This window comes from Schistocerca nitens, chromosome 5 (assembly GCF_023898315.1).
Source record: "Schistocerca nitens isolate TAMUIC-IGC-003100 chromosome 5, iqSchNite1.1, whole genome shotgun sequence".
Lineage (NCBI taxonomy): Eukaryota > Metazoa > Arthropoda > Insecta > Orthoptera > Acrididae > Schistocerca > Schistocerca nitens.
The window spans coordinates 44,890,984-44,963,072 of NC_064618.1; positions in this window are offsets into that span (position 1 = coordinate 44,890,984).

Here is a 72,089-nt window from a genome sequence, read left to right on the forward strand (position 1 = left end):
TGCAACAAGTTTGAGGGTGCCATTAATATTATCTGGAAGGTCATTAATCTACAACAAGAACAGCAAATGTCCCAACACATTTCCCTGGCGCACTCCCGAAGTTACTTCTACATTTGACGATGATACTTCATCCAAGACAACATGCTGCACCTTCCCTACCAAAGAATCCTCAGTCCAGTCACAAATTTCGCATGACACCCCAAACGATCGCAATTTTGACACTAAGCGTCGATAAGGTACTGAATCAAATAATTTACGAAAATCAAGAAATACTGCACCTACCTGAATGCCTTGATCCAAAGCTTTCAGTATGTCACGCGAGAAAAGTGTGAGTTGGGTTTCACGTGATCGATGTTTTCGGAATCTATGCTGGCTGGCTTGGATTAGATCACTGTGTTCAAGATACCTCATTATGTTTGTGCTCAGAATATGTTATAAGATTCTGAAAGAAATCGATGCCAAAGGTAAAGGACTGTACTTTTGTGGATAACTTCTACTATTCTTCTTGTAAACGTGTGTGACATGTGGTTCTTCCCACTACGGGGGACGATTTTTTGTTCGAAGGATTTAGGACAGATTATAGTAAGAAGAGGGGCTACCTCAGCCGCAAATCCAGTATAGAATCTGGTAGGGATTCCATCGGGCCCTAGAACTTCGTTCAATTTTATCAATTTCAGCCGTTTCTCAACAATACTGAACTAATACCCATTTCACTCATCTTTTCAGTGGTATGAAGATTAAATTGGGGCAGTTCTCCTGGGTTTTCTTTTGTAAAGGAGCAGTTGAAAACGAAGATAAGCATGTGAGCTTTTGCTTTGCTACCATCAGTTTCTGTTCCTGTTTCAGTAGCAGAGTAATTGGACACCAACTTTGGTGTCATACCACAGAATTTCTATGGCTTTTGTGAAAGATCATTTGAAAATATGCTGTTGCGGTAGTAATCGAGGGCTTCATGAACTTCTCTATTGACAGTTGAACGCATTTTATTCAGCGTCTCTCTACCTATAGTCCTATGCTTTGTTTTACAACAATAATGCAATTGTCCCTCTTTCGCTAGAAGATTTTCTACAGTGACCCTATGTCATGAACGGTCCATCCCAGAATGAACTGTTCTACTAGGTATATACCTATGCATTTTATGGTCAACATGTCTTTTAAACTTGAGCAATAGTTGCTCTAAATGCTCCCTCCCTGTGCTGAAAGTTTCAAGTTCCTTACTGAGATATGACAGGGCTGCTTTTCTAACTAGTTTAAAAAATGGTTCAAATGGCTCTGAGCACTATGGGACTTAACTTATGAGGTCATCAGTCCCCTAGAACTTAGAACTACTTAAACCTAACTAACCTAAGGACATCACACACATCCATGCCCGAGGCAGGATTTAAACCGGCGACCGTAGCGGTAGCGCGGTTCCAGACTGTAGCGCCTAGAACCGCTCGGCCATCCCGGCCGGCAACTAGTTTACTGAACACGTATACCTTTCTAATTGTTTTAGTTGTCCTTTGTACTTTCGTTATCATTGTTGCCACAATTTCATCATGGTTACTGATACCAGTTTCGATGTGGACATCCTCAGACATCCCATATATTTCAGTCATGAGTGGGGATTCCGAACTATCTGTTCTAATTAATTTCCAGAGAAGGCATTTAGTAGCGTTTCACAGGCGGTTTTGTCCCACCTACCAATTACCAGTCTGTAATATTTCCAAGTCTCTATCGAAGATTACAGTACAGTACAAGTGAACTGAAATTTTCATTAAATTTTTCGGTTACATCAAGATAAGAGTCTGGAGGGCAATAAAAGGATCCAGTTTTACGCCACCCCATGAACCATGGACCTTGCCGTTGGTGGGGAGGCTTGCGTGCCTCAGCGATACAGATGGCCGTACCGTAGGTGCAACCACAACGGAGGGGTATCTGTTGAGAGGCCAGACAAACATGTGGTTCCTGAAGAGGGGCAGCAGCCTTTTCAGTAGTTGCGGGGGCAACAGTCTGGATGATTGACTGATCTGGCCTTGTAACATTAACCAAAATGGCCTTGCTGTGCTGGTACTGCGAACGGCTGAAAGCAAGGGGAAGCTACAGCCGTAATTTTTCCCGAGGACATGCAGCTTTACTGTACGATTAAATGATGATGGCGTCCTCTTGGGTAAAATATTCCGGAGGTAAAATAGTCGCCCATTCGGATCTCCGGGCGGGGACTACTCAAGAGGACGTCGTTATCAGGAGAAAGATAACTGGCATTCTACGGATCGGAGCGTGGAATGTCAGAACCCTTAATCGGGCAGGTAGGTTAGAAAATTTAAAAAGGGAAATGGATAGGTTAAAGTTAGATATAGTGGGAATTAGTGAAGTTCAGTGGCAGGAGGAACAAGACTTTTGGTCAGGTGATTACAGGGTTATAAATACAAAATCAAATAGGGGTAATGCAGGAGTAGGTTTAATAATGAATAAAAAATAGGAGTGCGGGTTAGCTACTACAAACAGCATAGTAAACGCATTATTGTAGCCAAGATAGACACAAAGCCCATGCTTACTACAGTAGTACAAGTTTATATGCCAACTAGCTCTGCAGATGATGAAGAAGTTGATGAAATGTATGACGAGATAAAATAAATTATTCAGGTAGTGAAGGGAGACGAAAATTTAATAGTCATGGGTGACTGGAATTCGTCAGTAGGAAAAAGGAGAGAAGGAAACATAGTAGGTGAATATGGATTGGGGGGAAGAAATGAAAGAGGAAGCCGCCTTGTAGAATTTTGCACAGAGCATAACTTAATCATAGCTAACACTTGGTTCAAGAATCACAAAAGAAGGTTGTATACCTGGAAGAATCCTGGAGATACTAATAGGTATCAGATAGATTATATACTGGTAAGACAGAGATTTAGGAACCAGGTTTAAAATTGTAAGACATTTCCAGGGGCAGATGTGGATTCTGACCACCATCTATTGGTTATGAACTGCAGATGAAACTGAAGAAACTGCAAAAAGGTGGGAATTTAAGGAGATGGGACCTGGATAAACTGAAAGAACCAGAGTTTGTAGAGAGTTTCACGGAGAGCATAAGGGACAATTGACAGGAATGGGGGAAAGAAATACAGTAGAAGAAGAATGGATAGCTCTGAGGGATGAAGTAGTGAAGGCAGCAGAGGATCAAGTAGGTAAAAAGACGAGGGCTAATAGAAATCCTTGGGTAACAGAAGAAATATTGAATTTAATTGATGAAAGGAGAAAATATAAAAATGCAGTAAATGAAGCAGGCAAAAGGGAATACAAACGTCTCAAAAATGAGATCGACAGAAAGTGCAAAATGGCTAAGCAGGGATGGCTAAAGGACAAATGTAAGGATGTAGAGGCTTGTCTCACTAGGGGTAAGATAGATACTGGATACAGGAAAATTAAAGAGACCTTTGGAGAGAAGAGAACCACTTGTATGAATATCAAGAGCTCAGATGGCAACCCAGTTCTAAGCAAAGAAGGGAAGGCAGAAAGGTGGAAGGAGTATATAGAGGGTTTATACAAGGGCGATGTACTTGAGGACAGTATTATGGAAATGGAAGAGGATGTAGATGAAGATGAAATGGGAGATAAGATACTGCGTGAAGAGTTTGACAGAGCACTGAAAGACCTGAGTCGAAACAAGGCCCCGTGAGTAGACAACATTCCATTAGGACTACTGATGGCCTTGGGAGAGCCAGTCATGACAAAACTCTACCATCTGGTGAGCAAGATGTATGAGACAGGCGAAATACCCACAGACTTCAAGAAGAATATAATAATTCCAATCCCAAAGAAAGCAAGTGTTGACAGATGTGAAAATTACCGAACTATCAGTTTAATAAGTCACAGCTGCAAAATACTAACGCGAATTCTTTACAGACGAATGGAAAAACTGGTAGAAGCGGACCTCGGAGAAGATCAGTTTGGATTCCGAAGAAATGTTGGAACACGTGAGGCAATACTAACCTTACGACTTATCTTAGAAGAAAGATTAAGAAAAGGCAAACCTACGTTTCTAGCATTTGTAGACTTAGAGAAAGCTTTTGACAACGTTAACTGGAATACTCTCTTTCAAATTCTGAAGGTGGCATGGGTAAAACACAGGGAGCGAAAGGCTATTTACAATTTGTACAGAAACCAGATGGCAGTTATAAGAGTCGAGGGGCATGAAAGGGAAGCAGTGGTTGGGAAAGGAGTGAGACAGGGTTGTAGCCGCTCCCCGATGGTATTCAATCTGTATATTGAGCAAGCAGTAAAGGAAACAAAAGAAAAATTCGGAGTAGGTATTAAAATTCATGGAGAAGAAGTAAAAACTTTGAGGTTCGCCGATGACATTGTAATTCTGTCAGAGACAGCAAAGGACTTGGAAGAGCAGTTGAACGGAATGGACAGTGTCTTGAAAGGAGGATATAAGATGAACATCAACAAAAGCAAAACGAGGATAATGGAATGTAGTCGAATTAAGTCAGGTGATGCTGAGGGAATTAGATTAGGAAAAGAGACACTTACAGTATTAAAGGAGTTTTGCTATTTGTGGAGCAAAATAACTGATGATGGTCAAAGTAGAGAAGATATAAAATGTAGACTGGCAATGGCAAGGAAAGCGTTTCTGAAGAAGAGAAATTTGTTGACATCGAGTATAGATTTAAGTGTCAGGAAGTCATTTCTGAAAGTATTTGTAAGGAGTGTAGCCATGTATGGAAGTGAAACATAGACAATAATTAGTTTGGACAAGAAGAGAATAGAAGCTTTCGAAATGTGGTGCTACAGAAGAATGCTGAAGATAAGGTGGGTAGATCACGTAACTAATGAGGAGGTATTGAATATGATTGGGGAGAAAAGTTTGTGGCACAAGTTGACTAGAAGAAGGGATCGGTTGGTAGGACATGTTTTGAGGCCTCAAAGGATCACAAATTTAGCATTGGAGGGCAGCGTGGAGGGTAAAAATCATAGAGGGAGACCAAGAGATCAATACACTAAGCAGATTCAGAAGGATGTAGGTTGCAGTAGGTACTGGGAGATGAAGAAGCTTGCACAGGATAGAGTAGCATGGAGAGCTGCATCAAACCAGTCTCAGGCATGAAGACCACAACAACAACACCTGACATAGTTCACAAAAACGTCGAATAGTGCCCTGACATGAGGCCGCCTACGACTCAGCCTGCATATCGCAATCCAGAATGCGCTGTACGTTGATCACACTTGAATGATGTAAATAAATGCTCCGTGAAGAATGTCGATGATGAAAACCTTGTTTCTAAAGACATAGGTATTGGAGGAGGATGACACGAGCCATACCCCGTAATGTTTAGACCATCCATGTGTTTCGTCATGCTACATTCCAATAAAGTGCACTTTAGCTGACATTGAACATTTTTATTATTACTTCACAGTCACTATCTGGCGCTATGTCTGAATTTACACCTTTCGATCCACTGGCAGTCGGCTGATGAATAATGATGAACAGCAGCATTCTGAAACGGTTGTGTCTCCCGAATGGTGCAGTCACTGGAAATAATTTTGTGTGTAGACTTGATTTCTGATCCATTATATCAAGAGCACTATGCAGCGTTGTTGGCATATGCTGTACATAGTGGAAGCTCGAAGTCTGTGTGTGTAGCTGCACTGATATCTCAAGCACTGCATCAGGAAGTCTTTCCACGTGTTGAGGTTGCGTCTGTCCGATGAATCAGGGAGGTGCTGTGGTGAGGGAATAATAACGAAGGAAAATCATGAAGACATATACACACATATACAAAATGCATACTTATAAACAATGACGTATGGGGAATGGTTAATACTAACATTCAGCTACATGAGTCAGGTTTTTCTTTCTGGAGGTAACTGACCTCTGAAGATGCATCAGTATGATCAGCCACTGAATTGTTACTGTCGCAGTTACTACAAAAATAAATTTTAGATCCAAATCGACAGATAAACAATACTCATGACCGTGCATTAAAGCATGTTCCATCTTGTCACTGAAACAGCACCAATCATTATGCCTGAAAGAGCGATTTAACTTCTAGAAAACCATCTGAATAAGAGCCTGAAAAGGTTAGAAAACCGGTTCGTGAAATGACTAAACAACAATTTCTAAAAAAGTGACTGGTTGCAGTTTTATGTATTTACAATGAATAAACAGTCACGGGTTCCAAAAACCCGTAATGGATAAGTTTAATCTGTCTACTAGGAAATTAAGGGGCATAAATCATTGATAAGGATGACTGTTGTGGAAGGTAGGGGTTACTGGTCATACATCATCTGTGCCAGACTTATCACAACTATCATGCTTTATAATGCATGTATCTTTGATTTGCAAGAAATGTACCTTATATTTTAGGGAAACAAAGGTTTCGACGTGTCGGTAATCGTGTGTGTGAGCAAAGACACCGTTGATCAGTACTGAATTATCGATGTATGCACGGACGTTTTATTATTTATCAACAAACGAAATTATATTTTACATACTTTTGTCAAAAGCTAGAAATTTTTAGCGAGTAAAATCACAACATAGATTTTCGAAACTCATTATAATGAATATGAAGATGTTTGAGCCATTATGGGAAAGATCATCGATCTTTTCTCCTTATTTTCCAGTATTTCTGAAAGAAATGTAAAAGAGATACTGTACACTTATCTAAAAAATTACCGGCTGCAATTTGATTACTGCAACATGGAATTTTAGTGGAGCTGTTATTTTAGAAAAAAATTACGAAAAAGAGTGTCTTCTAAATGTCTCCCTTAATAGGAACACATTCAGTTAGCAATTGCGTAATCCGTTCCATTAATAAAGAACAAACAAGATTCGCTCAGAACAGGTCCTATGAACGCTTGAATCGGAGAATGGTCAAACGACTCGACTGAGGCTAATTTTCGACAGCAGGCGAAACCCAGTGTAAACATGCTCTTCAAACTGTTTCCCGTTATTGCATCTGTTATTTGACTTTGTTTAACGCAAATTGGGTCTGTTATTTCGGCTATCTGCGTGTAAATTGCTTTCAAAGTTCTCGAAATTGCGTGGCCCTTTGTTTGCTCCGGTAAATGTTTTGTTATTAAATTGTGCCCATTCAACAAGATTCTTTTCCGCTGCACGCGATGCTCTAGTTGCCTCACCTCTGTAGTGCCCGATAATATTCAACCACATTACATACGTGTGTAAAATGTTGCGCTGAATTTTTAATATTTCGCACAACGAATTATTTAGAAGTAGGGTCAGATTTCACACAGTGACACACAGGGGCCTGTCATTTATCAATGAAATCTAAATTACCTAAGTTTGTAAAATGTTGAAACAATTATTACAGACAGCTGCTGGCCGCGGTGGCCGCGCGGTTCTGGGCGCTTCAGTCCGGAACCGCGGGACTGCTACGGTCGCAGGTTCGAATCCTGCCTCGGAAATGGATGTGTGTGATGTCCTTAGGTTAGTTAGGTTTAAGTAGTTCTAAGTTCTAGGGGACTGATGACCTAAGAAGTTAAGTCCCATAGTGCTCAGGGCCATTTGAATCATTACAGAGAGCTGGTTGGTTCAAATGGCTCTGAGCACTATGCGACTTAACTTCTGAGGTCATCAGTCGCCTAGAACTTAGAACTAATCAAACGTAACCAACCTAAGGACATCGCACACATCCATGCCCGAGGCAGGAGTCGAACCTGCGAACGTAGCGGTCGCTCGGCTCCAGACTATAGCGCCTAGAACCGCATGGCCACTCCGGCCTGCACAGACAGCTGTTTATGCAGTTATAAATACTGCATTTTGTGGCAGATTCAGTAACAGTGTTTTGTATATATCATCGGTACACGTCGCGTTAATTCTCTATAAAAATCCGAGTTGGAAAGAATCTGGCTGCCAAAGAAGTAACGGAATTACGTCATAAGGGATACGCATGGAGCGGGCATTGCATCCTAATAATGCTGCCAACATCAAACGAAAAATGTCACGTAACTTTTGATAACACATGCCTACATTTGGAAGAAATAGCCGAAACATACTTGTACAGTTTTTTGTTGGCAGCAGCAATGGTGAATAATTATTAGCGCTACGTACGGAAATCGAAATACGTGAAAAGAGCGTCAGTTACTTTTCGCAACTACCTGATGAAAAAGTCATGTACACTGGCCACAAGAATTCGGTTCTGCATCTCTAAATACCCACTTTATAGGCATTTGTTCTCCATGAACCACATAAAAGTAAATGATGTGCCAGTGATCACTAAAGAAGATCCCACAGCGACCAGAGACTACAATGGTGCCAAAAAGTGATGCGTCGTTGTATCCACCACGACGTACTTCATACGTAATACGGGGCATACACCTATATTGTCTCGCTGTGTAAAGTGCCCAAATTGATGCAGTGCTGTCGCGTAGACCGTATCTGGTTTGAAGTACTGGACAAACAGAAGATATTCTACTGTCCCTTTGATGACTGTGATCGAGTAATATGGACCGTGGGCTAGAGTCCACCTCTGCTCAGATTCGGTGTTCCGCAACAGAAAAATAGCTGTACGTGATGCAGGTGAGTTACTGTAAAGTGCCAAGAATCATTTCGACTAGAATGCCCCACGTAGATATGGCTACATTTGCATAGGTTCTCGAAAAAATGTGGGACTCAAAGATTAAAACTATCTTTCAGGGCACCACCACTCTAATTTGGTTGGGCGACGATCTTATTCCACTGGCTCATTAAGATTCGTGCAGTTTTACCTGATGTTGCTCCACAGTCCGCAAACTGTGTACTTCCATAGTCTTGTTGCGTTGATCGGATTAGGGTTTTAGTTTTACAGCGACAGTTGGCTGTATTTCACGTATCCGACAGCCATTTCATCTGAACACAGATGTTAGCTGATATACACTCATTCTCATAAATTCATAAATTAGGGATAATTGCAGAATGTGGTGCAACACAAAATGGCACTACACAGAACTGGCGCCAACAGCATAGGCACATAGGGAACACACACGACGCAGATCTGTAAGTCCTCGGTTTTGGTGATGTTGAGAAAACCGTCCCCAAACATGTGCTACAAAACGCCGCTGTTTCCTGCGCATGTACCCCGACATCAGTATGGGATATGACCACGTACACAGGCCGCACAACGGGTTGGCCTACTCTCGAATGGTTCAAATGGCTCTGAGCACTATGGGACTCAACTGCTGAGGTCATTAGTCCCCTAGAACTTAGAACTAGTTAAACCTAACTAACCTAAGGACATCACAAACATCCATGCCCGAGGCAGGATTCGAACCTGCGACCGTAGCGGTCTTGCGGTTCCAGACTGCAGCGCCTTTAACCGCACGGCCACTTCGGCCGGCGGCCTACTCTCGATCAGGTGGTCGAGCAGCTGCTGGGGTGCAGCCTCCAATTCTTGCACTAGTGCCTGTCGGAACTACTGAAGTGTAGTAGGGGTTTGAAGACGTGCAGCGCAGCGATACGTCGACTGAGAGCATCCGAGACGTGTTCGATGGGGTTTAGGTCTCCAGAACAGGCGGGCCACTCCATTCGCCTGATACAAGGTGTTTCAAAAATGACCGGTATATTTGAAACGGCAATAAAAACTAAACGAGCGGCGATAGAAATACACCGTTTGTTGCAATATGCTTGGGACAACAGTACATTTTCAGGCGGACAAACTTTCGAAATTACAGTAGTTACAATTTTCAACAACAGATGGCGCTGCAAGTGACGTGAAAGATATAGAAGACAACGCAGTCTGTGGGTGCGCCATTCTGTACGTCGTCTTTCTGCTGTAAGCGTGTGCTGTTCACAACGTGTAAGTGCGCTGTAGACAACATGGTTTATTCCTTAGAACAGAGGATTTTTCTGGTGTTGGAATTCCACCGCCTAGAACACAGTGTTGTTGCAACAAGACGAAGTTTTCAACGGAGGTTTAATGTAACCAAAGGACCGAAAAGCGATACAATAAAGGATCTGTTTGACAAATTTCAACGGACTGGGAACGTGACGGATGAACGTGCTGGAAAGGTAGGGCGACCGTGTACGGCAACCACAGAGGGCAACGCGCAGCTAGTGCAGCAGGTGATCCAACAGCGGCCTCGGGTTTCCGTTCGCCGTGTTGCAGCTGCGATCCAAATGACGCCAACGTCCACGTATCGTCTCATGCGCCAGAGTTTACACCTCTATCCATACAAAATTCAAACGCGGCAACCCCTCAGCGCCGCTACCATTGCTGCACGAGAGACATTCGCTAACGATATAGTACACAGGATTGATGACGGCGATATGCATGTGGGCAGCATTTGGTTTACTGACGAAGCTTATTTTTACCTGGACGGCTTCGTCAATAAACAGAACTGGCGCATATGGGGAACCGAAAAGCCGCATGTTGCAGTCCCATCGTCCCTGCATCCTCAAAAAGTACTGGTCTGGGCCGCCATTTCTTCCAAAGGAATCATTGGCCCATTTTTCAGATCCGAAACGGTTACTGCATCGCGCTATCTGGACATTCTTCGTAAATTTGTGGCGGTACAAACTGCCTTAGACGACACTGCGAACACCTCGTGGTTTATGCAAGATGGTGCCCGGCCACATCGCACGGCCGACGTCTTTAATTTCCTGAATGAATATTTCGATGATCGTGTGATTGCTTTGGGCTATCCGAAACATACAGGAGGCGGCGTGGATTGGCCTCCCTATTCGCCAGACATGAACCCCTGTGACTTCTTTCTGTGGGGACGCTTGAAAGACCAGGTGTACCGCCAGAATCCAGAAACAATTGAACAGCTGAAGCAGTACATCTCATCTGCATGTGAAGCCATTCCGCCAGACACGTTGTCAAAGGTTTCGGGTAATTTCATTCAGAGACTACGCCATATTATTGCTACGCATGGTAGATATGTGGAAAATATCCCAGACCGCAGCGCCATCTGTTGTTGACAATTGTAACTACTGTAATTTCGAAAGTTTGTCTGCCTGAAAATGTACTGTTGTCCCAAGCATATTGCAACAAACGGTGTATTTCTATCGCTGCTCGTTTAGTTTGTATTGCCGTTTCAAATATACCGGTCATTTTTGAAACACCCTGTATCTTCTGCTTCAAGGTACTCCTCCACAATGGCAGCTCGGTGGGGCCGTGCGTTATCATCCATCAGGAGGGAGGTGGGACCCACTGCACCCCTGAAAAGGCGGACATACTAGTGCTAAATGACGTCCCGGTACACCAGACCTTTTACAGTTCCTCCGTCAAAGACATGCAGGGTTGCACGTGCACCAATCATAATCTCACCCACACCATCAAACCACGACCTCCATACAGATCCCGTTCAAGAACATTAAGGGGTGGGTATCTGGTTCCTGGTTCATGCCAGATGAAAACCCGACGAGAATTACTGTGCAGACTATACCTGTACTCGTCCGTGAACATAACCTGGGACCACTGTCCCGATGACCATGTACTGTGTTCGTGACACCAGGCTTTACAGGCTCTCCTGTGACCGTGGGTCAGTGGAATGCACCTTGCAGGTCTCTGGTCGAATAAACCACGTCTGTTCAGTTGTCTGTAGACTGTGTGTCTGGAGACAACTGTTCCAGGGGCTGCGGTAAGGTTCCGAGCAAGGCTACCTGCAGTACTCGTTGGCTGTCTGCGAGCACTGATAGTGAGATATCGGTATTCTTGTGGTTTTGTACACTGTGGACGTCCCGTACTGTAGCGCCTGGACACGTTTCCTGTCTGCTGGAATCGTTGCGATAATCGTGCGATCACACTTTGTGGCATACAGAGGGCCAATACTATGACCTGCTGTGTTTGACCCGCCTCCAGTCGCCCTAGTATTCTACCCCTCATAACGTCATCAATACTTCTTTGAGCCATTTTCAAGACACAGTCACCATTAGCACGTCTGGAAACGTCTGCACACTTACTCGCTGCACCGTACTCTGACATGCACCAACACACCTCTGCGTATGTGAACTGCTGCCAGCGTCACCGTGCGATGACCGCGGGTCAAATGCACCGAATGGTCATACTCCGAGGTAATTTAAACCCACAAACCGCCCACCAGAGCGTTGTTTCACCATGTATCAGCATTCTCCTTAATTTATGATTAGTGTATTTCATTGTTGTAAAATTTAACTAACACACACAATGGAGTGAACAGAAACGATACTTCCTAAAAAAGTTTTATGCTGAAACTTCCTGGCAGATTAAAACTGTGTGCCCGACCGAGACTCGAACTCGGGACCTTTGCCTCTCGCGGGCAAGTGCTCTACCAACTGAGCTACCGAAGCAAGACTCACGCCCGGTGCTCACAGCTTTACTTCTGCCAGTAAAGCTGTGAGTACCGGGCGTGAGTCGTGCTTCGGTAGCTCAGTTGGTAGAGCACTTGCCCGCGAAAGGCAAAGGTCCCGAGTTCGAGTCTCGGTCGGGCACACAGTTTTAATCTGCCAGGAAGTTTCATATCAGCGCACACTCCGCTGCAGAGTGAAAATCTCATTCTGGAAGTTTTATGCTATCGTTTCGGGAGACAAATGGGAATATCATCCAAACATTTGTTTCCCTAGGTTGGTAGTGAACCAACCTAACAGGGATATTATGAATTTCGAACTTGAAGACGCTGCCAGTTGATGATTTGTTCACTCTGACAGACATCGTATGTGGTGCTGAATTTGATTACTTCTGACTTCATTTATAAGTGCCATTCTAAGCTGAACCGCGTTGATTTAAGTACATGGAAAGCAAATTTGCAATTATGTTTCATTAACAAACGTTCAGCGTTAAAGTATATTTTAAATTGAATTTTTCTGTGGCTAATTGAAACTGTTAGATTGTGTTTTCGGAATCTGTGGGGTGAATGAAAACGGTAATCGTCAGTACTGTTTCAGAAGACCAACAATGTGCAGGAACTGAAGAACCACCTGGCGTGTCCTCAAACCAGGAGATGATGGTTTTATTAGACTGTGGGCATGTAATATGTGTTATGTAGAAGGCAAAGGTATGATGATGTTTTTATGAAGAAAATGGTCGACTAAACATTATTTTAACAGATAAGTAGTCATCATTTTAATGAAGGAGATGTTGCTTTCCGTTAGTTCTGAGATGCGATTTCTATTTTCAGAGCCACCCTTTTTTTATGATGTCATTGACTTAGTATAATTAACAAACAAACCAAGATCATCAGTTTTATGTTGCAATACAGTAATTAGGGATACTACAATTTTTATTTGGAAAACAATAAAAATCAGCAATTCACGCAGTATTTTGAGGTTTTCTATTGAATAAAACATTCTTAGAAACAGATTTTCTTTCTCATTCGCGTGAACCAAAAGCAGGTTTTTACATGTCACTTTTAACCTTGAAGAGGAAAAATAACGACACTGCTGTTTCTATTCACCCCTTCCTGAGGAGTGAATAGAAATAGTTAGGTCGCAAATCTTATTATATGTTTACAGCTAGGTACAAAACTGTAGTCCCATATAACTTTCATTTCGGTTTTTTTTTTTTTTTTTTTTTAAGACCGTTTCCATTCAACCAATTTTACAGCAAGTTGAATGCACAGTATTTTGCACAGCTCTGCATTGGGCATGATGGTGAAAATAGTGCCCGACGAGATTTAGTTTGCGACACACCAAACGACCAAACCGAAGGGGTAACGTCCGGTCAGCTGGAAGGTCCTTTCTTCTACATTTCCGCAGTAAACTCTATGTTGATACGTTTTCTGTTCATATGATGAAAGAGCTGCCATAGGAAACACTATGGCAGTGTTTCCTTGGCATGAGGCCACATTAAAAAGTACAATGATAGTAAGCGTTTTCATTCAACATGAACTGTAAAATAAGACACCAGCATTTCAGCAACGAGAAAGGAGCAAAATGCTAAGTAACAGACTGGCATGGAAGTTACGAGAAAGAACATTGTTGAACAGAAATATACGGACAAAAAGGCGGATTCAAAATAAATCACTCATTTCATATGCTTTAATTGCACAGTATCTCTATTCCTTACTGAACTTTTGGTTCCTGTGTGCAATGATATACAGGCTAAACATGGCAATTGTCATTGCTAAACAGGCACAGTCTGACTGTTGACTTTGTCTTCCCTAACGTTCACTGTCTCGAAGAAGTGAATCTCCTATACAGTTTAAATATCGGTGTTTTGCTTTCCACATCACGGTTATTGTAATTTAATTGGACTGCGACAGCCTAACAGTTTTGAGCCGTTCATGCGTATGTGGAACTGTATTTTGCGCCTTTTGTCATTCCAGTGGCTACATTTACTGTCCCCTGTTGTAGAAGACTGGGAATTGTTCACCTAAGAAGATTCTCAGCTATACCAATTTCCGCCTTCCCCAGCCACTTGCAACTGTACTCGGGCTTGTGCACTACCTATTTCACACGTGGCTCATCTGCAGAGGGGGTTGGCAGTGAACGGTTGCATTTGCGCCCCTAATACTGAGTCATATATTGGCTAGCTTTTGAACAGCAGTGAACTGAATACACAATTGTTTATACCACAACCTTGCGAAAATGAGGTACACTATACAAGTTCAGAATGAAACTTATTTATTTAAAAAAGGAGCACTTCTAACTTCGTGGCAATGCATTTTTAAGTTCACTAATCCGATCTGGATGAATAATAATCGGTGCAATTCGTACACATGGTTTATTGTCTTGCACCTGCACACTTTCACGTTGTTCCTTCACAGTTTAGTCGCACACACCGGCGTCCATGCTTATACTCGCGGCACTTTGCTGCTCCGAATTTTAACCACCACAACGGACAACGACTAAGGACCTCATTTTTCCGCTCATATACCCAGTCCTGAGTCCGGTCACGTGACACTAAATTAATAAAAATAATTCCTAAACACGGTCAAAATTCATTTAGAATTTTTATAAGATTTAAGTACTTAAACCTAAATACATTATATAATTTTACACACATTTGTCACCACATAATTTTATAATTCATTGCAATTAAAGAACAAAACATTATGCAATGGAACTACGACGCGCATCAAAACACAAAACCAGTACTTTCATGCCCATTTTGCATTACACTATTTTCACTCTGCATTTAATACATAATTTCATTCATAAGCACGGAAAATTAAAATCAGAACTAATTTATGACATGCTATCAGATTAACATAATTAGGAATAACGTTATGTTTTGGCACAGTTTCACCCTCCCCTTCATTTAATGATGTCTTTGCACGAAATATGAGACATACAAATACTTGTCTGGCACTACAAGGATCGAAACTGAATGGTGTCTTCATGATAAAATAATGACTTACTTTGCGGTTTTTCTGAACATTTTTATATCTTAATTCTACTATGACACGTTTTGATTTAAGTACGCCAGCCCAACGTATTATTTCTCCTGCTGTCCCTTAAATTTAAATTACGAACTACTTGGAAGAGCTACATATTATCCCCCGTTACGTTACACACTCTTCTCTCGTTCTCTGTGTACCTTAAACTATTCTATTTAGGCTTTAATCTATGTTTCAGTGGTATTATATTTATTTGGAATATGTCAAAACCGTTACATAGCACACAGAAACAGCATAAGCTTGTCATCTACAGGGTGACACACTGGAGACGGACGGTTTTGTACTGCGTGGTACTGAGCACGCGGTTGTGGGAGGTGATAGTACTGGGGATAGTTCTGATCCACACAAGACGCCATTTCATTTACTCAGTCACTGAGGAGCAGTGGGACTTGCAACGTCGATTGTTTGTCTATGACAGTTTTGTGAAAAGTGGTGAGTCTATTATTGCTACGCAGCGATTGTTTCGTGCGCGATTTAATGTCGGTTGACGTGGAGCTGCTCCGAGCCGTAACACAATCCTCAGATGGATGGAAAATTTCAGATCAACTGGAAACATACTGGATAAGAAGCTTCCTGGCCCGAGACGCAGAGTAACGACACCAGAAAATGTAGAAAAGGTAAGGCAAGCGGCAGTCAGAAGCCCAGGTCCGTCAGCTAGACGTCATGCCAGTGAGTTACGAATGAATCGTGAATCGGTTAGACGAATTTTGCATAAAGAATTAAAATTTCATCCCTACAAAATGCTCATTGTCCAACAACTTAAGGAAACTGATTTTGCTGTACGAGATGACTTCGCTTACAGAATGCGAGTGATTTTGGGATGAATGAAAATGAAATTTTATTGATGACCGATGAAGCTCATTTTCTATTAAACTGGACCGTGAATAAGCAAAACCTACGTTACTGGGCTCCAGAGCATCCACACCTTATCCACCAGCGTCCTGTACACTCAGAAAAAGTAACAGGCTGGTGTGCTCTTGCCTCTGTTGGCATTATTGGACTTTTTTTTAAGAGAACGGGGCCACAGTTACTGTTAATTCGGGTCGTTACATTCGTACGCTTGAAACATTCTGGAAACCAGAACTAAGAAGATGACGAATCCCTTTAAAACAGGTTTGATTCCAGCAGGATGGGGCAACATCGCACACCGCAAACACTTCAATGACAGTTCTTAGACGCGTGTTTCCTGGGCGGATTATCTCACGTTTTTGCAATGTTCCTTGGCCTCCCAGGTCTCCCGACTTGTCAGTATGTGACTCTTTTCTGTGAGGGTACCTTAAGAACTGTGTATATAACCAGAAACCACGAAATTTGGACAAGTTGAAGAATGCAATCATTCAAGAAATTGCTTCCATCCCTGCAGAGATTTTAGTCCGTGTGATGGAGGATTTTGAGAAGAGACAAGTCCTGCATTCGAAATGATGGACATCATCTTAACGACATTATTTTTCACAAATAACTTTGTTGACTAAAATGGCAAATAATGATCTTTTATTTTGTGTAAATAAACATGCATTAATTTTAAAGTTGGCTGAGTATTATTTCACTAAAAACCGTCCGTCTTGCGTGCGTCACCCTGTTCAATGACATGTGATGTAACATGGATATAAAATCATTGTAGCAAGAAAATTCTGCTCACAGTACGTGTGAATTTGCTTTTAGCTGCATCTATGCAACCCAAATAGTTATGAATTTCGCTTAAATGTTTTACACGTTTGTTATCTGAAGAGTGCGTAGTGGTAACACGTAAGTATGTATACTCGTAAGTAACCAGAAATTTCTCTGAATAAAATGTATTCCATCTGTGAGTGAGACATTTGTTTTTCAGACATAGACAGGTAACATCGGTGCCCTTCATCGTCCAACTTCATAGCTATTTCCAATTAGTTCACAATTCCACGGCACCATCTGGTAGAAGGCCAAAACAATATTCTTAGCACAAGCCTCATCGTCATTAACAAAAATGCAAATATAAAAATAAAAATATCTTCAGTGTTCGCAGGTTTCATCCCCTGTCCTGTTACATCACATACATCATCAAATACACTTCGTAAATACTTAAGTGAGCAACGATGGCGTCTAAAATCTAATAACTCAGAAGAACATAAAGAATAATAATTTTATCAAAACTATCAAAATTTATGTAAATAAAAAAGACGTTTGGCAAAACGCTCAAAGAATTGTGGTGATATTGTGTTGTATAGATGATTAGAAACTGTAGATACACCCAGTGATCAAAGACTCTTTTCTTTCATGTTCACATAACTTGATACTTTGTATATATTTAAGTAAGTGTAATAGCATATTAGGAACATTAAGTGTAGAGGACTTGCCAACAGTGGCAAAATGTATACAACTATTTTACTTATTATTATGGCAAATAGTTAGGGTGTGTCGGTGTGTTTGTGGGAGGAAACGGTTTGTAAGATAGAGGATGAAACTGTTTGGAGAAGTAGAGCACAATTTTGAATACAACACAGCTATGAGTTGTTATATTTATATGTGTCGCATGCCATATTTAAACAAAGGCTGCAGTAACAAATTAATACTGTTTTACATAATATACACAGACAGACATGCTTATACTTTTCATAATGTACTCTTAATAACATGATATAGTTCTGGACACACACTGATCGGCCACAAGACTCTGACTATCGGCCTATACATAAAACCGTCCGGGCGATACCAGTTTCAAGTGGCAAGGAATGATTGCTAGTCTGACACATTCACGGTATATGAGCGCTCTGTCTGTGTGTAGAATGGGGAAGGAGCGTGATCTGAGTTTGACCGAGATTGTGGTGGCCTAGAGGCTCAGCACGAACGAACAGCACAACTTATCGGGTGTATGAGGAGCACTGCGGTGAGTGTCTTCAACACGCGGCGAAACCAAAGTGTAACCACGTCCAGACGCCGTGGCAGCGTTCAATGCAGTTGCCTGTGCAGCAGCAGCAGCGCGAATGAGCAGGCTGTGGCCTGTTCGCTCGCTTTCATACGCGCAGAGCGCGTGACCTTGATTCGGACTTAGCCACGATGCCTTACAGAAGATACCGTCGACGTTCCCGTCAAACAGTCTACAAAAGTATCGAGAACATTGAAATGACAACTTCTGCTGCTGACAAGAAGAGTAACAAGTTGAAGAACATTTCTGCCAGTGAACTCGTCGAAGGACCCTGTATGTTTCGTGGTTGCAGACTCAATTTTAGTATTGACCTGAATGATACATTTTCGCATGGCAATGGATGGCTAACAGTAGCTATCGTAAGAGGTGGATCTGGTGTTCCCGCAGTTGGTGGCCTGGAGAGTTTCGTCGATCGTGATGTCATCGCCTTCCTCACCTACCACATTGGAGAAGTGGCTAATAAAGACTTTGGAAAATCTGTATATACCTCACCTTCCTCTCTATCCCTGTACACTAGAAGTAGACGTAAGGTTTCTGTTAATGAATCTGTATATATTTGGATTAAAGGTAAAGGATGTTGTGAATATATAAAGTTTGAAGTTGTTGAATATATAAAGTTTGTTCTATGCTGTGGCATTTTTCAACAAGGTAGTGCCCCATGTGAAAGGCCAGGAGCGTGATAGATTGGTTCGAGGACCACAGTGGCGAGTTCCAATTGTTGTGCTAGCTCCCCAAGTCGACAGATCTGAACCCTGTCTAATACATCTGAGATGTGATTAAACGTGGCGTCAGAGCTATTCGCCCACCTCCCCTGGGAATTACGCGACTTGTTTGTACAGGTGTGGTGCGAAGTCCCTCCAGCGCCCTACCAAAGCCTCACGTCGCCTGTTATCAGTATCAGACGTGGAAATACCGCCTGTTAGATAGGTTGTCGTAATGTTATGGCTAGTTAGGGTGCAGCATTCTGTTGTGTTATATGACATGACTATCATATGCACTTTGTAAACACTGAATGAGGAGGAATGGTGGCTAGAATCTAATAAGTCAAGTAACATATAACATTATAATATTGCCAACAGTGGAAAACCGAAAACAAAACATTATTTTGGGAAAAGTCTCAGTCCAGTGTGGAGGTATTTGGTTGCACAGATCAACAGAAATATAAATCTAAGTATCTCCAGAGCGTACACCTTCTTTTTTCTAGTATTTACATAAGTTAATTCCTGGTACACATTTAAGTGAGTAGGAAGGCATGATGTGTTTATACCCTTAAACTAACACCTTTTATGCCTCATGCCTCAGACAACACGCCAGCACGCATCCCCCCCCCCCCCACACACACACACAAAACCAGCGCAAGACAATAATAAATAAAGTTGTTATTTAAAATTTGACTGTTGGCAACATTATAATTTTTTGTGTTCTCTGCACTTAATGTTTCTAACATGTCATCCGGCTTACTTACATGTACACAAAGTATTATGGAAATGCTATAGTAAAGGATGTTTGACCATTGGAGATCTTTATATTTCTATTTCTATTCATCAATAAACTAAAGAGCTCTACAATGGTTTGATACTTATCAGAAATTGTGTTTTGTTTCTGTTTGGTCCACTGTCGACAACATTGTTATATGTTCTTTGCACTTATTACATTCTACATATCATACTTGACACTTAAGTGTTTACAAAGTGCTTATGATAATGTAACGTAACAGAAGAAAGGACTCTGCGAAAAGTGGGAATATTTGTACTTTTGCACATAGAATATTGTTCATTGTTGAGTCAGAGACGGTCAAAGAATTATCAATCCATTACTGAAATAGTGTTTTGTTTCATCTTCTTGTAGTAGACAGCGCCAGACGTTATCCCACAGTCACGAATACAACACATATATGTCGTTTAATTAACATAAATCCACTTGATAATGGAGATTTAAACCTTTGAAACGCGGCATGAAAATAAAATACGATGCGACTGATAAAAGTAAACTTCTAGTTTCAGTTGATAGTGACAGTCACGGTAAGGCCTAACATTAACTTCTGGCGTTTCATGTTTGCAACCGATGTTATATTGCAGTGTCTGTGAAGTTCGGCTTATGACGATGAACCAATATACGAATATAGAAAGGTAAATGGAGAAACGTGACTGGTAAATTGTCTTTCATTAATTACCCTCAATTCTCTTTCAACCAAACTTGTAAAACATTGGAAACTTTGCTCTCCATGGCCTTTCACTGTAAAAATTCGGCCTTTTCGTCAGTACTAAGGCCTTTAGTGTCTCTAAAGGGCTTTCATGAAGCTGACGGAATCGGAGCGCTGCAATTGGCCATAGCTGTGATGAAACTTTTTCCCTTCCGCCTTGTCAGATTCGTTAGCGAGTCGAATGAATCTTTTAATTAGAATATTAGATTTCCCTTCGTTTGCAAGCGGTGTAACAAAATTCCAAAGTCGAAGCTCGAAATAATGTTATGATTTATTGAGCCTGCAATCAGCGTTACTGCTTTAAGGAATTTTTCATTTGCGATCCTCGCCGCCAGCCCCGGGCTCTCTTAATCGCGTTAAGCGCCTGCCCAGACCGTAGGCCTGCCGAGATCATTTCACGCCTCTGTGTTACTCGGCCGGCAGATTCTGCCGCTTTGCTGCACTCGGCAACTCGCAGGAATTCGCAAGGATGCTGGGACCACGCAGTTTGGCTGTTCCCTGCTACGTGATTTAATTAACACCGAGGAGCGAGTTTTCGTTTATCCGTATGAACGTACAAGAAAGAAAACTTATTTGCTGAAGATATATTTTCTTGAAATGGTGTATCTCCCTTCCCCAACTCCCTTTCTTTCAAATTTTCAGATCGTGCTTCAAGTAACATAGAATTGCAAGGAAACTTATTGGAAGACTGCTGGACTCGTTTTGAGAGCAATCTAATAGCGGTTTCAAAGGCATGTTCTTTTACGTTGCTACTATAGAATTACGAAAGGGAAATTCTGGATTCTACATCTACATCTACATGGCTAGTATTCAATTCACAACTAAGTGCCTGGCAGAGCGTTCATGCAGCTACATTCAAGTTAATGAAATTTTTCTGGGTTCGCCGCCGCAATATCAATATGTAAAAGTACCCACGTTTCGGTCACTGCTGCAAGCGACCTTCTTCAGGGTAATTTCTTTACTACTGAATGAGAAAATATTTTTTCTTATTCGGGGTGAGTCACCTAACGCTACCGCTGGATATATTTCGTAAATCACATCAAATACTGACGAACCGATTCCACAGACCGAACGTAAGGAGAGGGGCTAGTGTAATTCTTTAATACAAACCATACAAAAATGCACGGAAGTATGTTTTTTAACACAAACCTACGTTTTTTAGATGGAATCACGTTAGTTTTGTTAGCACATTTGAACATATAAACAAAAACGTAATCAGTGCCATTTGTTGCATTGTAAAATGTTAATTACATCCGGAGATATTGTAACCTAAAGTTGACGCTTGAAACCTCCGTCGTTCAGTTGCGTGTTGTAACAAACACGGGCCACGATCGGCGAGCAGCGTCTGCAGGGACATGTTTACGATGACGACCGCGTTTACGAGTGTGGCTGTATTACACTGTTGTGGTTTGGTCTAGCTGTCGCAGTGTCCGCATGTAGCGCTTGCTGCTATTGTTATTCTGCATTCGTCTCCGCACGCAGACCAACTGTAGTACACCGTGTTACCAGACGTCTGTGATAGTGTAGTGTTGTAGGAACTGTGACCATGGTGTGTTCGAACTCTGAAAAGGCGGAGATGATACTCATCTACGGCGAGTGTCGACGAAATGCAGCTGAAGCCTGCAGGGTGTATGCAGAACGGTACCCGGACAGAGAGCATCCAACGTGCCGCACATTGCAAAACATCTAACGCCAACTGTATGCAACAGGTATGGTCGTAGCACGCAAACGGGTCCGTAACAGGCCCGTCACAGGAGAAGCGGGTGCAGTTGGTGTGTTAGCTGCTGTTGCCACGAACCCAAAAAAAAATGGCTCTGAGCACTATGGGACTCAACTGCTGAGGTCATTAGTCCCCTAGAACTTAGAACTAGTTAAACCTAACTAACCTAAGGACATCACAAACATCCATGCCCGAGGCAGGATTCGAACCTGCGACCGTAGCGGTCTTGCGGCTCCAGACTGCAGCGCCTTTAACCGCACGGCCACTTCGGCCGGCGCCACGAACCCACACATGAGTACACGGGACATTGCGAGAGCCGGTGGACTGAGTCAAAGTAGTGTCATGCGCATACTGCATTGTCACCGTCTAATGAATTCTCTGATTACTACCTTGTTTTGTGGTTTTGTTTCTGATGAAAGTCTTTGTGTGTGTGAATGCAGCTTGCCGCTAACTTGGTGTAATGTTTGTCTGTACAGAAGTGTGTCTGTCGTCTTTATCGCTCCTTCACTCTCACACCTGAATCAGTACAGTAAAGTCAGGGCTTCGTGTATTATGATTGGCTGATCCATAAAAGGACAGACAAACAATTATACTACTGGAGGATTCTAAGTAATTTCTAGAATTACATTCACTCTCTCTCTCTCTCTCTCTCTAATTTATCTGTGTACAATTCAAATATAAATTACTTGAGATCAGCCTGGTCGAATCTCCGATAGAGCCCTTCGTCTTAATACTCAGCGGCGGTCTTGCTAGAAAAAATCTTTACATTTGTTATTATTATTAAGCGCTGCATTCAGTTGGGAAAATCGATCGTTTGAACAATTCGTTCAGTTTACGACAGATCTAATATTTCAGATGTGGACGAAGCCTTTTTGGACGATTTATAAAACTCATAGATTGCAGGTTCTCTCCGTCACAGCTGAAACTTCCCAATTAATTACAGGCCTAGACAATCATCAATGATTCATACAGAGAACTCATTCTTCATTCACTCTGTAATAAAATGGTCACAAACCTTATTTCTGATGAAAGATGTATATTGAATCCTTGTTAATTACAGGTTCCGTTTCCGTGTATTTTAAGTCTCAGGAAAGTTACTTTTTTACAGGTTTATCATTTCTTTATCTATCCCGCTAGCGGCACAAATTTCCCTTGTTCGCTTTAGTGCGAAGAAGAGTGCCTAAACTTCTTTAGGAATCCAAAAATCCTCCCACCGATATTTCCGAAACTGTTCCGTTCTCTCTCTCTCTCTATACTATATTAACCATGGAGTATACATATCTGTACCTCTGTTGTTCCAGAGAATAAACGTACTAGAAAATTACCTTGGCGTCGACTAGCTGTCGGCGCATATCTTACTAGAAAATCTGATTAGATACTTTTCAAACGTAAATAAATGTGGATGATTTGATTGATCACTATTAATTAGTGCGTAGTAGAGGGTAATTTTCCGTGGGGATATTACAATGCCCCTCGCAGCGAGCGAAGTTTGTGAGCTCAATTTTGATTCACCGAACACACTTCGCGAGCTATCTATTAGCGTGGATAACCCGGAAGTGATGATTGTCAGTCCTCCGACTGAAAAAGAATATTCTGTTTGATACAGACGAAGAAAAGAAATGTGGAAAACAGAAGAAATGAAGAGACAGGTACCGCGACTGTATTGCTTTTACGTGCATCTCGGTGTTATGTTTGCTGTGCACAACCAAGGAAGGTGATCTTTCATGAACTGTTGTCAGGGTCTACCCATTCGGGAAGTTTCTTAAGCAGGGAAACCTTGGAAAACCTCTTAAGCTTAGACCCCCAGCCTACGGTACATAGAAGATAGGAAAGCCTATAGAAGAACAAAAATAATTTTGAAATTTATCTCTAAAGAAAAGATAGGGATCAATTTGTATCACGATTTGGAAAAGGGTAGTTTGTGCCTTTAGCAAAAAACTTTTTACAATAAATAACGTGAATTTTCGTTTTACAATCTTGCTCCTAGTACAATATCTTGCGGTGCTAAACTCCCCCAGGTCTTGCATGTTCCCGACGTCCACATTTGTAGTCGGTCTTCTACGCGGCCCCCTTTGTAGTTGATCTTCTACGCGGCCCACAATGGGAAGAGTAGAAGGAACAGGGATACTCGAATTCACATGCAACATTCATTCCAAAAGAATTAGCAGTGACCAAAAGGAAGACTCTTCCTGTAAGAGAACTGATTAGGTTGCACCATCCAAGATTCTCCTTTTTGAAAGCAAAATCCTTATGGCTTCATGGATCCTTTTTGTTACGACGTATTTCAATGAATTCAACTCTTAATTAACGATGTTGCCAAAAGCATCATCCGATTTACTCTCGTTTGAATACTCCTTTTTACTTTGCCTCCCCACTTGTATTTAGAAGTCTAAACGCTTTAACAGATTTTCTATGACTGATTTGTTCTTCGTAATTTAAAGGATTCATGTAACTTACTATAGATTTTGGATTCAAATCATCGAATAATGGAAAGTGTAGTTCATTTTATACCCAGACATCATCCATATTCCCTTAATAAGTCATATAATTTAGCTATCCTCAAAACTTTTTATTCTAAACACATATATTTCTTCGCTTTAGTGCTGAAATGTAAAAATTATTAGCATTGAAGAATGCGGATTCGCTTCTTTCATTTACTCTCTGATTCATACTGCGTTCATCCATGCTCATCTATGGAAATGGATTTTTCAAACCTAATTCCCAAACAAACACAAACCATTAAACAACTATTAATTCTATGAATATTACTTTTTTTTAATTATTCATTAATAAATTAAAAACTCTTAACTTCTAATTATAACACCTATTCCTTTTAAAGTTCAACATGAATCAATTTATCCTCGCGTTTGGTGCGAGTCTCTTATAAAGCATATCTGTGTCGTCTCTCTCGATTTTAATTCTCGCGCCGACGTCAACTGTTTTGCGCGGGAAATTGTCTTTGCGGCGTTAACCGTCACTCACGATTCACTACCACAACACATCCCTTCACACGTTTACCCATCTAAGCGTTCACATGAGATTATATATGAATATTCACTTTAAACCTTTTTTTTTTTATTATTCAGCGTCATTTGCGGGAAACATTTCATTCTTCTCGCAGGTCAGTCAGATACTTTATACATCTTGATCACATTAGCAAAGCTAAAGTTCTATGTTCACTCAAACCACAGGTGAAGCCTATCTCCACTATCCTTTTTACAACACTCAACAGTAATAATTAGTCACTATTTCTATATTCTATGTCATTGATTAACTACTTCACTTTAAAGGTTTTTAACACTACACACACACAGTTCATTGTTATATTTTTTACGAGCGTTCATCTCTGTCACTCGGAACACCATTCCTCCCTATCTCCTATTCTTCATTATATCTTTTTAAGTCATTATGAGGAAATAACCCTTTTATTTTGTTCGATCCCGGGTATGCTAACAGATAAGCTCCAGGATTCGGAATTTGTAGGATAAGGTATGGTCCAGTATATAGTAACTCCCATTTCTTTATGCTTTTCTTTATTACGGATGATTTGGTATGTCGTTTAACTAGTACCTTCTCTCCGACATGGTATGTCTGTACCCTCTTGATCAACTTGTCATATCGTTGTTTTCTTTGATCAGCCTTTCTCGTCATATTTATGATAGCTTGTCTTATTTCTTCTTCCCAAGGCATCTCAGTTTCCTGAGTTTTGGGGATATGGTCAGTCCAGAAGTTTTCCTCTTTTGCTTCGAACATCAATTCACGAGGTGTATATCCAGTTGAGGAGTGGGGCATGTTATTGTATGTTTGCTCAAACTCTTCCACATAATTTGCCCACGCAGTTTGCTTATTATAGCAATACGTCCTCATAAATCGATTGAATTCTCTAAAAATCCTCTCCACCAAATTGCCTTGTGGGTGGTAAAATGATGTTAATATGTGTTTCACACCGATTTGAGACAAAGTCTGCTTCCACCGGAGTCCCGTGAATATTTTAGCATTGTCAGTTATGATCGCCTTTGGTGTACCAACATGTGGAATATAATCTCTTATCAATCTTAATACAATTACTTTGGCTGTGGCCGTCTTTATTGGGTATAGCTTTACGTATTTCGTGCACACATCGAGAAATGCTAACACATATTTAACACCACCTCTTGAAGTCGGTAACGGTCCACACAGATCGCACGAAATTAATCCTTTTGGTTCTTGTACTAATATAGAGCATAATGGGTGCTTAGTCCCTTTTAAATCTGGCTTTGTTTTTTGACATATTATGCACCTCTTTAAGATCTCATGCACTCTGCGCTTTATGTTGGGAAAATAACAGTATCCACTTATCTTGTCTGCACATTTTGTCGTACCAAAATGTCCCCAGGTTAAATGAGTGAACCATACAAGTTTCTCTATTTGTGCCTCCGGTATACAAACACACCAACGGACTTTGTTTGGTCTTCCACAGCGGAAAAATAATACGCCGTTTACCAGCTTGTAATAATTTACGATCTGATCCGAAGGTTGCTGTTGTAACCTTTGAATGACACTTCCCCATTGAGCATCCTTTTTCTGTAATTGGGCCATATGAACACACAGATTGACATAGTACGTCTTAAAGGGATTTTCCTGCAGCAGCAATACAGGGAATTCTGAGTAATTATTTACTTCAATCTCTTTGGTTAAACCCTGTGGTGACCTTGATAGAGCGTCCGCAATAATGTTTTGCTGCCCTGAGACATGTACGATCTTAAATTGGTATTGTTGCAGAGCGAGAGTCCATCTAGCGAGTCTGGGGTGTAACAGTTTACACGTTTGTAAAAATGTTAATGATTGGTGATCGCAATATACGATAGTCTTCGACCCATATAAATAATAATGAAATTTTTTAAATCCCCAGACGACCGCAAGAGCCTCTAATTCTGTCGTCGTGTACGTTCGTTCACAGTTGGACAAAACACGACTAGCAAACGCAATAGGACAAAAGGTAAGCTGTCCATTTATCTTGTGTACTTGGAAAAGGCACGCTCCAAGACCCACATTTGACGAATCTGTTGACAAGTAGAATTCCTCTTGCATGTCCGGATGGTACAAAAGCGGTGCGTTTACTAATTGCTTCTTTATCTCTTCAAAGGCTTCTTGACACTCTAATGTCCAGAGCCAGGGCACATCCTTCTTCAGCAAACTATTTAGAGCTGCTGCATTCATGGCCTGATTCGTTATAAATCTTCTAAAAAATGAGGCAAGACCCATAAACCCTTTTAATTGCCTCCTATTTCTTGGTGTTGGAAACTTACTAATCGCAATTAGCTTCTCCTTGGTCGGTAAAATTCCCTTTGCGTCAATCATATGCCCCAAGAACTTGATTCTATTTAGTGCAAAATGGGATTTCTGTAGGTTAGCAGTTATTCCCATGACAAACTGCCTATTGGCTTCTGTCTCGGGTTCTTCGGCCGACGTTCATCTAATGATTTTTCTGACGTTTCGCCAGCACGAGTGGCTGGCATTGTCAAAGCTTCACCCTCCATTGCCGGTGGTGAACTGGAGCCGAGCTCGCGGGCGCAGGCTATATGTACCTGGCGCGCCAACGTCCGAGGGCTTCTCCGCGGTCATTTCCGGTGCGGTTCTCCTCTTGCTACCTGCGACGGTCGTTCGCTGCAGTACGGGAAGCCAGGATCCGTTGACCTTAAGGCTTTCTTCTTTCTTGTTCAAACTGTTCGCGTGTTTTTGTATTTCTACAGCTTCTCTGAACGAGCGCGTGTGATAGTGCTTCTCTACAGCCAGAACTTCCGTGTCGGCGAATTTTATTACATGGTCGGTCTCATTCAGTGCGTGCTCTGCCACGGCCGATTTCTCCACCTGCCCCAACCTGCAATGTCGCTTATGCTCTTTGATCCTGGTGTTAATGGATCGTCCAGTCATTCCGACATAAACTTTTCCGCATGTGCATGGTATGCGGTATATTCCCGACATTGCAAGTGGGTCTCTTTTCTCCTTCGCCGATCTAAGACACTCTTTGATCTTCCTTGTCGGTTTGAAAATCGTCTTTACGCCATGTTTGCGCAATATACGGCCGATTCTGTCCGTCACTCTGGGAATGTATGGCAGAAAGGCCGTACCCGACAATTCTTTTTCCGGTTCCTTACTTCGCCGAGGGTTGGGCTCTGTTACACTTCTAATATAATTTGTGGAGTAACCATTGCTCCTCAGGACAGTTTCCAGGTGTTGCATTTCTCGTTTGAGGTGTTGCGGCTCACATATTCTTCCTGCTCTCGTTACGAGCGTACTAATCATGCCTCTTTTCTGGCTCGGGTGGTGGTTTGACAGTTTGTGCAGGTATCGGTCCGTGTGAGTCGGTTTTCGATACACGCTGTGTCCCAGATCTTCGCCGTCCCTTGTGACCAGAACATCTAGAAATGGCAGTTTCTTGTCCTTTTCTACTTCCATGGTAAATGTTATGTTGGCATGGAGGCTGTTCAAGTGTCTTAGGAAGTCACTGAGCTGTTCTTCACCATGGCTCCACACCACGAAAGTATCGTCGACGTACCTGTACCACACCTTAGGTTTGTAAGTCGCCGAGTCCAGTGCCTGTGCTTCGAATTGTTCCATGAAGAAGTTGGCCACCACTGGACTGAGAGGACTACCCATGGCGACGCCTTCCAGCTGTTCGTAGAAATCGCCATTCCACGTGAAATAGCTCGTGGTGAGACATGCATGGAAGAGCTTTCTGATGTCTAGCGGAAAAATGGAACCGATGTGCTCCAGAGCGTCACTGAGTGGCACTTTCGTAAATAACGAAACAACATCAAAGCTGACCAGGATGTCGTTTGGTGCAAGTTTCAGTTTCTTCAGCTTCTCAATGAAATGTCCTGAGTCCTTAATGTATGTGTCGGTCTTCCCCACGTGTGGCTGGAGCAGAGAGGCCAAGTGTTTTGCCAGTTTATATGTCGGTGATCCAGGAGCGCTAACGATCGGTCTCAGTGGAACGTTGTTCTTATGGATCTTGGGTAATCCATACAGCCGAGGTGGTAGGGCTTCTGTGTTGCGCAGGTTTCTCTGTATGTCCGCCGGCAGAGAAGACGCCTTGATTAATCGATTCGTATTCCGTGTGATACGTTGCGTCGGATCTGCGCTTAGTTTTCGGTACGTCGTCGGATCTAACAGGTCTCGGATCTTTTGCTCATAATCTTCGGTCTTCATTACGACGGTCGCATTCCCCTTATCGGCAGGCAGTACCAATATACTCTTGTCGGCGTTGAGATTCTTAATGGCTTGCACCTCTTCTTTCTTCAGGTTGCAAGCTGGTGGTTTTGCTCGGCGCAGTATCCTGGCGCGCCAGGTACATATAGCCTGCGCCCGCGAGCTCGGCTCCAGTTCACCACCGGCAATGGAGGGTGAAGCTTTGACAATGCCAGCCACTCGTGCTGGCGAAACGTCAGAAAAATCATTAGATGAACGTCGGCCGAAGAACCCGAGACAGAAGCCAATAGGCAGTTTGTCAACAAGTGGCCACGAAAGCCTCAACAATTTTGAGTTATTCCCATGGTTTTGAACACGTTCAATACCCGACTCAGTAAGGAAATATGCTCCTCCCAGGTCTTCGATGCAATAAGCATGTCATCCACAAATACTGTTATCCTGCTTCTTAGTTCTGGGCCTAATGCATAATCTAGCGCTGCTATAAAGATTCCAGCACTAATGTTGAGTCCGAAAGGAACTACAGTAAATTGGTAACTTCTTCCTGCATAAATGAAAGCTGTATATTTCCTTGATACCTCATCCAGCTTGACTTGCCAATAAGAACTCCGCAAATCGATGCTCGTCAAATATTGGACATCCTGGAACCGTTGTATCAGTTCGTCTATGTTTTCCGGATGTGTCCTCACTGGAATTATAATTTTGTTTATTTCCCTGGCGTCGAGTACCAGTCTCACAGTTCCATTTGCTTTTGGCACTACCAACAATGGGGAGCAGTATGGGCTTGTAGAGGGTTCGATCAAACCCCATTTCAACATGCGATCTATTTCTTTTTGAACTTGAGCCTTTAACCTCCAGGGAACAGGATAGAAAGTTCGACAATATGTTTCGTGCGGCTTAACGTAGAGATGGCATATGTATCCTTTAATCACTCCTGGCCTTTCATCAAACACGTTTTCATAAACTAATAATAATTCTTTGAGCTGCTTCTTCTGATCTTCAGTGATGCAGTCGGATTCATTTAACTTCTCATACACTAGTTGACCGAAATCTCCTTTGACTTGGAACTCATTATTTGCGTGCTGTTTAGAATTCTGTGCAGTCCTGATTACTTGCACACTGATCCCACTATTATATTTTCTGGTAAGGCCTTCCTTTTTCAACAAGTCCAACTCAATTTCTTGTTTATTTATATTTAACCAAATTTTTCCTGTTTTAAAATCTATTCTGCATCCGTATTGACGTAGGCTGTCGACTCCGATAATGCAGTCTACCACCAAATTTTTCACAACAAGGAATGTGCTTAATATTGCTACATTTCCTACTTCTACACTAAGTAGTGACTGCACTTTTACATTCGCCGATCGAGCCCCAACGGCGCCTATTATTCTGCAATTTTGAACTGGAAAAATTGGTACTCTTCTTATATTTCTGATCTTGTTGAATAGAGCCTCCGAAATAACATTCGTGGTTGCAGCTGTGTCTAAAACCGCCGTTATAGGTACAGTCTCCAAAATGACTTGCACTTCGGCTACTGCCACCTGTTCCTTATCCTCATCTTTGGGTTCTAAGTCTTCGGTCAATTCATCTGCCAGTAATCGTCCATCATTGTACGTTAGCATTGGTACACATATCCTGTTGCCCCTCAACCTATTGTTGACCGCTCCTCCGGGGCACGAGTGGGTCCTTACAAGTTTGTTGGATTTTGATTCGCCTGGTTGTTGACATCGTCCGTTACTTCGGTAATTACCGGTTGATTCGTAGATGTCCGTCCCCACTGATGTTGGTTGTTGGAGTTTATTCCCCCCGGTTGATTCCACTTTCTATTACCGTTATTATTCCAAGCTTGCGTCCTAAAATTCCTTTCGTTTCCCCATACGGGATTGTATCTTTTCCCATTCCTGTTATTCCTTGGATAGCCCCTCGCAAGACTATTGCCGGTATTATTGTTGAGATTTTGAGGGGTTTCTCCACTATTTATCGATCTCTGTGCGTTCCCTTGCCTATCATTTGCCGGAAGTTCTATCTCCCTATATTGAAATCTGTTATTACGGGCTTTCTGGCTGTTCTCTTCTATAATGTCTATATGATCTAACGTCGTGAGGAACGACTCCAGGTCTTTATCGTTGCCGTAAATTAATTGATTCCGGATGCTAGTTGGTAATCTTGCCTTAAGTATGTTTATTATGTCTGGCAAAGGCATAGGTCTGTCCCAATATCTTGTTTTATTTATATATTTTTCAAAATACTTCCTAAGGCTTCCTTTCGAAAAAGAGAAAGGCTCTGGGTAGAGCACCTCCTGCCTTAGGCGTTCCTGTACCCCTTCTGACCAGAATTTTGCTAAAAACGCTTTTTCAAAATCTTCATAGGTCGCGCAAACAGAAGTCATGTCCGAGGCCCAGATCGCCCCCGAACCTTGTATATACCCAGTAACGAAACTGATCTTCTGCCACTCCGACCAATTTCTGGGTAGCACTCCTCTAAAACTTCGAATAAAAACAATCGGATGGACCCCCCTTTTGTCAGTGTTAAAAATCTGAAATTGCCGATGCTTTATCATTTTTTCTTCTGCATGACAAAGGCTTTCATAATCTCCATCCGCTAAAACGTCACGCGAACAACTAGTTCGTGGCAATTTGATATTCGAGTTACTTACACATGTCGGTATTGTGTGCGAATGTGCAGTAACGGGGTCTATAGTCGCTGACAACTTCTGCTGTTGGCCTGTATTCATTTGTTCTGAGCCTTGTTGTGAAACACGTATCGACTCTTCGATCGTTTGTTTCCAATGCGCGAAATCAGCACCTAACTGCTGTCGCACTTCCTCAAGTCCTTTCGCAAACAAATTCTCTTCCTGTTTGCCGCATAGACTCTGGAATGCTGCTTTAACATTTTGGTCAACGTTTTCACACATTAGCCTTTTGTTTTCTAATGTGATTTCGGATAATTTACCCGTTAATACATTAATCTGGTGGTCAATAACGTCTTGACGTTCTGTCAGATGTTCCACACTTTCCTTTAGGTTCGTCTGCGTACGTGCCAATTCAGGGAGTTGCGCAATTGCACATGACATGGCATCTTGCTTTTGTACTAACTGCGGAACCATTTCCACCTGTTCCCGTACGGTATCTATCTTAATAGCCACGTACTCCTTCATTTCTACACGAACGCGTTGAGTAGATTCCTCACATTGAGCATTAACCAATTCGATTTGTGCAGTTAATTTTCGTTCCGTCTCTTCGGCCTGATCTTTTAGTTCCTTTGTCTTTTCCTCTATCCGCTGCTCTAATTCGGAAAAACTTTCATGTAACTGCTGCTTAATCTCAGCTTTCAAATTTTCCTGCCCTTCAGTAACTGAAGCTAATTTTGTATTCAAATGGTTTTGCCCTTCAGTAACTGAGGCTAATTTCACATTAATGTCGTTTTTCATATTATTCATACTCTCGGTTATCATTTGCATCTGTCTCATTATAATTACTAATGGATCTAATCCATGTTGCATCGCTGCTGTTACATCTCCAGCCGTGTCTACCGGGCGTTCTATTGCGCTATCTGTAGCGATCGGTTCTACAACACTTCTTACTACCTCATTATCATCGGTGCTCACAGCTGAAGGCTGTTGCGTGTTGCTCTGCTCTGCTTGACTCATCTTAAACATTGCCCTAGTTAAAACCATATAAATGTTCTACAGTCAAGATATATATATATCTCCCTTCACACAAGAATACTTTCGTATAGTACTTATACGGTTAAATGCAACTAGGACAGTTCAATCAAACTACATCTTGTATGAACACAATTAGTAAATGTTCAAATCTACGTCTACTTCCAGAATACTAGCAAGCTTTATTTAAAAAATAATAGATCTGGCCTTTTGTCTGCGCCCTGCGTGGTGTTTATCTGTGGATCCAAGTAATTCGACTGTGAGTATTTCTTCTCTTTTTTTCCAAGTTAGGTTGTCTCGTCGTCGTTCACATGAAACAAAGAACAAAATTATTTTAACAACGTCCAAAAACGTGTCCTGTCACGGATTGGCCATTCTAATGAATTCTCTGATTACTACCTTGTTTTGTGGTTTTGTTTCTGATGAAAGTCTTTGTGTGTGTGAATGCAGCTTGCCGCTAACTTGGTGTAATGTTTGTCTGTACAGAAGTGTGTCTGTCGTCTTTATCGCTCCTTCACTCTCACACCTGAATCAGTACAGTAAAGTCAGGGCTTCGTGTATTATGATTGGCTGATCCATAAAAGGACAGACAAACAATTATACTACTGGAGGATTCTAAGTAATTTCTAGAATTACATTCACTCTCTCTCTCTCTCTCTCTCTCTAATTTATCTGTGTACAATTCAAATATAAATTACTTGAGATCAGCCTGGTCGAATCTCCGGTAGAGCCCTTCGTCTTAATACTCAGCGGCGGTCTTGCTAGAAAAAATCTTTACATTTGTTATTATTATTAAGCGCTGCATTCAGTTGGGAAAATCGATCGTTTGAACAATTCGTTCAGTTTACGACAGATCTAATATTTCAGATGTGGACGAAGCCTTTTTGGACGATTTACAAAACTCATAGATTGCAGGTTCTCTCCGTCACAGCTGAAACTTCCCAATTAATTACAGGCCTAGACAATCATCAATGATTCATACAGAGAACTCATTCTTCATTCACTCTGTAATAAAATGGTCACAAACCTTATTTCTGATGAAAGATGTATATTGAATCCTTGTTAATTACAGGTTCCGTTTCCGTGTATTTTAAGTCTCAGGAAAGTTACTTTTTTACAGGTTTATCATTTCTTTATCTATCCCGCTAGCGGCACAAATTTCCCTTGTTCGCTTTAGTGCGAAGAAGAGTGCCTAAACTTCTTTAGGAATCCAAAAATCCTCCCACCGATATTTCCGAAACTGTTCCGTTCTCTCTCTCTCTCTCTCTCTATACTATATTAACCATGGAGTATACATATCTGTACCTCTGTTGTTCCAGAGAATAAACGTACTGGAAAATTACCTTGGCGTCGACTAGCTGTCGGCGCATATCTTACTAGAAAATCTGATTAGATACTTTTCAAACGTAAATAAATGTGGATGATTTGATTGATCACTATTAATTAGTGCGTAGTAGAGGGTAATTTTCCGTGGGGATATTACAACCGCTTTCACCCGTTTTATGTGTCGCTACATCAGCAATTACAGGGTGATGACTTTAATCATCGAGTACAATTCTGTCAATGGGCATTAACAGAGAATACGTTGCAGTTCTACCTGTTTACCGATGAAGCGGGTTTCACAAACCACGGGGCAGTGAATCTACTGAACATGCATTACTGGTCCGTGGACAATCCTCGCCGGCTCAGACAGGTAGAGCGACAGCGACCGTGGATTGTAAATGTATGGTGCGGAATCATTGGCGACCACCTCAATGGTCCTCACTTCATTGCAGGGGCCCAAACAGCTACAACATACATCGCGTTTCTACAGAATGATTTGGCAACGTTGCTCGAAAATGTCCCACTGGAAACGCGTCGACGTATGTGGTATCAGCATGATGGTGCACCTGCACATTCCGCAATTAACACTAGGCTGACCCTTGACAGGATGTTCGACGGGCGTTTCATAGGACGTGGGGGACGCATAAACTGGCCAGCCCTTTCTCCTGGTCTTACAAATCTGGACTTCTTTCTGTGCGGTACGTTAAAGGAGAATGTGTATCGTGATGTGCCTACAACCCCAGAGGATATGAAACAACGTATTGTGGCACCCTGCGGTGTCATTACACCAGATGTACTGCGGCGTGTACGACATTCATTACGCCAGAGATTGCAATTGTGTGCAGCAAATGATGGTCACCACATTGAACATCTATTGGCCTGACATGTCAGGACAAACTCTATTCCACTCCGTAATTGAAAACGGAAACCACGTGTGTACGTGTACCTCACCCCTCATAGTAATGTACACTCTTTGACATAGAACTCGACCGGCGGCCGGCCGCTTCAGAGGCCGATCGCGACATGGGGCAAAAAAACTGGCCAACTCGCTAATTCTGTAAGTCCAGTTATCTGCACAATCTGGCAACACTGTAGACTGCGGCACTTCCTGGAGGAAAACTTGTCCCATGACAGAAAAACCCTAGGCTGATTACGCCTGTGGTCTAGCAGTAGCGTGCGTTGTTTCTGTTCATAATGTCAGTGGATCAAGAGCAGCTGGCACAAAATGTTTTTATAGCCTCTTCTGACTGACGGCTGAAGACGTGAATGTAATGGTAGCGCAGATTCAATCTATTTCGCTTTCTGACACACCGATATCAAAATTTTATCCAGTAACGATTTTGCGCCATATTTCCTGCAGACTGTCCTCCTCTGGACGCCGTATGCGGCAAAGCTCCGGGATCCACTGGCTGGCTACCGGCAGCGGCCGTGGCGACAGCAGCGGCGCTGCACGCCCCCGTTCTTTATCGAAAGCGCCTGCTACCGCTCATCGCTTTTGATGATTTAAAACGCTTTATTATTAAATGTTGCTCCACAGAAAATTTCTACAATTTCCATTCACGCTCAAAAGCAACGGAGACAGACGTCCTGATTAGTAGGCGGGTATTATATTACATTAATCGGCAAGAGCTGAATATGGCCCGAAATTAATTTTATAGACTGCGAAAAAATTAAACCACCTCACTACATTCGATGAATTTATAAATGCTTCATACCTCGTTTCTTATCCTTTCAAACTCAATTATTTGTGCAACTTTTGGTCAATGTTCCGATGTTTTCGTCAAGCCAGAGTGAGCGTCTGTGGTGTAAAGTGTATTACAGTTCTTGTTTCATTCCTTATGGTAAGTCTATGCGATAAACTGTGTGAATACCTTGCAATGCACGCTCTGTAGCGGTGCAGGAGCACTGCACATTTGGAGTTCCATGCATGGGTTGGTGAAGTATTTATTGTTGATCGGAAGTGATAGTGAAGGTCATCAGATTTAAACCAGAAAAATTGTCGTTTTGGAGGTTTCAGAGAACGGAAAGGAATAGCTAACGACGGTGTTAGAAAACGCCTACAGTTAAATGCTATTGCAAAAATTTACAACAGGGGAACTATATTAATCAACATGTGCACTTCATAAACAACCTTCTGACATGATAGACCTATATGACGAACAAAGCTCAAATTTATATCGTTGACAGTCGGTTTGAATCTTTCAGGATCTATTTTACAGAGAAGCACCTTGGCATTTGCAAAGCAGACATCCATGATATTAACTTAATTTACTAAGTCGAAATCGGACGAAGATTGAAGTTTAAAGGCATTATTCACATTTCGTATGAGGAAATTTTACTAGCAGTTTGCAGCACCATTAATTAAAATGGAAAATAAAAGGTTGTAATCAGCGGCTTCCACCGAGATTGGAACTGCTATGTCATACAGTACGAGCACTGCACCGCACAAGGGAACCTCTGAGCTAACGACACACTGGCGCCAATAGGCGGACTATAGTTCCTGCGATGTTGCCTAAGCCTCAACACGCAACCTTAAACACACGAACAGAGGAGGAGGAGATTACTGTTTTAACGTCTCGTCGACAACGATGTCATTACAGACGGAGCACAAGCTCGTATTAGTGAAGGATGGGGAAGGAAATCGGCCGTGCCCTTTCTAAGGAACCATCCCGGCATTTGCCTGAAGCGATTTAGGGAAATCACTGAAAACCTAAATCAGGATGGCCGGGCGCGGGATTGCACCGTCGTCCTCCCGAATGCACACACAAACAGGTGTTACTTATGTGAAGAACGCCGTTCTTGGAGTCCAGAAATTAAATTTACTTTCTAATTGTGTCATCTTATAGTGGATTATATCGTACGAGTCTTCGATGTGGAAAACGAATGTCAAGTGAATTTAGCGAGGTAATGCCGGCCTACACCCGGAAGTAAATGCACTATCAGAGTGTTGACAGATACTTGCTACGACGCTGCCATTTCTCGGCTCTCTTACGAGGCAGCTCTTCAGAGAAATGCTTGCCGTGATTCTCCGATGCGGTTCTTCAGAGTGGAGACGCGTACGCACGTTTGATTTTTATGCGGCGTTCTCGCCTGATGGTTTCTGACGTCGCCTTGTGGGCTTTGTATACATTTGAGACATTCAATTGTCATTAATCCAGAATGATACAAGTTTCAGCTTCCGGCGTGGAAGCAGGCTGTTGACGCTGACATATCATTTCAACGTAGGGAAAGCAAAACAGATCATTCAATGTTTGTCATTCAACATAAAGCATGTGAGATAATTTTCCGTAACGTTCATAATCATCTAAAAATACAAACGAAGTAAAAATACATCGGAAGCTTATTCGAATTGAATATAATGTAAGATACCAAACGCTTTGCACCTCGATGTCGAATTTGTCCACGTGAAATCTTCTGCAGCATACACATAGAATGTCATGATTACCACGAGAATGAAGAAATATGTTGGCAAGGATGGAAGCAAGAAGAGACGCAGTCAACAAATATTCGGTTAATCATGGCATTCATTTCATTTGAGACGTAAGAAGAGGTAAAGCGGGATATTTCTTTCGTTAACACGAAAGATATGCCGCACATATTCATAACGAGGAAGTCTGCGTCTTCATACGTTTCCTCCTTGAAATCTGTATGCTCTATTATATACTAAGTAGTCCGATCATTGTTTCAGTAATGTTAGCCTCTTGTTTAACCCCGTAACGATGAACAGATTCAGAATGCATGTCTCTGCATGAAAGTAGCTGTTCGAACCCTTCCTGAGTTGTTTTTTGTGTTTTATTGCTTGGAATTCCTGAAGCTGACCACTGTGCCTTCCCCCCTCGTGGGTTAGGTCTCAAAACTAAACCGCTTTTTATCCAATGGCATAATTTATTCAGACAGCATCAGTAAATAAGTGTATTCTGCATGACGTAACATTCATTCCCTTCTTTCATAGCCACTCTTCATGTACATCGATACCAAATAGGAATGTGAAAGCTCTTGCGAGTGAGAGAATGACAATAACAATCATAACAAGAACAAGCAAATAATGAATGATGTTTATTCCAATGCAGAACGAGAATGGCTTTAAATATAAAAATATATATTTATATCTATATCCATATCTATTGATCTTTGAGTTGGCACAATGCAAATATTGTCCTAGCATTTAGTTACTGATTTTAGTTCTGGATGTTTACAGAGAAAAGGAAAAGTCGGTACTTCTCGATAGTGTCATATAATGTGAACCAGCAACTACCCTTTCCTTAGAACACGACTCAAGCATGTCCCCAAGTAGGTAGCAAGGCACTGCTGCATTCTGTTCCCTGACATTGCTCTGATGACGGTGAATGCAGATAGTTCCGATTATGAAATACAAAACGTATTGCAGGTTAGTTCCTAGGATAATAACATTAAATTTGCAATGTAGACGGCACATGAACGTGACGACTATCCATATTACTCATCAATATAAAAAGACAATATTATGGGAATTTAGCAGGATTACTCAACATGAATTCTGAAATTGGGTGACTGACCGCACAGGTGCTAAACGTCGTCAAGAGTATACGATGTCCTAATCGCATTAGGAATATGAAGATCGTCTTCGACAGCTCGCAACTTTCACATTGCTATCTCCACCCTACTCCAGACAGCCCTCGGTGGAGTTGCACTACGTTGCCGATGTAATGGAAGGCCTTCAAACCGACAACAGACCACATATTGAAAAATACAAGCGAATTCTCTTGCAGCGTAAGCTTATTGTAACTAATCTAAAAATTATTGGAGAGGAACATTGTCCTATTCAAAAAAAGTAAAATGTTACACACTTTTTATGTCAAACGGACATTATCTATGTCCTGTCTTGTGTCCTACTCATGTATAATATCAAGTGTACTATCAAAATGATTATATATAATGGATGATAATGTAATGTATTGATACCAGATGGTGGGTTCACAACATTATTGATGCGAAAATAAAACAGAAGTTCGCAAAAGTGCAGGTGTGCATTTTCGTATGTTTTCACCTCGAAGATGTACAGTCGTGCTCAAAAGTATCCGAACGTCCTGAATTGCATTTCGCCTGATTCGCATGCAACCGGCATATCTCAGCTGTCTAGCAGGTCCTATAATCGCTCCTTGGTACAGTCGTTTGACTATTGAAAATGGATCCAATAAGTCACCACTAGAAAACACTGCTCTGTATCGCAATAACTCAAGATCTAAAGTAATACCACGATACTACAAATATCAGGGAACACCTTATCACAGATAAGACTGTCCTTAAGGCTTGAAAGCTCACATTTATTACAATAAATGACATACCTGAAATGTTACCACTCTCATTATTACGTCAGATTGGTAATGCACGTAGTAAGTTTGTCGTATTCATGATTTCCTCTTCAAAGTAACAGACCGTACTTATTATTTAACACAAAATGACATTAAAAATTTAAGTTATTCACGAGCAGCTAGTTGAGAATATGTATGAACTTCAAATGACACGACGAACCGTCTTGTTCCGCATATGGATTCAAACCCAGCTCATGCAGACTAAGCAAAGATTTCTTGACTGACGGAACTAACAGTCATTCCTGATTAGGCATACAGAGAGTGATATACCTCGATTTTAGACTAGCAGTTAGCAAATATCAACTGTAAATTGCATAACGCAAACATTTTTAACGGACGCAAATTCCTACCCAGCAGCTATTGTCCCTGTTAACGAACTACGAGAAATGTTAAATATTGCTTCTTCACAAGCCGTGAGGTAAAGCTTTGTGTTGGACACGGATTCGAACCCAGAACCTAATCGGATTGCTTTCGAAGCACAGTCAGATGTTACATATCGGCTTCTCGCGGCAGTAGCTAGATGTCATAACTGAAATGACGAGACGGATCATTAATTTTTTCTTTCCCTGGACTCCAACCCGACACCTATCGCTGTTATATTCTAGAGAAAACGAGCGTTAAATATGGGTTTGTTGCACCAGCAGTGAATGTGAGCATGTTTGAACTAGAAATAATATGACGAAGAGTTCAGTGCTCACTGGGAACAGAGCCCCACACATATCGTTGTTGACTACACACAAAGAGACGTCAGTTACCGAATTTTTCTCCACCAGCTGCTCAAAATAACATCTTGAACTTACAGTCATCTCGCAAATAGTTCTGTGTCTCACTGGGAATTAAAAAAGTCAGATATCGTTAGTATTGACAACGAATGAAAATACATTAAAAATCGAAATTGTTATCCACCAGCAGATAGGTCTTCTCATGCAAGAGCTTGATAATACATAATTAAATCTTTAGTGCCGTGCCAGGATTCGATCCCATTCACGCGTAATATGTGGAGATGTTGAGGAATCTGCAGTTTTGAACAAACAACAGATTGTAGCCGAGCTGTATTGCCACGAAGGAATCAAATTCCGCGTTAAGGGCGATCTGAGTTGCATTCCCAGTTCAGAACCAATTTTATCGACATATAGAAGCTCGGATAAAAGATGGAATAAGTGTCCTGTGACCATACATAGCGTTTGTTTCGTCACTTGAAATAAATAACTAGGACAAGAAAGGTTACTGGCGAAGGAGTTTCTACATGTCGCCACTCTAGACTTTATTGAGGTTCAACCAACCGTCTACTTGGTAGAGAAGGAATATCATCTTTACTGTGAATTTTCAGACCACACTGCCATTATATCTTCTTCGCTTGGTGTAGCCAGGAGAGAATGGAATCTGTCTCTCCCTATCTAAAATCGTTGACAGAAGTGGGAATCGAACCCAGACCATAGGTATAACAACCTACCATCCGTCAAACAGACCACGAAATCCTCTTCTCTGCGACTCATTTTTTTATCGTAACGCCGTTGCGCCACACTGGATGAGAATTCTGACACGCAGGCTCCCTGTAGTAATTTGCAGCATGTTCAGTAAATTCATTTACTTGGTTGACCGAATCACCATGAACTAGCTGCCTCGGCTACCCAGTGCATACATTCGACTCTATTTGTGATCACCGAAATAAAATCACGTAAATGCCACCTACACAGAACTGCCAACAGTATAGGATGCAGAATTTTAAATAGGAAGTGTTCCTTTCCACTTGAGCTATTCTATTGCGCTGTCTGTTTGTAGAAAACGTCGTTCAGTCCAAAAGAAAAGCTGTAACTGTTTGTCTCTCAGAAGTCAAGACCTGGCCATATGTATAATCTCACAGTGCTGTGGAATCCAAAAGTTCTGGAGGAATAGTTGTCGAGCTCTGGAGCTGGCGTAGCTACGTGTCAGCCAGTAGCGTAGATAATATGTCGCGAGTTCGAATACATTCAGTGCTACATTTTTTAAAACGCAAATCTGCTGTCTACTGAAGTTATCAATATAATGGAACTTTGAACATAATTCCCTTCACTTCTTAACCCAAAGTAGTCGCATGTGGAAAAAGGGCTAACTACTGTGACATTTTGTTCTATTCAGGTTTAATAGACAGCAGGCCGCAGATGCATCTCGAAGATGTGTAGGGACAGCGCATCGTGCCATAATATGTCAGAAAAGTATTTTCTACATTATCTGTTGTCTGGTAGTGAGATTTTATTCTTCTTCAAACTTAGTTTGACAGCTTTAACTCAGAACAAGTTTTCTACATGCATGTAATCAATAAACAGCATGTGCATTGTCAGACTGTGATAGGTAACATCAGAGAATTCGCATATATCGTTGATGATTAATTGCTCTCTCATGTTTACTATTGATTTAACAACACTAAGCCGGTCGCGGTGGTCTCGCGGTTCTAGGAGCGCAGTCCGGAACCGTGCGACTGCTACGGTCGCAGGTTCGAATCCTGCCTCGGGCATGGATGTGTGTGATGTCCTTAGGTTAGTTAGGTTTAAGTAGTTCTAAGTTCTAGGGAACTAATGACCACAGCAGTTGAGTCCCATAGTGCTCAGAGCCATTTGAACCATTTTGAACAACACTAAAGGAAACCTTACGGAAATTGTGCACTGTACCACGATAACCTTACGACGATAGTCTGTTTTAGTAAAACAGAGTATCTGTACACAAGCGTGCCTCTATCGATACGAAGTAGTAAAATACTACTCACTTAGATTTTGATTGGGTCTGTATTTAAGTAGTATGCTGTGTCATACTCAAGAGGTATGGAAATGTGGCATTTCATAAATATTGTTACGTATTCGTAGAAAACCAAAATTCGCTTTTCAGCAGCGGAAAGAGGCGTTATCTGTTGTGCAGCATTGTAAGTTTTTCAATATTGCACTATGAGCCGAAAACATTTTCTTGCATTTACCTTATTGATGTTTGATCCGACTGCTTGTAGCTCTTTCACAGAAGGGATAAAAACGTTGCAGTCAGTGAAACTGCAACTGCGAACCATAACAGACGTTTTTTCACAGGTCATCTCGTTTCCACAGAGCTTGTGAAGAGGTATCGGCCTGAGCTTCCTCTTATGAGGGCAATGGTGACTACAACTCGAAAACCGCTATTTAAAGGTCGAGATTAGTTGCGATTTCCACCTACAACGACTTTCCTGGGCTGAAAACCATAAATTTACAACCTTTTGTTATCCCTTCAAGCGATAATAACTCAGATTATTCAATGGGAATGACAGGTAAAATCAAGTGAACTTTGAGGCTTCATTCCGTGCACACCAGGAAGTAACTCGTCGATCACAGAGTTGCCAAACATACGTTGCCTTGTTGCCAAATCTCAGTTACAGTACCAGCAGGACGAAGACGAACCGCTGTGATCCTACAGCGGGATGGGAAGTAACCATAGCTGGTGTCTCCAAGTCGCGGCTGCTACGGCCTGGAATACGTAATGCGTCCGATTCGCTTTCTGTTACTAGGTTTAGGGACTGGAGCGTAGCTACTAACAATACTCAGAACTGACTGCAAACTAAGCATCATAAATCAGTAACTCTCATTATTGTTTTTATATTTCTTTCGTAAGTGTACTCAAAACTAAGAAACTCATTCACAGGCATTATCGTGCCTCGCCGATAGTCGAGCACAACAAACAAATAAAAATAAAAAAGTATGTGTATGTGTGTGTGTGTGTGTGTGTGTGTTTGTGTGTGTGTGAGAGAGAGAGAGAGGGAGAGAGAGAGAGGGAGAGAGAGAGAGAGAGAGAAATAAAAACCAGTGAGAGAGAGTGTAAAAAATTGTTGTAAAGAAATTGAATCATGGTATTTAAAGAAATCTTTCATTAAAACGACACGTTCCACATCATTACGAAATGTCGTATTCATGATCTATGGAACAAGAATTAATCTAATGTAATCTAATCTAATCTAATCACGTCATATTGATGACTAGCCATGAAGAGTCATGAATTACCGGAATTTTTGACAATACCAGTAACCAAATCTAAACTTGAAAATAAAAGACAACAATTTTTGTAATAAACCGTGACTCCTATCAAGACCCTTTCGTCCCTGTTATCTAACCACGAAAGATGTCTGATATACCTCGATTCTTAAGTAACAAAGTGTGCATGCATTTAAAGATGAAGTGCACGATGTGAAGTTCTGTGTCGGAGATACGAATCCAACACATAATCGGATTGTTAACTAAGAAAAACCAAATGTTACGTATCGGTTTTTCTTACGAGCCGCTAGGTGTCTGAATCTAAAATAAAGATACAAACTTTTGTGCCTAAGCGACAATCGAACTGCACACCTACCGCGCATCCACGAATATAGCTTACGTATCAGTTGCTTACTCATTAACCGTATGATGTGTGCGTGTTTGACCAGAAATAACGACACCTGTTGCGATTGTTGGCAACACATGAACAGACATTAAAAATGCGCGTTAATTTTCACTAGCAGGTGGGTGTGGACTTGATAAAGGTTGAAATGAAATTATGAATATTTTTGTACTGGATCAGGTTTCAGACCCACATACTTACCTTTGGAGGAGACCTAGAGAAGATTGCAGTCTTGGGAAAAGCAACGAAATGATTGAACTATACTGTTGCGAGAGATTCAGATCCTCGAAAGAGGAGATACGAATTCGAATCACAGTCCAGCACCAAATTTTTCAACGTCTCTAGTTTGTAACGGAACTTATTAAAGGCTTTACTTTACCGAAGTATGCGATACCCTCCAAATTCAACCAGTTTAACGAGTATTTATGATTATAGAAAAGTTATTGTGTATGTTAGCAATGATTGCACAACATGTCTCCATAAACAGTCAACCCATTAAATTATACTGAATAACTGACCCACACAAAAGTTAATATCACTTGATCACTGATACAGCAAATATCATCATGTTAAAACACTAAGTTCATCTTAAATAATTAATATGAAGTACGAAAAATAGTGGCCAACTTAGGTATTTTGGATCTCCTTAAATAAAAATCACCCAGTGAAACCTATTTGTTCACTAGGAGCGTTTTCACTCAGTATTCACGTAATCAATCCTATTTTAGACGAAAACCAATGTAATTCTTAATAATTCATGTTACTTACTTATTTATGCAAATTAGAGAAGTCAATTGACAAACTTCTAAAAAACGGCCTTTTTGTAACAAAGAATTATTCTGTCAAGTCAACAAATCTGTCTGTCATTTTAATAACATGTTAAATTATGTCACTCGATGCAAATTAGTAACTTTTCTGCACAAATTATGATAACAGATGTACGTGTGACTTATAAACTATAGCTCTTTTTAGTAGTTCTTTGACAATGTTATAAATACAAGCAGCAAGAAGGGTCGAGGAGGCAGTCGGATCGTCACTTTGGTAAAGTGTGTTTGTGTGTTATTGTTTGAGGTGGATAAACAATTCAAAGAACATGTAAAGGAAGTACTACTTTGTGTTGTCATGGTCTTTGGTGGACAGTGGAATTAAGATGGCCACCAGAGTAATAAATATTTGGAGTTTACATATTTGTTGGTTTCGCTCGTTCTTTATCATCAGAAGCACATAAAAAACACGGGACCTCTTGTTTTTAACCCTAGACAACCAGATTTAGAGCCAGCATCAGCATCGAGACACAGCAGCGATCCAGCAAGCAGCAGCGATTACCACAATGCATTTTAATGGTGCCAACCTAGCATCAAGTGCTAACAAGCTCCGTAAATTGGAGTGAAATAGTGCGATTATAGCAATTAGGAATATCTACGACTAGGCGACCATTACAAGTTCAATCAAGTACAATAAAAGCCCTGTCCCTTTAAATGTCTATCGGTTCATCAAATAAAATAAAATTTTCTAATGTAAGTAAGCTTACTGGCGACTGTATTTCTGTTTACCATGACTTCCGCAATGTCATTTCCCAACGGAAACCGGCTCTGCCCAGTTGGTAATGAAGGAACGTGATGTTCAATGCGGATTCTGGATTATAACGTCTTTCTCTTGAGGTTACCAGAGGTAAAATAAATCTGTTTGTGCCTCTTAAAAGTGAATGCCTGAACCCACGCATTGCACCTGTGATAGTTCGTTCCACCAGACCATTGTGACCACATTTCCCAGCCCCTGGAGTGTGCTGTAACTGATGATGTGCTTAGCTTACAAAATTAGTTACGGTGGAAAAAATGCGAGTCTATTAAACGGTCAAGTAGAAGCAAGCTTCTGACGCAGAGAGTATGCTATTCTCATGTCAGCAGGATGTAAAGACTCTTCTAGGTATCATAGGCTGGATGTGAGGCCATTTTGATTTTTCACAAATTCAGCAAATTTCTTAGTTCGAGAAAATCCACTGTGAAGTGTGAAGTTGCCGGATAATTAGATTATTACTGTTTTTATTACTGTAATTTTATTCATACCGCTGCTGGAAGACTAGTGCTTGAACATTATTTAATGCCTTTTGGTCACTATAGAAGTAGTTTCCCAAGAACAGGTTCTTTCCCTGTCTACGGAATCCTTTTCATGTTAATATCAAACATCAGAAATTACTCGTAGATCACATTAAAACTAAAGTAATTGACGAAGACGTTACTTGATAACAAAAACGCGCTGCCTTTCTTCATTTACTTTCGCCTAGAAATGGCTATCGAGTACTGACAAACCAAAAGGCAAGAGATCTTACTGCCTTCCGGTATACGTCGCTGTCAGTTCTTCCACATGATTTGGTCGACATGACCTGTTTCAAGTTTTGTATGACAGACAATATTTTAGAAAATCTACTGTTTCCCTTTGAAATAAACAGAAGTATTTTCATTCTAAGCTGTCCAAGTACAAAATTTTCGCAATATTAGTTCAAATTTAATATTCGCTTCTATAATGTAGGAAAGTATTCTAGGAAAGTATTCCACAGTTGCAAAACTCGCATTCGAAACATTGACGTTACACTTAGTCGCTGACCGTAAATTCTAGCTGAGAGTGACACCAGTTTAAATAACCTAATGTAGCGAAGACTGTTTGTCAGTGCTCTTTCTCACTGGAAAATACGCAATTCACTTATTTGGCTCCATAAGTACACGGTAACAGTAATTTCTGTGTGAAATTTGTCAGTAAGCTTTTGCCTTCCAACCGGCGAAATACGGCAGAGTACGGCCGGTAAACAATTCACAAACCACGATTTAGTGCCGATAAGACGATTTCTTTAAATATTGTCGAAGCTGAGGGAGTTTAGTTTCTGCTTAGATCGTCTTCAGCAGCAACGTTCACAGATATCTCAAATAGGAAAAAGCTCATTATCCAGGTACCAAGGTTGTAAAACAAACTTCCCACAGTTTGTGTCAGGATGATCTTTGCGTCTGATAACACTGCTTAAGTATTTTGTCTTAGAGGTATCACAAGTAGTGTTCCTGTAGCTGTGGGAATCATTGTTGAAAACGAGTTTAACACCAGTGGGTACAGTGCTCCTAAATATTCATAATTATTGTCAACCTAAGTCTGAGTTCATCCACAAACTGAGGCGTATTTATAATATTGAAGCTGGACTGTGTATCCTTGTCTTCCTTGAGTGGTCATTGGAAGGCGTTTACACACACGTATACAATACTATGAATACTTCGAACGCTATGGTTAATGTTGCTCTAATAAACTACTTTTGTTTTTTTTAATTCTTCTGGGTCTTCAGCGTGCAATATCTGTTGTAGATACAGTCTCAGGCCAAAAAATTGACCGCCGAGTCGTTCACGTAAGGTGGACAATACAGTCGTGCTCCTCTCAGAATTCTATGTGTGGCAATATGCTCGATCTATCAACATGTAGACTGCGGCACTTCCCAGAGGAAGTCTTGACTCCAGTCTTAGTAGATTACTCTTGACTACGACCGTAGTCTTGAGGTAAAACGCGAGACCAGCTAATATGATATTGTAGATTCGCTTGAATTTAACTCATAGCTTCAGCACCGAGAGGAAAGGGGCGATAAAAATTTTGTCGATATGTGCTTTCGGTTGCCAGACGTCATATTAACAGGTCTCGCGTTTTACCTCAAGACTACGGTCGTGTTCCAGCAGCGGTATGAATAAAATGATAGTAATAATGACAGTAATAATCGAATTATCCGGCAACTTCACACTTCACAGTGGATTTTCGCGAACTAAGAAATTTGCTGAATTTGTGAAAAATCAAAATCTCTTCACATCCAGCCTATGATGCCTAGAAGAGTCTTTACATCCTGCTGACATGAGAATAGCATACTCTCTGCGTCAGAAGCTTGATTCTACTTGACCATTTAATAGACTCGCATTTTTTCCACCGTGACTAATTTTGTAAGCTAAGCACATCATCCGTTACAGCACACTCCAGGGGCTGGGAAATGTGGCCACAATGGTCTGGTGGAACGAACTATCACAGATGCAGTGCGTGGGTTCAGGCATTTACTTTTAAGAGGCACAAACAGATTTATTTTACCTCTGGTAACCTCAAGAGAAAGACGTTATAATCCAGAATCCGCATTGAACATCACGTTCCTTCATTACCAACTGGGCAGAGCCGGTTTCCGTTGGGAAATGACATTGCGGAAGTCATGGTAAACAGAAATACAGTCGCCAGTAAGCTTACTTACATTAGAAAAATTTCTTTTATTTGATGAACCGATAGCCCTTTAAAGGCACAGGGCTCTTATTTTACTTGTACTTGATTGAACTAGAGACGCTGAAATATTTGGTGCTGGACTGTGATTCGAATTCGTATCTCCTCTTTCGAGGATCTGAATCTCTCGGAACAGTATAGTTCAATCATTTCGTTCCTTTTCCCAAGACTGCAATCTTCTCTAGGTCTCCTCCAAAGGTAAGTATGTGGGTCTGAAACCTGATCCAGTACAAAAATATTCATAATTTCATTTCAACCTTTATCAAGTCCACACCCACCTGCTAGTGAAAATTAACGCGCATTTTTAATGTCTGCTCATGTGTTGCCAACAATCGCAACAGGTGTCGTTATTTCTGGTCAAACACGCACACATCATACGGTTAATGAGTAAGCAACTGATACGTAAGCTATATTCGTGGATGCATGGTAGGTGTGCAGTTCGATTGTCGCTTAGGCACAAAAGTTTGTATCTTTATTTTAGATTCAGACACCTAGCGGCTCGTAAGAAAAGCCGATACGCAACATTTGGTTTTTCTTCCATAACAATCCGATTACGTGTTGGGTTCGTATTTCCGTCACAGAACTTCACATCATGAACTTCATCTTTAAATGCATGCACACTTTATTACTTCAGAATCGAAGTATATCAGACATCTTTCGTGGTTAGATAACAGGGACGAAAGGGTCTTGATAGGAGTCACGGTTTATTACAAAAATTGTTGTCTTTTATTTTCAAGTTTAGATTTGGTTACTGGTATTGTCAAAAATTCCGGTAATTCATGACTCTTCATGGCTAGTCATCAATATTATGTGATTAGATTAGATTAGATTACATTAGATTAATTCTTGTTCCATAGATCATGAATACGACATTTCGTAATGATATGGAACGTATCATTTTAATGAAAGGTTTCTTTAAATAACATGATTCAATTTCTTTACAACAATTTTTTACACTCTCTCTCACTGGTTTTTAATTCTCTCTCTCTCCCTCCCTCTCTCTCTCTCTCTCTCTCTCTCTCTCTCTCTCTCTCTCTCTCTCTCTCACACACACACACACACACACACACACACATACACATACTTTTTTATTTTTATTTGTTTGTTGTGCTCGACTATCGGCGAGGCACGATAATGCCTGTGAATGAGTTTCTTAGTTTTGAGTACACTTACGAAAGAAATATAAAAACAACAATGAGAGTTACTGATTTATGATGCTTAGTTTGCCGTCAGTTCTGAGTATTGTTAGTAGCTACGCTCCAGTCCCTAAACCTAGTAACAGAAAGCGAATCGGACGCATTACGTATTCCAGGCCGTAGCAGCCGCGACTTGGAGACACCAGCTATGGTCACTTCCCATCCCGCTGTAGGATCACATCGGTTCGTCTTCTTCCTGCTGGTACTGTAACTGAGATTTGGCAACAAGGCAACGTATGTTTGGCAACTCTGTGATCGACGAGTTACTTCCTGGTGTGCATGGAATGAAGCCTCAAAGTCCACTTGATTTTACCTGTCGTTTCCATTGAATAATCTGAGTTATTATCGCTTGAAGGGTAACAAAAGATTGTAAATTTATGGTTTTCAGCCCAGGAAAGTCGTTGTAGGTGGAAATCGCAACTAATCTCTACCTTTAAATAGTGGTTTTCGAGTTCTAGTCACCATTTCCCTCGTCAGAGGAAGCTCAGACCAATACTTCTTCACCAACTCTGTGGAAACGAGATGACCTGTGATAAAGCGTCTGTTATGGTTCGCAGTTGCAGTTTCACTGACTGCAACGTTTTTATCCCTTCTGTGAAAGAGCTACAAGCAGTCGGATCAAACATCAATAAGGTAAATGCAAGAAAATGCTTTCGGCTCATAGTGCAATATTGAAAAACTTACAATGCTGCACAACAGGTAACGTCTCTTTCCGCTGCTGACAAGCGAATTTTGGTTTTCTAGGAATACGTAACTATATTTATGAAATGCCACATTTCCATACCTCTTGAGTACGATACAGCATACCAATTAAATACAGACCCAATCAAAATCTAAGTGAGTAGTATTTCACTACTTCGTGTCGATAGAGGCACGTTTGTGTACAGATACTCTGTTTTATTAAAACAGACTTTCGTCGTAAGGTTATCGTGGTTAGTTTTATTTCATTTCTTATAATACAGTGCACAATTTTCGTAAGGTTTCAATTAGTGTTGTTAAAACAATAGTAAACATGAGAGAGAAATTAATCATCAACGATATATGCGAATTCTCTGATGTTACCTATCACAGTCTGACAATGCACATGCAGTTTATTGATTACATGCATGTAGAAAACTTGTTCTGAGTTAAAGCTGTCAAACAAAGTTTGAAGAAGAATAAAATCTCACTACCACACGACAGCTAATGTAGAAAATACTTTTCTGACATATTATGGCACGATGCGCTGTCCCTACACATCTTCGAGATGCATCTGCGGCCTGCTGTCTATTAAACCTGAATAGAACAAAATGTCACAGTAGTTAGCCCTTTTTCCACATGCGACTACTTTGGGTTAAGAAGTGAAGGGAATTATGTTCAAAGTTCCATTACATTGATAACTTCAGTAGACAGCAGAATTGCGTTTTAAAAAATGTAGCACTGAATGTATTCGAACTCGCGACATATTATCTACGCTACTAGCTGACACGTAGCTACACCAGCTCCAGAGCTCGACAACTATTCCTCCAGAACTTTTGGATTCCACAGCACTGTAAGATTATACATATGGCCAGGTCTTGACTTCTGAGAGACAAACAGTTACAGCTTTTCTTTTGGACTGAACGACGTTTTCTACAAACAGACAGCGCAATAGAATAGCTCAAGTGGAAAGGAACACTTCCTATTTAAACTTCTGCATCCTATACTGTTGGCAGTTCTGTGTAGGTGGCAGTTACGAGATTTTATTTCGGTGATCACAAATAGAGTCGAATGTATGCACTGGGTAGCCGAGGCAGCTAGTTCACGGTGATTCGGTCAACCAAGTAAATGAATTTACTGAACATGCTGCAAATTACTACAGGGAGCCTGTGTGTCAGAATTCTCATCCAGTGTGGCGCAACGGCGTTATGATAGAAAAATGAGTCGCAGAGAAGAGGGTTTCGTGGTCTGTTTGACGGATGGTAGGTTGTTATACCTATGGTCTGGGTTCGATTCCCACTTCTGTCAACGATTTTAGATAGGGAGAGACAGATTCCATTCTCTCCTGGCTACACCAAGCGAAGAAGATATAATGGCAGTGTGGTCTGAAAATTCACAATAAAGATGATATTCCTTCTCTACCAAGTAGACGGTAGGTTGAACCTCAATAAAGTCTGGAGTGGCGACATGTAGATACTCTAACGCCAGTAACCTTTCTTGTCCTAGTTATTTATTTCAAGTGACGAAACAATCGCTATGTATGGTCACAGGACACTTATTCCATCTTTTATCCGAGCTTCTATATGTCGATGAAATTGGTTCTGAACTGGGAATGCAACTCAGATTGCCCTTAACGCGGAATTTGATTCCTTCGTGGCAATACAGCTCGGCTACAATTTGTTGTTTGTTCAAAACTGCAGATTCCTCAACATATCCATATATTACGCGTAATGGGATCGAATCCTGGCACGGCACTAAAGATTTGACTATGTATTATCAAGCTCTAGCATGAGAACGCCTATCTGCTGGTGGATAATAATTTTGATTTTTAATGTATTTTCATTCGTTGTCAACACTAACGATATCTGACGTTTATAACTCCCAGTGAGACACAGAACTATTTGCGAGATGACTGTAAGTTCAAGATGTTATTCTGAGCAGCTGGTGGGGGAAAATTCGGTAGCTGACGTCTCTTTGTGTGTAGTCAACAACGATATGTGTGGGGCTCTATTCCCAGTGAGCGCTGAACTCTTCGTCATATTATTTCTAGTTCAAACATGCTCACATTCACTGCTGGTTCAACAAACCCATATTTAACGTTCGTTTTCTCTGGAATATAACAGCGATAGGTGCCGGGTTGGAGTCCAGGGAAAGAAAAAATTAATGATCCGTCTCGTCATTTCAGTTAAGACATCTAGCTACTGCCGCAAAAATCCGATATGTAACATCTGACTGTGCTTCGATAGCAATCCGATTAGGTTCTGGGTTCGAATCCGTGTCCAACACAAAGCTTTACCTCACAGCATTTCAAGTAAGTTACTTGTGAAGAAGCAATATTTAACATCTCTCGTAGTTCGTTAACAGGGACAATAGATGCTGGGTAGGAATTTACGTCCGTTAAAAATGTTTGCGTTATGCAATTTACAGTTGATATTTGCTAACTGATACTGTCTAAAATCGAGGTATATCACTCTCTGTATGCCTAATCAGGAATGACTGTTAGTTCCGTCAGTCAAGAAATCTTTGCTTAGTCTGCATGAGCTGGGTTTGAATCCATATGCGGAACAAGACGGTTCGTCGTGTCATTTCCAGTTCATACATATTCTCAACTAGCAGCTCGTGAATAACTTAAATTTTTAATGTCATTTTGTGTTAAATAATAAGTACGGTATGTTACTTTGAAGAGGAAGTCATAAATACGACGAACTTACTACGTGCATTACCAATCTGACGTAAAAATGAGTGTGGTAACATTTCAGGTATGTCATTTATTGTAATAAATGTGAGCTTTCAAGCCTTAATGACAGTCTTATCTGTGATAAGGTGTTCCCTGATATTTGTAGTATCGTGGTATTACTTTAGATCTTGAGTTATTGCGATACAGAGCAGTGTTTTCTAGTGGTGACTTATTGGAACCATTTTCAATAGTCAAACGACTGTACTAAGGAGCGATGATAGGACCTGGTAGACAGCTGAGGTATGCCGGTTGCATGCGAATCAGGCGAAATGCAATTCAGGACGTTCGGATACTTTTGAGCACGACTGTACATCTTCGAGGTGAAAACGTACGAAAATTCACACCTGCACTTTTGCGAACTTCTGTTTTATTTTCGCATCAATACTGCTGTGAACCCACCATCTGGTATCAATACATTACATTATCATCCATTATATATAATCATTTTGATAGTACACTTGATATTACACATGAGTAGGACACAAGACAGGACATAGATAATGTCCGTTTGACGTCAAAAGTGTGTAACATTTTACTTTTTTTGAATAGGACAATGTTCCTCTCCAATAATTTTTAGATTAGTTACAATAAGCTTCCTTCCCCCATGAACCATGGACCTTGCCGTTGGTGGGGAGGCTTGCGTGCCTCAGCGATACAGATAGCCGTACCGTAGGTACAACTACAACGGAGGGGTATCTGTTGAGAGGCCAGACAAACATGTGGTTCCTGAAGAGGGGCAGCAGTCTTTTCAGTAGTTGCAAGGGCAACAGTCTGGATGATTGACTGATATGACCTTGTAACAATAACCAAAACGGCCTTGCTGTGCTGGTACTGCGAACGGCTGAAAGCAAGGGGAATTTTTCCCGAGGGCATACAGCTTTACTGTATGATTAAATGATGATGGCGTCCTCTTGGGTAAAATATTCCGAAGGTAAAATAGTCCCCCATTCGGATCTCCGGGCGGGGACTACTCAGGAGGACGTCGTTATCAGGAGAAAGAAAACTGGCGTTCTATGGATCGGAGTGTGGAATGTCAGATCCCTTAATCGGGCAGGTAGGTTAGAAAATTTAAAAAGGGAAATGGATAGGTTAAAGTTAGATATAGTGGGAATTAGTGAAGTTCGGTGGCAGGAGGAACAAGACTTCTGGTCAGATGACTACAGGGTTATAAACACAAAGTCAAATAGGGGTAATGCAGGAGTAGGTTTAATAATGAATAGGAAAATAGGAACGCGGGTACGCTACTACAAACAGCATAGTAAACGCATTATTGTGGCCAAGATAGATACGAAACCCACACCTACTACAGTAGTACAAGTTTATATGCCAACTAGCTCTGCAGATGACGAAGAAATTGAAGAAATGTATGGTGAAATAAAAGAAATTATTCAGATAGTGAAGGGAGACGAAAATTTAATAGTCATGGGTGACTGGAATTCGAGTGCAGGAAAAGGGAGAGAAGGAAGCGTAGTAGGTGAATATGGATTGGGGCTAAGAAATGAAAGAGGAAGCCGCCTGGTAGAATTTTGCACAGAGCATAACTTAATCATAGCTAACACTTGGTTTAAGAATCATGATAGAAGGTTGTATACATGGAAGAATCCTGGAGATACTAAAAGGTATCAGATAGATTATATAATGGTAAGACAGAGATTTACGAACCAGGTTTTAAATTGTAAGACATTTCCAGGGGCAGATGTGGACTCTGACCACAATCTATTGGTTATGACCTGTAGATTAAAACTGAAGAAACTGCAAAAAGGTGGGAATTTAAGGAAAGGGGACCTGGATAAACTGAAAGAACCAGAGGTTGTACAGAGTCTCAGGAAGAGCATAAGAGAACAATTGACAGAAATGGGGGAAAGAAATACAGTAGAAGAAGAATGGGTAGCTTTGACGGATGAAGTAGTGAAGGCAGTAGAGGATCAAGTAGGTAAAAAGACGAGGGCTAGTAGAAATCCTTGGGTAACAGAAGAAATATTGAATTTAATTGATGAAAGGAGAAAATATAAAAATGCAGTAAATGAAGCAGGCAAAAAGGAATACAAACGTCTCAAAAATGAGATCGACAGGAAGTGCAAAATGGCTAAGCAGGGATGGCTAGAGGACGAATGTAAGGATGTAGAGGCTTATCTCACTAGACCTTTGGAGATAAGAGAAACACTTGTATGAACATCCAGAGCTCAGATGGAAACCCAGTTCTAAGCAAAGAAGGGAAAGCAGAAAGGTGGAAGGAGTATATAGAGGGTCTATACAAGGGCGATGTACTTGAGGACAATATTATGGAAATGGAAGAGGATGTAGATAAAGATGAAATGGGAGATACGATACTGCGTGAAGAGTTCGACAGAGCACTGAAAGATCTGAGTCGAAACAAGGCCCTCGGAGTAGACAACATTCCATTGGAACTACTGACGGCCTTGGGAGAGCCAGTCCACACAAAACTCTACCATCTGGTGAGCAAGATGTATGAAACAGGCGAAATACCCACAGACTTCAAGAAGAATATAATAATTCCAATCCCAAAGAAAGCAGGTGTTGACAGATGTGAAAATTTCCGGACAATCAGTTTAATAAGCCACAGCTGCAAAATACTAACACGAATTCTTTACAGACGAATGGAAAAACTAGTAGAAGCCGACCTCGGGGAAGATCAGTTTGGCTTCCGTAGAAATACTGGAACACGTGAGGCAATACTGACCTTACGACTTACCTTAGAAGAAAGATTAACGAAAGGCTAACCTACGTTTCTAGCATTTGTAGACTTAGAGAAAGCTTTTGACAATGTTGCCTGGAATACTCTCTTTCAAATTCTAATGGTGGCAAGGGTAAAATACAGGGAGCGAAAGGCTATTTACAATTTGTACAGAAACCAGATGGCAGTTATAAGAGTCGAGGGACATGAAAGGGAAGCAGTGGTTTGGAAGAGGGTAAGACAGGGTTGTAGCCTCCCCCGATGTTATTCAATCTGTATATTGAGCAAGCAGTAAAGGAAACAAAAGAAAGCCGGCCGAAGTGGCCGTGCGGTTAAAGGCGCTGCAGTCTGGAACCGCAAGACCGCTACGGTCGCAGGTTCGAATCCTGCCTCGGGCATGGATGTTTGTGATGTCCTTAGGTTAGTTAGGTTTAACTAGTTCTAAGTTCTAGGGGACTAATAACCTCAGCAGTTGAGTCCCATAGTGCTCAGAGCCATTTTTTAAAAAAAAAAACAAAAGAAAAATTCGGAGTAGGTATTAAAATCCATGGAGAAGAAATAAAAACTTTGAGGTTCGCCTATGACATTGTAATTCTGTCAGAGACAGCAAAGGACTTGGAAGAGCAGTTGAACGGAATGGATGGTGTCTTGAAGGGAGGACATAAGATGAATATCAACAAAAGCAAAACGAGGATAATGGAATGTAGTCGAAATAGGTCGGGTGATGTTGAGGGTATTAGATTAGGAAATGAAACACTTAAAGTAGTAAAGGAGTTTTGCTATTTGGGGAGCAAAATAACTGATGATGATCGAAGTAGAGATGATATAAAATGTAGACTGGCAATGGCAAGGAAAGCGTTTCTTAAGAAGAGAAATTTGTTAACATCGAGTATAGATTTAAGTGACAGGAAGTCATTTCTGAAAGTATTTGTATGGAGTGTAGCCATGTATGGAAGTGAAACATGGACGGTTAATAGTTTGGACAGGAAGAGAATAGAAGCTTTCGAAATGTGATGCTACAGAAGAATGCTGAAGATTAGATGGGTAGATCACATAACTAATGAGGAAGTATTGAATAGGATTGGGGAGAAGAGAAGTTTGTGGCACTACTTGACCAGAAGAAGGGATCAGTTGGTAGGACATGTTCTGAGGCATCGAGGGATCACCAATTTAGTATTGGAGGGCAAAAAAATGGTTCAAATGGCTCTGAGCACTATGGGACTCAACTGCTGAGGTCATTAGTCCCCTAGAACTTAGAACTAGTCAAACCCAACTAACCTAAGGACATCACAAACATCCATGCCCGAGGCAGGATTCGAACCTGCGACCGTAGCGGTCTCGCGGTTCCAGACTGCAGCGCCTTTAACCGCACGGCCACTTCGGCCGGCTATTGGAGGGCAACGTGGAGGGTAAAAATCGTAGGGGGAGACCAAGAGATGAATACACTAAGCAGATTCAGAGGGATGTAGGTTGCAGTAGGTACTGGGAGATGAAGAAGCTCGCACAGGATAGAGTAGCATGGAGAGCTGCATCGAACCAGTCTCGGGACTGAAGACCAGAACAACAACACAATAAGCTTACGCTGCAAGAGAATGCGCTTGTATTTTTCAATATGTGGTCTGTTGTCGGTTTGAAGGCCTATCATTACATCGGCAACGTAGTGCAACTCCACCGAGGGCTGTCCGGAGTAGGGTGGAGATAGCAATTTGAAAGTTGCGAGCTGTCGAAGACGATCTTCATATTCCTAATGCGATTAGGACATCGTATACTCTTGACGACGTTTAGCACCTGTGCGGTCAATCACCCAATTTCAGAATTCATGTTGAGTAATCCTGCTAAATTCCCATAATATTGTCTTTTTATATTGATGAGTAATATGGATAGTCGTCACGTTCATGTGCCGTCTACAACGCAAATTTAATGTTACTATCCTAGGAACTAACTTGCAATACGTTTTGTATTTCATAATCGGAACTATCTGCATTAACCGTCATCAGAGCAATGTCAGGGAACAGAATGCAGCAGTGCCTTGGTACCTACTTGGGGACCTGCTTGAGTCATGTTCTAAGGAAAGGGTAGTTGCTGGTTCACGTTATATTACACTAGAGAGAAGTACCGACTTCCCTTTTCTCTGTAAACATCCAGAACTAAATTCAGTAACTAAATGCTAGGAATATATTTGCATTGTGCCAACTCAAAGATCAATAGATATGGATATAGATATAAATATAGATTTTTATATTTAAAGCCATTCTCGTTCTGCGTTGGAATAAACATCATTCATTATTTGCTTGTTCTTGTTATGATTGTTATTGTCATTCTCTCACTCACCAGAGTTTTCACATTCCTATTTGGTATCGATGCACATGAAGAGTGGCTATGAAAGGAGGGAATACTGAATGTTACGTCATGCAGAACACACTCATTTACTTCGGCTCCTCGTGATCAACGCTACAGGAGAAGTGAGATACATAAAGTTGACAGTGTGAGGATAGACATGCTGGCACAACTCTGCAACTACACAGTGTTACCAGATAAAATGGTGCTGCGGAATCGAAAGTGTAGTACGGACTTCGCCACAGTAGCAGACAGCTGCTAATTTCGGACCGTGACCGTGGATTACACTTCGGTCAGTGCTGGTTAGAGTGTTGCAACTGTAAATGGAAGACTTTGTTTGATAGACTTGTGCTGATGCTGTCTGAATAAATTATGCCATTGGATAAAAAGCGGTTTAGTTTCGAGACTTAACGCACGAGGGAGGAAGGCACAGTGGTCTGCTTCAGGAATTCCAAGCAATAAAACACAAAAAACAACTCAGGCAGGGTTCGAACAGCTACTTTCATGCAGAGACATGCATTTCGCATCTGTTCATCGTTACGGGGTCAAACAAAAGGGCAACATTACTGAAACAATGATCGGGCAACTTAGTATATAGTAGAGCATACAGATTTAAAGGAGGAAACGTATGAAGACGCAGACTTCCTCGTTATCAATATGTGGGGCATATCTTTCGTGTTAACGAAAGTAATATCTCGCTTTACCTCTTCTTACGTCTCAAATGAAATGAATGCCATGAGGAATCGAATATTTGTTGACTGCGTCTCTTCTTGCTTCCATCCTTGCCAACATATTTCTTCATTCTCGTGGTAATCATGACATTCTATGTGTATGCTGCAGAAGATTTCACGTGGACAAATTCGACATCGAGGTGCAAAGCGTTTGGTATCTTACATTATATTCAATTCGAATAAGCTTCCGATGTATTTTTACTTCGTTTGTATTTTTAGATGATTATGAACGTTACGGAAAATTATCTCACATGCTTTATGTTGAATGACAAACATTGAATGATCTGTTTTGCTTTCCCTACGTTGAAATGATATGTCAGCGTCAACAGCCTGCTTCCACGCCGGAAGCTGAAACTTGTATCATTCTGGATTAATGACAATTGAATGTCTCAAATGTATACAAAGCCCACAAGGCGACGTCAGAAACCATCAGGCGAGAACGCCGCATAAAAACCAAACGTGCGTACGCGTCTCCACTCTGAAGAACCGCATCGGAGAATCACGGCAAGCATTTCTCTGAAGAGCTGCCTCGTAAGAGAGCCGAGAAATGGCAGCGTCGTAGCAAGTATCTGTCAACACTCTGATAGTGCATTTACTTCCGGGTGTAGGCCGGCATTACCTCGCTAAATTCACTTGACATTCGTTTTCCACATCGAAGACTCGTACGATATAATCCACTATAAGATGACACAATTAGAAAGTAAATTTAATTTCTGGACTCCAAGAACGGCGTTCTTCACATAAGTAACACCTGTTTGTGTGTGCATTCGGGAGGACGACGGTGCAATCCCGCGCCCGGCCATCCTGATTTAGGTTTTCAGTGATTTCCCTAAATCGCTTCAGGCAAATGCCGGGATGGTTCCTTAGAAAGGGCACGGCCGATTTCCTTCCCCATCCTTCACTAATACGAGCTTGTGCTCCGTCTGTAATGACATCGTTGTCGACGAGACGTTAAAACAGTAATCTCCTCCTCCTCTGTTCGTGTGTTTAAGGTTGCGTGTTGAGGCTTAGGCAACATCGCAGGAACTATAGCCCGCCTATTGGCGCCAGTGTGTCGTTAGCTCAGAGGTTCCCTTGTGCGGTGCAGTGCTCGTACTGTATGACATAGCAGTTCCAATCTCGGTGGAAGCCGCTGATTACAACCTTTTATTTTCCATTTTAATTAATAGAGTTGCAAACTGCTAGTAAAAATTCCTCATACGAAATGTGAATAATGCCTTTAAACTTCAATCTTCGTCCGATTTCGACTTAGTAAATTCAGATAATATCATGGATGTCTGCTTTGCAAATGCCAAGATGCTTCACTGTAAAATAGATTCTGAAAAGATTCAAACCGACTGTCAACGATATAAATTTGAGCTTTGTTCATCATATAGGTCTAACATGTCAGGAGGTTGTTCATGAAGTGCACATGTTGATTAGCATAGTTCCTTTCTTCTAAATTTTTGCAATAGCATTTAACTTTAGACGTTTTCTAACACCTTCGTTAGCAATTCCTTTCCGTTCTCTGAAACCTCCAAAACGACAATTCTTCTGGTTTAAATCTGATGAGCTTCACTATCACTTCCGATCAACAATAAATACTTCACCAACCCATGCATGGAACTCCAAATGTGCAGTGCTCCTGCACCGCTACAGAGCGTGCATTGCAAGGTATTCACGCAGTTTATCGCATAGACTTACCATAAGGAATGAAACAAGAACTGTAATACACTTTACACCACAGACGCTCACTCTGGCTTGACGAAAACATCGGAACATTGACCAAAAGTTGCACAAATAATTTTGTTTAAAAGGAAAAGAAACGAGTTATGAAGCATTTACAAATTCATCGAATGTAGTGAGATGGTTTAATTTCGTCCCAGTCTATAAAATTAATTTCGGGCCATATGGTTCAAATGGCTCTGAGCACTATGGGACTCCACTGCTGTGGTCATTAGTCCCCTAGAACTTAGAACTACTTAAACCTAACTAAACTAAGGACATCACAAACATCCATGCCCGAGGCAGGATTCGAACCTGCGACCGTAGCAGTCGCACGGTTCCGGACTGCGCGCCTAGAGACGCGAGACCACCGCGGCCGGTTTCGGGCCATACTCAGCTCTTGCCGATTAATGTAATATAATACCCGCCTACTAATCAGGACGTCTGTCTCCGTTGCTTTTGAGCGTGAATGGAAATTGTAGAAATTTTCTGTGGAGCAACATTTAATAATAAAGCGTTTTAAATCATCAAAAGCGATGAGCGGTAGCAGGCGCTTTCGATAAAGAACGGGGGAGTGCAGCGCCGCTGCTGTCGCCACGGCCGCTGCCAGTAGCCAGCAAATGGATCCCGGAGCTTTGCCGCATACGGCGTCCAGAGGAGGACAGTCTGCAGGAAATATGGCGCAAAATCGTTACTGGATAAAATTTTGATATCGGTGTGTCAGAAAGCGAAATAGATTGAATCTGCGCTACCATTACATTCACGTCTTCACCCTTCAGACAGAAGAGGCTATAAAAATATTTTATGCCAGCTGCTCTCGATTCACTGACATTATGAACAGAAACACCGCACGCTGCCACTTTTTTTTATCTCATTTTGTTCGCATTTGTTCGTTGCAGCTGCTCGGGGCGGACGTCGTAAGATATTCCGTCCAAGTTCGTTATTGATCCATTAACTCAGTTTTTTTGTTACAGAGGGCAGCTAACCCTCTGACCAAACACGCTGAGCTACCGTGCCGGCTGTACCACTAGACCACAAGCGTAATCAGCCTAGTGTTTCTCTATCATGGGACAAGTTTTCCCCCAGGAAGTGCCGCAGTCTACAGTGTTGCCATATTGTGCAGATAACCGGACTTAGAGAATTTGCGAGTTGGCCAGTTTTTTTGTCCCATGTCGCGATCGGCGCGGACTTAGCCTCTGAAGCGGCCGACCGCCGGTCGAGTTTTATGTCGAAGAGTGTACATGTGCGTCAGTGCAAAACACCAATAAAAAGGTGTTAGCATGTGGGCGTAATGTGCTGTTCCAGCCTGTTCTGTACCTAAGGTCCATCACCGTTTCTTTTGGATCCCTACGTAATTCGGTGCTCTCCGATACACACGATCGAACAGCGGAGGAGTGGTACTCAAGCGTCAACTTTAGGTTACAATATCTCCGGATGTAATTAACATTTTAGAATGCTACAGACGGCACTGATTACGTATTTGTTTATATGTTCAGATGTGCTAACAAAACTAACGTGGTTCCATTTGAAAAAACGTAGGTTTGTGTTAAAGAACATACTTCCGTGCATTTTTTTATTGTTTGTATTAACCAATTACACTAGCCCCTCTCCTCACGTTCGGTCTGTGGAATCGATTCGTCAGTATTTGATGTGGTTTACGAAATATATCCAGCGGTAATGTTGGGTGAGTCACCCTGTATACCTTCAGACGTGGCTGTTATCTCATTTTGATAGGCTGTTAAGAATGAAGGGGAGCGATGTCAGAAGTTTTTTATTATTTCTTTTCATTGGTTGAAATCCGACGTTTTTGTTAGTGTTTGCATTACTACTTGTGTTTGGTGGAAATCGGCGAATGGAAAACCAGAGGGCAGTTGTGACATGACGTTGTTTTCCTGCGCCAGTACCCTATGTACCTGCGGCCGCCGCGGCCTCGCGCGCGCCTGTATGTGTTGCTTCACCTGAACTGTCGTCGCGTAACGCTGTTATTGCTCGCAGCCGAGACCTCGGAAGTCGGTAGTCGTCTCCTCTGCTCACATTGGTGGATCGACTGGCTGTTTCTATTGCCTCTCTAATATTCCTCGCGAATGTAAGAGTTTGTTTCTCCAGTACGCCAGCTTCACCAAAATCAATCTCTTTGCCGCACACATCCTGGTGTCCTGCCACCGCTGACTTGGTGTGTTGTCCTAGCTGTATATATCTTTCGTGTTCCGATACCCGTGTGCTGACGTATCGCCCCGTCTCACTACATACACTAATCCACGTTCTCATTTGATTTCATAAACTCCAGCAACATCTTTCGATTTGCTAAGAACATCTTTCATTTTGTGGCTGCTTCGGAAAATCGGCTTGATTCCTACTCGGCGGAGAATTTTGTCCATTCGTTCAGTGACACCTTGAACGTATGGCAATACAGCGATATTTTGTGCTTATACAGACATTGTTTGTGCTTCCTTCTGCTCTCCTCTATTGCCTTCGTTCTTTGACGCCATAGTCTTATCTGTTAGTTTTATTCCGTAACCATTCGCACCAAAAATGGACTTGAGGTTTGGTAGTTCACCCTTTATATGTTCCTTATCGCTTATCCTGTGAGCCGTCTTGGTTAAAGTATACAGGTTGGATTCCTTCCGTGTAGGGTGATGACGAGAGAAGGCATGGAGGTACCTGTCAGTACTGGTTGGCTTCCAATATACTGTATGGCCCAGCTAATCATCAGCGTTTCTGTAAACTTCCACATCGAGGGAATTCCATAAATTGGATTCTTCTGTGCTGCTGGTTGATGTGTCGGTGGAAATTTCGTAGCACTTCCTCTCCAGATAACGAAGGTATCATCAACATATCGGAGCCAACATTCTGGGCGTTATGGTGGGGACTGGAGCGTTGTTTCTTCAGATGCTTCCATGAAGATGACTCCTGCGATGGGAGAGAGAGGGATACCCATAGCTACACCATCTGTCTATCCACAGAATTCCACTTTTCACCTGAAATCTTCTTCTTCTTCTTTTAGTGTTCAACTCTGAGGATGGTTTGCAGCAGAGCGCCATTCCTCTCTTCTGTCTGCCTTCCTCTTCATTTCCACGTATGTCTTACATCCAACGTCATTCATGATCTGTTGCATGTATGATATCCTTGGTCACTCCCGCCGATTCCTTCCCTCAATAGCTCCTTCTGCTATTGTTCCAATGATGTTGTGTCGTAGGATGTGCCCTACAAGTTTGTCTCTTCTTGTTTGGATGTGCCTCCACAGAGATCTAGTTTCGTGTACTCTTCAAAGCACCTCTTCATTTGTTACTTTGTCTCTCCAGCTGATCTTCATCCTCCTACTATAGCACCACATATCCAGGGCGTCTAGCCGTCTTCTTTCTTCTCTTCCAATCGGCCGAGTTTCACATCTGTATAGGGCCACACTCCAAACGAAACCTTTCATGATACGTTGTCGCTGGTGAGTAAGCTCCTTCTTCGATAAAATGCGATTTTTGCCTTTTGTATTCTGGTCGGAATTTCTTTCCGGCTTCTACCATCTCTTGTGATTTTGCTTCCCATGTAAGTAAATTCCTCTATCACTTCCAGCTCCGCTCTTCCAATTCTCATTCTCAGAGGTTCATATTCTGCTCCTGTACTGCATACCATCACTTTAGTCTTTTTCTTGTTTATTCTCATTCCATACTGATTGCATAGAACTTTTTTCATTCTTCTGAGGACTTCCTCTAGATCTTCTTTTGTCTCCGTGAATTATCAATATCATCTGCATAACGTACGATGTCTATCTTCTGCCCATTAATTCTGATCCCCACATCAGTAGTTTCTCGAACTTGAACCTGAAATAGGTGGTCGTTAATCAGCGGCGCACAAGCTCGCAGATATCGGGTGCCATGCTTTCCTCTAAGATGATCATGGTGTCTTGTACTGGTACACTCGTGAATAAAAACTTCACATCAAAGCTGTCACGTCTGTGACCAAATACACTTTTAAAATTTCTACAAAATGGGTGGAGTCCTTAACGTACGAGTTGGTGTGGTTCACCAAATGTCGGAGCTTTGGAGTCAGCTCCTTTGCTGGACTGTACGTTGGTGAATTGATGGTACTCCCCATCGGTAGTAAAGTAAAGACCTCTTTATGGACCCTCGGTACACCATATGTGGTGTCACCGCCAGACACCGCACTTGCTAGGTGGTAGCTTTAAATCGGCCGCGGTCCATTAGTACATGTCGGACCCGCGTGTCGCCACTGACAGTGATCGCAGACCGAGCGCCACCGCACGGCAGGTCTCGAGAGACTTACTAGCACTCGCCCCAGTTGTACGGACGACGTAGCTAGCGATGCACACTGACGAAACCTCGGTCATTTGCAGAGCAGATAGAATAGCCTTCAGCTAAGTCAATGGCTACGACCTAGCAAGGCGCCATTAGCCTTACATAGCTTGTATCTAAAGAGTCTCACTTGTATCGCCAAGAGCGATGTACCACAAGGATGGATTAAAGTTAAGTATTCCAGGAGCTATGTACTTTTCTTTATAGCATTCATTACGTATCCTGTTTCAGACCTATCTACTAGCCTGCGTGAGTTAACGCGTGCCTTTCGGCTACTTCCGAGTGGCGTGGCTGTCTTGTTACGCCACAACACCATATATCCTTGGTGCCTGTGGAACTTGTGGGATGAGTCTTCTGGTCGTGTCAAAATTCCTTCTAGTTTTCATTAGCTCACGTACTGGCGAAACAAACTCTTATATTCACGAGGAATTTTAGAGAGGCAATAGCCAAGCGATCCCCCAACATGAGCGGACGAGGCCTCGGCTGCCAGCAATAACAGCGTTACGGGACGAGAGCCCACGTGAAGCAGGACACACAGGGTCGAGGGAGGCCGCAGCGGCAGCAGGTACACAGAGCACTGGCGCGCCCCCGCCGCCTCCAGAAAGCAGGAAAACAACGCCATGTCACAACTGCCCTCTGGTTTTCCATCCGCCGATTGCCACCAAACGCAAGTAGTAATACAAACACTAACAAAAACGTCGGGTTTCCACCAATGAAAAGAAACAATAAAAAACTTCTGACATCCCTCCGCGTCTTCCTTAACAGCCTATCAAAATTAGATAACAGCCACGTCTGCAGGTATATAAGAAACAAAGTTTTTTCATTCAGTAATAAACAAAATACACTGAAGAAGGTCACTTGCAACAGTGACCGAAACGTCGGTAGCTTTACATATTGACAATGTGGCCACAAATCTACAGGGTGTTTCAAAAATGACCGGTATATTTGAAACGGCAATAAAAACTAAACGAGCAGCGATAGAAATACACCGTTTGTTGCAATATGCTTGGGACAACAGTACATTTTCAGGCGGACAAACTTTCGAAATTACAGTAGTTACAATTTTCAACAACAGATGGCGCTGCAAGTGATGTGAAAGATATAGAAGACAACGCAGTCTGTGGGTGCGCCATTCTGTACGTCGTCTTTCTGCTGTAAGCGTGTGCTGTTCACAACGTGCAAGTGTGCTGTGGACAACATGGTTTATTCCTTAGAACAGAGGATTTTTCTGGTGTTGGAATTCCACCGCCTAGAACACAGTGTTGTTGCAACAAGACGAAGTTTTCAACGGAGGTTTAATGCAACCAAAGGATCGAAAAGCGATACAATAAAGGATGTGTTTGAAAAATTTCAACGGACTGGGAACGTGACGGATGAACGTGCTGGAAAGGTAGGGCGACCGCGTACGGCAACCACAGAGGGCAACGCGCAGCTAGTGCAGCAGGTGATCCAAAGCGGCCTCGGGTTTCCGTTCGCCGTGTTGCAGCTGCGGTCCAAATGACGCCAACTTCCACGTATCGTCTCATGCGCGAGAGTTTACACCTCTATCCATACAAAATTCAAACGCGGCAACCCCTCAGCGCCGCTACCATTGCTGCACGAGAGACATTCGCTAACGATACAGTGCACAGGATTGATGACGGCGATATGCATGTGGGCAGCATTTGGTTTACTGACGAAGCTTATTTTTACCTGGACGGCTTCGTCAATAAACAGAACTGGCGCATATGGGGAACCGAAAAGCCCCGTGTTGCAGTCCCATCGTCCCTGCATCCTCAAAAAGTACTGGTCTGGGCCGCTATTTCTTCCAAAAGAATCATTGGCCCATTTTTCAGATCCGAAACGATTACTGCAGCACGCTATCTGGACATTCTTCGTGAATTTGTGGCGGTACAAACTGCCTTAGACGACACTGCGAACACCTCGTGGTTTATGCAAGATGGTGCCCGGCCACATCGCACGGCCGACGTCTTTAATTTCCTGAATGAATATTTCGATGATCGTGTGATTGCTTTGGGCTATCCGAAACATACAGGAGACGGCGTGGATTGGCCTCCCTATTCGCCGGACATGAACCCCTGTGACTTCTTTCTGTGGGGACACTTGAAAGACCAGGTGTACCGCCAGAATCCAGAAACAATTGAACAGCTGAAGCAGTACATCTCATCTGCATGTGAAGCCATTCCGCCAGACACGTTGTCAAAGGTTTCGGGTAATTTCATTCAGAGACTACGCCATATTATTGCTACGCATGGTGGATATGTGGAAAATATCGTACTATAGAGTTTCCCAGACCGCAGCGCCATCTGTTGTTGAAAATAGTAACTACTGTAATTTCGAAACTCTGTCTGCCTGAAAATGTACTGTTGTCCCAAGCATATTGCAACAAACGGTGTATTTCTATCGCTGCTCGTTTAGTTTTTATTGCCGTTTCAAATATACCGGTAATTTTTGAAACACCCTGTAGAAAAATGTTACTGACTGTGACAGTGTCCGCGGATGCCTACGTTTATATTTACTTTCAAGTTGGTTGTCAACTGTTCCGCTCTTGTGGGGGGAAAATCTTTTCTTGCGAGCTCTGAGCCCTTTCATTATGATGATCTTTTGTCCCTATGTATCATATCCGTGGCACTCTCTCCATTATTTCACGATAAAAAAAAAACTATCTTCCCTTCTCTGAACTTTTTCGATGTCATCCGTTAACCCTATTTGGTGCGGATCCCACATCGCACAGCAGTACTCAAGAAGAGGGTGGACAATAGTAGTGTGAACAGTCTCTGCAATGGACATGTTTCTTCTAAGTGTTTTGCCAATAAAGCACAGTCGTTGGTTTGCCTTTCCCAGAACATTATCTGTGTGACTGTTACAGTTCCAGTTATTCATAATTGTAATCCCTAGGCATTTAGTTGAATTTACAGTTTTTAGGTTTGTGGGCCGCTGATCGTTTGGACGGAATTTCTCACTGAGGGGCTACTTTCACCTGCCGGTTTCTGCTTATCCGCAATGCTGCTGACACCTCCAGTTTAGAGCGTGGCCTGTCATGCTGGGTCACGTGTTGTCAAGTTTGGTATTTGTGTCACCCGTCCTGGGTGTCGCTGTCAACTTCCTGCGCCCAGCGACAGATCACGTGCCGTGAGGGGTGCGGAGGGAGGCGCTGGGCTGCGTCGTCCGTCCGTAGCTACACGAGTCGTAATAAAGAGCTTGACTTGTCGCAACAGTTTCACTGAAGACTCCGCCAGCCTCTTTCTCGCCTTATACCCCGGCCGCTAATCATTTTGGTACATGCAATAGCCCAACACCACGGGTGTACTTCATAGTGTTCAGAAATGTAATTTTTTTCATATTTTTGAACATAGCTGCTTGGTTCAATGACCGTTTGTAAATTAAAATTGAAACAAATCGGCCCTCAGTCACAATTTTTTTTAGTTTTATTTACCTGGTTTCAACACTTCTAAGAGTGCCTTCACCAGAATTTAGACATTTAAAGTGGTCTATAACACAATTACAAATTTATGGGAAGAAAAAAAATTATATAGAAAAGTGTAAATACTGACTAACGATACAAGACAGACACAGCACTTACATGTCACGTATAAAATAAATAAGAGTCCAGAAGGGCTTTCCTCACAAAATATTTAATGGAATGTGTGAAGGCGAGCCTCTGAGGGCTGCTCATACCTGTGCTGCCACAGGTATTCCTTCCCACAAATTTGTAATTATCTTGTAGACCACTTTAAATGTCTAAATTCTGATGAAAGCACTCTTAGAAGTGTTGAAACCTAGTAAATGAGACTAAAAAATTAGGACCGAGGGCTCATTTGTTTCAATTCTAAGAAATGTAAGACTATGCTCTACAAAAACTGGAAGAACGTGGAATCTTGCGACTTCAATGTCAATGGGTAAGATTTTGAATCATCAGCTCATACATATACCTGAGTGCAATTATTAAAGGATACATGAAATGGAATGATCAGATACACTCAATCGCAGGTATAGTAGCTAACAGACTTTTGTTCATTCGTCGCATACCAGGAAAATGCAGTCAGTTTACGAAGGACACTGCTTACAACAACCTCATATACATGCATAATCAACAAACTACTCTAAAATGGGTGGCAGAAGGTAAGTCCCACTGTACGACTTATTAAAGTTTTTTTGTCATTCCATTTACGTATACAGCGCGGGAAGAACGATTGTTTAAATGTTTTCGTGTATGCTATCGTTAACCTAATATTGTCTTCAGGAGATCCCTGTGCGATCGATATGTAAGGGTTTATTGTATATTCTTGTACTACATTGTAAGTAGGCATTGTCGGGATTGTCTGTATCTATCTTTAAGAGTCTCCCGCTGCAGTTTCTTTAGTATCTTTCTGACGCCCTCCCATGGGTGAAAAAAAAAAGAAAGAAAACCTGTCATTATTCGTACTGCCTTCTCTATGTACGTTCAGTATCCCCTGTTAGTTATTCGGCACGGGTCACACACACACACACACACACACACACACACACACACACACACACACACACACACACACATGAGCAATATTCTAGGCTGGTCCGCAAAAGTCATTTGCAAGCAATCACCTCTGTAGACTGATTGTGTTTCCCCAGCGTTCTACCACTAAACTAAAGTCTGCCAGCTGCTTCACCCAAGACTGGGCCTATTTCATAATTCCTTTTCATAAACCTAAAAAGTTTTCCATCCCACATTCGTATCATCATAACTGACATTCTACTTCTGAGATGCCTGTATGGGCAATGCCAATAAATTGAAAAAAATATTACACCCAGGCATTTGTATGAGCTGGCAGATTGCAACTTGAACTCGTTGGTGTTATACTTTTAGGATACTTCGCTTTTTCATACATGAAATGCACAATTTTTCATACATGAAATGCACAATTTTACACTTTTAAATATTTCAATGAAGTTATGATTTTTTGCACCACTTTGAAATCTTAAGATCTGACTGATAATTTATTTAGTTCCCTTCAGAGAGAATTTCATTACAGGTAACTGAATTGAGTTAGTGTTTCTTCTAATATAATCCGCCATGTTATTAATATACACAATGAAAAGTAGTGGTACCAACGCGCTTCTTCGTCTCAGAACTGTAGTTACTTCTACATCTGTCGATGACTCTCCACCCAAGATATGGCTCTGAGCACTATGCGGCTTAACTTCTGAGGTGATCAGTCGCCTAGAACTTAGAACTAATTAAACCTAACTAACCTAAGGACATCACACACATCCATGCCCGAGGCAGGATTCGAACCTGCGACCGTAGCGGTCGCTCGGCTCCAGACTGTAGCACCTAGAACCGCACGGCCACCCCGGCCGGCTCCACCCAAGATAACTTACTGCGTCCTCCCTACCAAAAAATCTTCTATCCAGTTATCAATATCGCCACCCCATACGATTGTACTTTTGATAACAAGCACAGCTGTGGCACTAAGTCAAATGCTTTTCGGATATCGAGGAACACAGCATCTACTTGACTGCCTTGATCTAAGGCTTTCACTTAGTTATTTAGTTAGATAGCTGCGTGTTCCATTGATCGATCTCACGTTAACCATTATGATGTGGAACGCGTCAAGTGCACAAAACATAAATGGCTCTGAGCACTATGGGACTTAACTTCTAAGGTCATCAGTCCCCTAGAACTTAGAACTATTTAAACCTAACTAACCTAAGGACATCACACACATCCATGGCCGAGGCAGGATTCTAACCTGCGACCGCAGCAGTCGCGCGGTTCCAGACTGTAGCGCCTTTAACCGCTTGGCCACCCCGGCCGGCCAAATGTACACATAAATCAAGATATTTTTTTAAAAAAAAGTTTAACATTTTTATTACCTACCCCCAGCCCGTAAATGGCACAAAATGCGTATATTGTACCTATAGATTTATTATGTCTTATGAGAAAAATGGGATTTGAGTTTCACATCAGTGTTCTTGGAATCCATGTTGGTTAACATTCCGTTCAAGATACCTCATTATGTTAGAGCTCAGAATATGTTCTAAGATGCTGCAAAAAAACCTATGTCGTGCAATACATCGTAGAGTGTTGCTCAAGTGTGCGAGACCCATACCAAACGGCACTAACGAAGCGGAACAGGAGTGCTGAAAAAAATATCATTCATCAGATTGCGGCAGACTAACTTCGCTATTCCTCGAAAGCACCCTTCTCAAGTTTCATAAACCAGTATTTAGCGAGCAATCCAGGAATATTGTATCAATCTCGTTGAGACCGGAAGACAAGGCTATATTAACAAGGGAACCTCCCAACCGCACACCCGTCAGGTTTAGGCGTAAGATGGCTCATTGGACAGTCCGGCACAAACTGAACACAGATCAAGTATGCAAACACTGTGCATGTGAGAAAAGAGCAAAACAGAAAAAGAAAGCGGTGGAGCAGCCTAAAACAAAAGGCGCTGTGGTTAGGCTGCCGGCACGGTAGCTCAGCGAGTCCGGTCAGAGCTACCCTCTGTAATTAAAAAAACTGAGTGAATGGAACAACGATGAACTAGAACGAATGTCATGGGACGTCCGCCCCCAACAAATGCAACGAACGATGACGAACAAAATGATATGATTTAAAAATATGGTCACTGTGTTGGACTGCCACGCGGGCGAGCAGTGGTCAAATCTCTCTCGTGCCCATTATTTTTATTTTTATTTATTTTTTCACAACGCTATGAACTATCCGTCCGGTCATTGAAATGTTTGTTCTCTTTCTGTAGTCTTAGCAGCTGTCATACACTCGTTATAGAATATAAGACATGTGCTAAAATTTTGTTGCCATCGCAAGTAAACATGATGAACAGTGGAAGCAGGCGAGATACCACAAACATGTCTCACAGAAATGAAAATAGCAAATAGGCAGGTGTGACCTATGTTAAAACAAAGGAATTCGAGTCAAAACTTCCAAAACGGAACGCAGCTTAAAAAACGTTAAAAACAGATGTTTTTACAGAGGAAGAGAAACTGTGTGATTGTGAAACTGTTACGCTCATTTGTTGCATCTTATGTGACATACTACAGCGTGATTCAAAAAGAATACCACAACTTTAGGAATTTAAAACTCTGCAACGACAAAAGGCAGAGCTAAGCACTATCTGTCGGCGAATTAAGGGAGCTATAAAGTTTCATTTAGTTGTACATTTGTTCGCTTGAGGCGCTGTTGACTAGGCGTCAGCGTCAGTTGATGCTAAGATGGCGACCGCTCAACAGAAAGCTTTTTGTGTTATTGGGTACGGCAGAAGTGAATCGACGACAGTTGTTCAGCGTGCATTTCGAACGAAGTATGGTGTTAAACCTCCTGATAGGTGGTGTATTAAACGTTGGTATAAACAGTTTACAGAGAATGGGTGTTTGGGCAAAGGGAAAAGTTCTGGACGGCCGAGA